At 46.3% G+C, this 57,806-nt stretch overlaps 2 protein-coding genes across 3 annotated transcripts in view; both read left to right on the forward strand.

The window, feature by feature from the left end:
• The first annotated feature begins 12,354 nt into the window (after positions 1-12,354).
• Positions 12,355-41,742, forward strand: Leo1 (LEO1 homolog, Paf1/RNA polymerase II complex component). 2 transcript variants are annotated; one of them, XM_052714543.1, is made up of 12 exons: positions 12,355-12,759; positions 16,586-17,365; positions 20,214-20,318; positions 21,975-22,069; positions 22,911-23,056; positions 24,417-24,501; positions 28,095-28,189; positions 28,604-28,738; positions 29,623-29,758; positions 31,010-31,196; positions 33,538-33,635; positions 41,508-41,576. In XM_052714543.1, exons 1-12 carry the CDS (start codon positions 12,702-12,704, stop codon positions 41,574-41,576), a joined length of 1,989 nt encoding a protein of 662 aa, XP_052570503.1. In that variant the 5' UTR covers positions 12,355-12,701. The 2 variants fall into 2 exon arrangements, with proteins under 2 accessions (XP_052570503.1, XP_052570493.1); XM_052714533.1 differs by having other exon boundaries at positions 12,364-12,759; positions 41,504-41,742.
• A 2,428-nt stretch (positions 41,743-44,170) lies between these two features.
• The window catches only part of LOC128105235 (RNA polymerase-associated protein LEO1-like), a 16,270-nt gene continuing 2,634 nt past the window's right edge, over positions 44,171-57,806 (forward strand). Inside the window, exons 1-7 of the mRNA XM_052730214.1 lie at positions 44,171-46,649; positions 47,263-47,408; positions 48,524-48,608; positions 51,219-51,313; positions 52,678-52,812; positions 54,986-55,127; positions 56,479-56,662. Coding sequence (XP_052586174.1) covers positions 46,560-46,649; positions 47,263-47,408; positions 48,524-48,608; positions 51,219-51,313; positions 52,678-52,812; positions 54,986-55,127; positions 56,479-56,662 — 877 coding nt within the window. The 5' untranslated portion in view covers positions 44,171-46,559. The remainder of the gene's footprint in view (positions 46,650-47,262; positions 47,409-48,523; positions 48,609-51,218; positions 51,314-52,677; positions 52,813-54,985; positions 55,128-56,478; positions 56,663-57,806) is intronic.

Below are 57,806 nucleotides of genomic sequence, written 5' to 3' on the forward strand. Positions count from 1 at the left end.
CACTCGGAGGGCACTGCATCCCCACAGCCTCCCATCTCTCGTCCAGCCATCAACTCGCTCTCTTGTACAAGTCTTTCTAATGCGTGGATGAACATCGGCAAAGTGTTTCCCTGAGCACGTGAGCTGCCCGGGCAAACCAAGCAAACCTAAGAAGGGCTGTGGGAACTCAGATCCACAACGTGTGTGTGAAGCCACCCCGAGATGGCTTGACAAGTGGGGGCAGTCTTAGGGGACCATCCCCTCAATCTGTGGGTTCTGCCTCTTCTAGGTAGAAACTGTCAGAGGTGAACTGTAGGAGTCCCGGTCTGTGTCCACCGAGGAAGCTGGGGTCAGAAGTGTTGAGTGTGTCACTGGGTCAGGACACAGCTTTTTCTCCTATGTCTTTTACTGTCCCCCTGCCCCTCCAGTGTGACTTTCCTCCTCACCTGCACTGCAGGTGCCATGGACCTTGCTCAGCCCGTGCCCTGAGTCTCCACAGGCAGCTTGACCAATGCACCCTGCAGGCTTCCTCTCTCCTTTCCCTGCCCTTTGTCCCATGTTTACCTTCCTTGGTTTCCAAAGTCTGATGCTAGGCTGCCTCTCTAAAGGGACTCCATTCTCCCTTGTCCCAGAATACTTTACTGGTGTCCCTTCCTTGTGGGGATGCCCTCTCCTTCCCAGTAAAGCCACCCTCTGCGCAGAATCCGTCTTGTCCCTCTTGACTTTAACCTCCTTTTCCAGACCACTCTCCCACCCAACCTCTAGACCACTATGGCCCTAAAACCTCCACCTTGCTCGGCTCCTGCCTCAGTTTGTTTTCTATTGCTATAACAAAAGAACCGAGGTTGGGTAATTTAAAGAAACAAGATATTTAATTAACTCACCATTCTGGCGACTGATACGCTTAGATCAGATGGCTTCTGGCAAGGAACTCCTCGGCTACATCACACCATGCCAGATGGCATCATGGCAGGAGTACAACACAGAGAGAAGCCAGGCAGCAGAGAGGCCTTTTTATAACAGCAGTGAATCCTCTTGAAAACAAACTCCCCAACTCCTTCCAAGGGCAACACCTCTGATGATTTAACAAGTGCCCTGAACTCCAGCTCTTAAAGGTCCTACACCTCCCAACACCACTCCACTGAGGACCAAGCTTCCACCCAATGAAGACACACCCAAACCTCAGCAGCCCTGCACATGGCCTGATTTATGTAGGAAAGGGAGGGAGGGGCAGAGAGGACAGTAAAAGAAGTGACACACCATTAGTCACTGTTAAAGTTTTATTTTATTTTATTTTATTTTATTTTATTTTTGGCGGGGAAGACAAAGTCTCAGTAGTGCAGGCTGGCCTCCAACTTGCTACATACCTGAGGGTGGCACTGAACTTCTAATCTTGTCTCTACCTCTTGAGTGCTGGCATCGCAAGTGTGCGCCATGCCTGGCTTGTGCAGTGTTGAGGTTGAACCCAGGATCTCCTGCGTACCAGGCAAGCCCTCGACAGCTGAGCCGCCGCCCCATTCCTCAGGTTCACTTGCACTAAACATCATCCTGAGATTCAGCTCCATTTTTTTTTAACTATATCTACTCATTATCACATCTGTTAAATTTATATTTGCCTGGGGAGCCAAAGCTGCCTGCCCAACTCATTCTTTTAGTTTTTGTGTTTGTTCATTTCAGACAGGGCCTTGCTATGTAGCCCAGGTTAGCCTCCAACTCTTGGTGTGCTTCCTGCCTCAGTTTCCCAAGTGCTGCAATTACAATCACAGGCCACCATATCACTTCCACCTACTCTTTATGATGTCACAAACTCTTGTAGTAGAACCTCCATGGCTCACGCAGGGCAATAGATAACAGCTGGCCCCCAAAGCCCCCCTCACCATTTCTGTCAGCAGATGTGCCGGGATAACAGACGGGGGCGGGGGGGGGGGGGGGGCGAGGGGGGGGACGGGGGACGTTCCTGTTCTGGGTCCTACTAGAATGTTTGCTAATCTTTCTAGATTATATGTGTGTGTGTGTGTGTGTGTGTGTGTGTGTGTGTGTGCAAATGTGCCCGTGTGTGTGTCTCTGTTGGCCATGGGTCTATGTTTCTAGACTGGGTATTTCCCTCTATTGGTTTCCATCTCTTTTCCCCACTTTTCTTTTTCTTCTTCTTCTTTTTTTGACAGGTTCTCTCACTGAACCTGAAGCTTGCTCTTTTGACTAGGCTGGCCAGGGAGCCCCCAGGATTCACTGTCACTCGGCACCATTTCTGGGGTTACAGATGTGCACCACCACACCATGTGTGGCTTTTCATGTCAGTGCTGGGAGCCAAACGGAGGTCCCTACACTTGCACAGCAGACACTTTACCTACTGAACCACCTCCCTGGAACCTCTGCCTCTACACTTCTTTCTTAGTGTTTAGAATTCCATTTACTTGGGCGGGCGTGTGTGTCTCTACCATGGCATAGGTGTGGAGATCAGAGGACAACGTTCAGGAGCTAGTTTTCTCCTTTCACCATACAGGTCTGGAGATCAGATTCAGTCAGGCTTGGCGGCAAGTTCATTTATCTTCTGAGCCATCTCTGCCCATAAATCTATGCTAGATTTTTTTCCTATGGGCAGATATTTCCAATGTCCTGACGCTATACAGGCCGAGATCACTTTTCCTCATGTATACCCCAAGCTGTCTGTGCCTTATTCATGCAGATTCTCCTCTCAGGCCTGTCTTCCCATTGCATCGCCAAAGACAACAGCCCTGGCATCCTTAAAGGCATCCCACATGCTGTCCACAGCCTTGCCAGTTTTCCAACTCTGGACCCTGGTAGAAATTTAGGTATCTGTGACATATGTCCTTTTCTGTTTTATAGTCTAAGAAATAGTAAGCTCCTTCCTAGAGACAGGTACTATGTCTTTCTCATGGCTTTACTCCCCGGAGACCTTGTACATAGCAGAGATTAGACATATTTGTTACACTGAAAATTCAAACAAGTTTATATATTTATTTCTCTGAGACAGGGTCTCACTTCAGGCTGTCCTGAAACTCTGTAGATCAGGCTGGCCTCAAACTGACAGAGATCTGTTTACCTCTACCTCCTTAGTGCTGGGCTTAAAGGTATGTGCCACCATACTGGCACTTTTATTTTTTTTAATGTAGCTAGCATAAGACCTCAATTTTCTACCTTAGGGAAGATAAGACACTTTACTCATCTAAAAGGCAAGAAAGCTAAAATGTTTGCCTTTCTCTCCCAGGATGCAATGTGCTGTGTTAGTTCAGAGGTAAAACCTACCCACACTGCAAATTCAGACTTGCCCATGTAAGTCCAAATTTTTATCTTCCCCAAATGACATTCCATTTTAGCTTTTAAAGCTATGAAATATTGACATATTTTCATTTCCCACAGAATATATTATTCGTTACTTTCCTGTTGCATAAAATCCTATTTTCATCTGCAGAGACATGGCCCCAATTCCTCACTCCTGGTAGGGATTACATAACGACAGCAGGAGAGCAGTCTGCTGCTTTGTGCTGGTCTTAGCCTGGAATCTCATAATCTGTTTCAAAGCAGGGCATTATGGAAAATCTGGCTGGGCTGCTCTGGCAGACATTTTCTCCATTTAACTATTTAGAGCAAGAAGAATCATTTGGTTGTTGTCTTTTACCCAGCACTGTCTTCTAATGCACCAGACCCTCCTTGTCACTCTAGGGATGACAGGACACTATGGATCTGCAGAGTGGGACTTTACCAAGTTCAGTTTGGAGCATGTCACTTCTCTCTATGCCATCTGCCACTGATCTTGCTGTGTTTAGCAGCTGAAAATATAGAGTTCTGGTATTTTCCTCATGCCCAGTCATACTGCTCTGAACGTCTGTTTGTCCCTACTGACCTAATCACCAAGTTAGTAGAGTCGGTTATTTTAGGAATTTTAGTCTTTACATAGAAGAGAAAGAAGGGCTGGAGTACAAGCCAAGGCGTTTTTACAACAGAGCACGGCTTCCTGCCAAGTTCCTACATCCTTATCCTCATGATCTGTGAATGTGACCCACATGGTGAGAAACAGCACTGCGTGGATGGTTAAGTCAAGTTTGGAGGTGGCCACAGACACAAGAGCCTATCCCCGTAGAGGACAGAGGCAAAGGGAGATGTCACACACTAAGGGAGAAAGGCAGGGGGACCACAGGTGGAGAGATTCTACCCATGGGGCCAGGAGCCAGGGAGTGCTGACTGCTATCAGGAGCCCACCAGGACAAGAAACTGCTTCTCCTGAGCCCTGCTGAAGCTGTTTTCCACCAGTGAGACTGAGTTTCCAGCCTCCACGCCGCGAGTGGTTACACTCTGCTGTATTCGGCCACCAAACTGTGGTCAGCCACAAGCAAATAAAACAGTAGCCTGTCCCTGAAATGTTTCTATCTTTGCTGCTGCTTTCCTTTCTTGAGCCTGTGTATTTTTAAAATCCAATTTTATCCTTCATAACATGTTTTCTCTAAGAAAATAACTTTCCACGTTCTTTTCAACTCCCTTAGATGTTGGATTTCAAACTAATTTAACAATCATCCATTGTGGCCCTGGAGTGTTAGGCACTATGGGGACACAGAGCAAAAGCCGACAGCCTGTCCTTAAGTATAACTATCAAACAGTGTTAATAATGCTCATAGCCAGTGCATGATAAAACACAAAGAGAAGAGCCCACGGCAGGCGGGCTAGAGTGATCAAGGACGGGAGATCTGTGGGGGGGCCTGGGGTGAGGGGTGGACTTGAAGGAACAAGCAGACCTTGCTGGGAGACAGTGGGACAAAGATGACCTCAGAATTCCCCTTCCAGTCTTTCCTGAACTCACTTCCCGTTTTCATTTCCTTCTGCATTGTACAAGTGACCTAGATAGATGCTTTCTCTCCTTCTGTGTCCCGGGCTACCCAGTGACGCGAGGGCCTCACGTATACTAGGGACATTCCCATCACTGAGTACACCGCCAGCTTCTTTTACTCTGAGGCACAGACTGGCCTGAAGCTAGGGATTCTCCTGCCCTCACCTCCTGGGAGGCTGGTGTGACAGGTGTGTACCACAGAACACCACAGGACTTCTCTTAAAACATTTCAGAAACAAAATTGCACCACAAGATGCCTCTGTAATGTCATATACCCAGAGAAAAGCTTTTCTAAGAATCCAAAGTATCTTCCTCAGGCTCTTCCCCTGCACACACAATGGTATGTTCAGATAATTGTTACAGGAATGACAAGCTGCACATGTTCTTTTCCTACCTGCTGTGAACAGAGAAGAACAGGGCACTTTAAGATAATTCATCTTTGGCCACACACACACACACACACAGATTTCCCTAATCTCATTCTGATCACATGCTTTAGAAAAATCACACTTTTCTAACCACATAATGGACTGTGCCAAGGGAAGAAGAGAACAGGGGGTGGGGTGGAGGAGCGAGGGGAAGGGAGAGTGAGAAGGTTTTTGTTTTTGTTTTTTACAATAATCTGAATAAACAGAATGGGGGAGGGTGTGGAAAGAGGGCTCAGCAGTTAAGAGCACTTACTACTCTTGCAGAAGACCTGATTTCAGTTCCTAGAACCCACACCAGGCAACTTGCAACCCCTTCTAACTCTGGCTCCATGGGATGGGACGCCCTCTTCTGGATTCTGTGGGCACTGAACTCTCACATGCATACTCTCATGCACATACACATATACATAACTGAAAATAAAATTAATTAATTAAAAGTTAGAATCAGGGTCTGAGGGCATAGCTCAGTTATCAATTGACATGTATGGCCCCGGGTTCAATTCCCAGCATGGCAAAAATTAATGAAAAGCACCATGTGGTGGCTCACATCTGTTACCCCAGCACTCAGGCTGAGGTAGGAGAATCTACACAAGTTCAAGGCCAGCCTGACCTATAGAGTGATTCCCTGTGTAAAGAAAAACAAAAGTAAAATCCATCAAGTACAAATCAGTACAAATCAGAGTAGGGTACAGAAGTGCTGCTGGAGTCAGGATAGGAAAGAGCTTTCCCTGCTACTCAAGATCTTGGGCCATGTCGATAGAAGCGAATTCCCCTTTGCAACCTCTGAGAGGCAGAACAATGCAAATGATGTGTAGAAGACAGTGAAAATGAAAGCAAAATCCCAGACCACTCAGAATCCTTGTCATTCGCAATCACCACACATACATTTGGCTTGTTTCCTTTCAGACATTTTCCTGTGTAAATGTGTGTACACGCATATACTTCACAAAATGAAGTTATGAGGGCTGGCTCAGCTGGTAATGCACTTGATGCCAAGCCTAATGAATGACCTAAGTTGCTCTCTGGAACGTACGTGGTAGAAAATGGCTCCTGAAAGTTGTCCTCTCATCTCCACGTGTACTGTGACACATGTGCATGCACAATTCACAAAAAATTAATAAAATGTAGTAAATTTAAAAATATAAAAATTAGAATAGTACAAGGCGTTTTTGTGGCTCCTCTCATCTCCACGTGTACTGTGACACATGTGCATGCACAATTCACAAAAAATTAATAAAATGTAGTAAATTTAAAAATATAAAAATTAGAATAGTACAAGGCGTTTTTGTGGCATATAATGAATGTGATGGGTGTGTGTGGTATGGGGTATGTGTATGTACAGTGTGCATATGTACTGTTTGTGGTGTGTGTATGTATGGTGTATGTGTTTGTGGTACTGGGGACTAAACCCAGACCCTCAGACATACTAGTTACCACTGAGCTACAAAGTAAACCTACTTAAACTACATTATAACTTACTTGAACAATGTCCATGGTTTGTTTGTTTGTTTCAATTTCTTATTATAGGAAAGTTTCTGTGAACATTTTATCCACTTATTTGCATATCTGTCAATTTTTTTTCTCAAAATTAATTTCTAGGGGCTGGTCTCCTTAGGTGCTGCAGGAATGTGGTATATGTACATACATGTAAGTAAAAAACTTGTACAATAAAAATAAATTTTAAAAAATTTACTTGCTTCTGTCTAGAAAATTTTTTTTTCTTTTTTCTTTTCTTTCTTTTTTTTTTTTTTTTTTTTTGAGACAGGGTTTCTCTGTCTAACTACCCTGGCTGTCCTGGAACTCACTTTGTAGACCAGACTGGCCTCTAACTAACTCACAGAGATTAAAGGTCTGCACCACCACCTCCCAGTGAAAAATAACTTCTAATAACATAGTTAGACAAAAGATTTATAGTGCTGGTGGGATCATCTGTATGCTGTTTTTCTTCGATTAGTTTTTCTTGCTATTTTAAGCCCAAGATTATAATCTATTCCTATGTTCTAATTTTGCTTCCATGTTAAGTAGTAATGGGTATATGCAGTTATAGCTCATTTGGTATGGCACCTTCCTTGGCACGAGGCCCTGGTTTGATCATCTATACTCACACAAGGCAGCAGCAACACAAACACATATGTTCCCACATTTGAAAGCCAAATCTACCGGAACACCAGTATGAATCATAATCAACCTAAAATGTCACACCCATTAAAGGTAAGGGGACTATCCCCAACTGTCATTTCCTGATGAGTAAGGAAATAAATTACAGTAAAGGGAAGAAAACCTTCAGTGGACTCTTTAGGGGAAATTTCCCATTTTATGGTGCCCCCCAAAAAAAGCATTTTTCTAAAAATGTAGCCGTTGTTATTTTAAACTGAATCAACAGCCAGGTGTAGTGGTCCATGTCTGTAATCCTTGAGGCTGGAAGATCATAAGTTCAAAGCTAGTTTGGGATACAATGCATTTCAGGTCAGCTAGGGCTATATAATAAGAGGTTATTTTAAAACGAAACAAACAAAAACCACTGAAAAACCAAAACTATCATTTTGCCAGGCACAGAGAGAGCTTCACTGCTCTCCTATGTATTGAGAGGCAAAGGCAAGATGATCACTTGAGCCAAGGAGTTCAGGGCCTGCCTGGGAGACAGAAAGATGTATGTGATGTATGTGTGTGGTATGTGGTGTGTGTACAGTGTGCGTATGTATTGTTTGTGGTGTGTGTGTGTGTGTGTGTGTGTGTGTGTGTGTGTGTGTGTATGTGTGTGTATGGTGTATGTGTTTGTGGTCTCATCTTTAACATCGGAGTGTCTAGCTGAAATTGTATTTCTGTAGTATTTGTTAGTCTAACAAATATTGTTTTTAACATGGCTACATTTTATTTTAGAGGTTACAAAGGGACTCTTCACCTTTTCCCACAGACTCACATAAACATCTAGCTTAAGAAAGACTGGCTAAGGGCGGGGGTGGGGCTGCTCTTCCCTACCTGAGTTTTCAGGTGACAGATCTCTTCAGCATACCATCACCATCTTGTGGCCTCCTGCCACATTACTGTTAAGATCTCAAAGCTTGTGAAATTGAGGCCTAAGGCCAGTCTCCTCCTAGTGACTCCCCTGTGAGAGAGAATTATACAGCGCCAGCCAGCCAGCCAGCCAGGCACACCAGTTCCCACCCTCTGCTGAGATGGCATCTCTGTGTTTACTCAGGATTCTAAAATACTCAGTTCAATAAGTAAACAAACCAGACAGACTTAATCCGGGCAGTGTTACTATAAGAAGAACGGTTCAGCTTTGGTTTTGAGCTAAGTCTATTTTATTTATTTTATTCTTTTTTTCGAGACAGGGTTTCTCTGTGTAGCCCTAGGAGTCCCGGAACCTGCTGTTGGCCAGGCTGGCCCTTGAACTCAAGGATCCACCTACTTCATCTCCTGAGTGCTAGGATTAAAGGCATAGACCTCCAAGCCCAGTTAGCTAAATCTATTTTAGTACTTTCTTTTCATTTTATTTTTCATAAACTGGACGGACTGGTGCAGACGTGCACACTCCTAGCACTTGGGAAGAAATAATAGAAGGATCAGAAGTTCAAGGGCTTCCTCAAAAAATACAGTTAGTTTAAAACCTGCTTGGAGCTAGGCTGTGGTGATGCATGCCTTTAATTCCAACACTCAGGAGGCAGAGGCAGAGGCAGGTGGATCTCTGAGTTCAAGGACAGCCTGGTCTACAGAGTGAGTTCCAGGATAGCCAAGGCGGCTACACAGAGAAGCCTTGTCTCGAAAAAAACCCCAAACCCAATACCCCCCCCCCCAAAAAAAAAAGGCCTGCTTGGACTACATGAGACTGCCTTTAAAAAAAAAACAACAAAAAACCTATGCCCATACATTGCAGGGGAGTGGAGTTCCCCGAGTTCTCTGTTTCAGAAGTTGGAGAGTTTCCTCCTCCATGGTTTTATTAGGCTTTTGTAAGATGTTCTTTCATCTCCTTATTCCTCTGTCTCTACTGTCCTCGGGTCTCTCCTTCCGGGTACTCGGTGCCCGTTCTCGTGGTATCCTGACTGCTGTCACTCTCCTCCTAGCAGGCCCCGCCCCCTCTGCCGGCTCCTTCCCTCTTCATCTCCTCCCCTTGCTAGTGCAGCAGCTGACCTCATCCTGCCTGCTGGCGAGGTCCTTCCAGGACACAGCTCCCTGGTAACCCTCAACCGGCAGGAAGTAACTAAATCCAGCCTTCTCCCGAGCGAGCGCCGCTGCGTTGAAGGGGAAAGATCCCAACAAACCAAAGGGCTACCTTTATTTCTCTACGAAATGCTTTCTGATTTAATAACCCTCTCCTGTTTGCTGTGGCCTGTTTGCTTTTTTTGCTTTTCTCCACATAAATACACATTTTCATAGGGAGTGTACCCAAACGTTTTCAACATTCATCTTTCCTTGCCCAAACTCTCATTTGCATAGGGAACTTACCAGGGCTTTGAAGTTGACAATCAGATCTCCTGAAAATCCAGTTGATACATGGCAATTAGAAGACATGGAGGTTCAGGATAAAATATTTGTCATTATTTTGGGAAGTGTTGTCTATTTCTAGATACCCAGAAAACTCTTCCCTATAGAAATCAGCATCCCATCCAAATCGATTTTATAGTGCCAAGTATGTATATACACAGAAAGGGGGGGGGGGGAAGAGAGTGTGACTCTCAGTTTATACTATTCTATGCATTTTCCACTGTGATTATAAAAACAACCATCAGAATCCTCCATGCCCAATGTCCTACTTTACTTTCTATGGCTGTGATAAAACACTGCCCAAAAGCAATCTGGGGAAGAAAGAGTTTATTTCACCTTACAGTTTACATCCCATCATGAAGGGGAATCAGAGCAGGAACTCAAGGCAGGGACCAAAGCAGAACCACAGAGAAATGCTGCTCCCTGGCTTGCTCAGCTTGATTTCTTATAGGAACCCACCTGCCCAGAGGTGGCACTGCCCAGAGTGCACAGGGGACACACCACTCATTGATCAAAAAAAAAAAAAAAAATGCTCCACAGACGTGCCCACAGGCCAATCTCATGGGCGTATATTCTCACTCGAGATTCCCTCTTTCCAGATGACTGTAGCTTATGTCAAGTTGACAAAAGAAAACCCTAACCAGCATGCCAAATTAGTAGGAAAAACATAACACAGTCTGTCCTACTAGATAAAAATGTCCTTGCTTATTTTAATATATTTCCATGGTAGAAAAATCTACAAATCAGAACAAAGTAAAATCTTTGCACCCAGAGCTAATTAAGCACCACGGGCATTTACTGTCTTTTTAGCATATCTAAATTTGACTTTAATTTTAGAGGACACTTTATACAAAACCCAGAGGGTATAAAAGGGCAATAATAAAGCAGGAGAGAGGGCTCAGCAGTTATGAGCATGTACTATACATGAGGATATGTATGGGTTGGTTCCTAGCATCCATATTAAGCAGCTCGCAATTGCCTGTAACTCCAGATCCAGGGTATCTGATGCCCTCTACTGGCTCCTGCTGGTACCTGCACGTATGTGGTGCATGTGGAGACAAGCAGGCACACACACAGGAACACATAAAAATAATAGCCGGGCGGTGGTGGCGCACGCCTTTAATCCCAGCACTCGGGAGGCAGAGCCAGGCGGATATCTGTGAGTTCAAGGCCAGCCTGGACTACCAAGTGAGTTCCAGGAAAGGCGCAAAGCTACACAGAGAAACCCTGTCTCGAAAAACCAAAAAAAAAAAAAAAAAAAAAAAAAAAAAAAAAAAAATGAATCTCTTAAAAAGAGATAATGAAGGATGGCATCTCCCCCTCAATATCCTCCTGTCCTCAGGGTCCTCTCTTAGGAAGCGGCCACTGTTTCCAGCTTCTACAGACGGAGTCTTCTGGAGACAGATGGTCAGTTTCATGCTACATACAAAGGTTTTTTTTTGTCGTTGTTGTTATTTTGAGACAGAGTTTCTCCATGTGGCCCTGGTGGTCCAGGAACTCTCTATTTTAGACCAGGCTGACCTTGAACTCACAGAGATCCATCTGCCTCTGCCTCCTGAGTGCTGGGATCAAAGGCCTGTCATTGTGTTTGGCTCACAGAGTTTTAACGGTAGTTTGATATGCATGCTATTCAAACTTTTCTTTCTTTCTTTCTTTTTTTTTTTTTTTGTTTTTTGAGACAGGGTTTCTCTGTGTAGCTTTGCGCCTTTTCCTGGATCTCGCTCTGTAGACCAGGCTGGCCTCGAACTCACAAAGATTCACCTGCCTCTGCCTCCCGAGTGCTGGGATTAAAGGCGTGCACCACCACCGCCCGGCCAAACTTTTCTTTCTTAACCATGTATCTTAGACATATTCCTTTTCAATTTTTAATTTTTGTTTTGTTTTTCGAGGCAGTCTGTATAGCCCTTGCTGTCCTGAAACTCACTCCATAGCCAGGCTGGCCTTTAACTCAGAGATCTGCCTGCCTCTGCCTCCCAAGTGCTTGGATTAAAGGCATGCACCACCACTGCCTGGCTTTGTATCTTAATTTTTTTAAAAAAGATTTATTTATTATGTATACAGTGTTCTGTCTGCACGTATCCCTGCAGGCCAGAAGAGGGCGCCAGATGTCATTACAGATGGTTGTGAGCCACCATGTGGTTGCTGGGAATTGAACTCAGGACCTCTGGAAGAACAGCCAGTGCCCTTAACCACAGAGCCATCTCTCCAGCCCTGTATCTTAATTTTAAAGACAGGATCTTTTTATTGAACATGGAGCTTGTGTTTCCCGTGCTGGGCTTACAGTTGGCAGAGCCGTACCTGGGTTTAAGTACGTGCTGAGGTTTCTGAACCCAGATCTTTAGGCTTGCAGGGCAAGTCATTTACCGCCAAGCTACTTCTCCAGCTTTCTCAGTTTTATTTTATTTTATATTTTAAAGAGGTGGGGGTCCTGAAGGATCCCACGCTGCTCTTGAATCTGCTATACAGCTGAGGATGAATTTAGGTTTCTGATTCGGCCTCTGGAGTGCTAGATTACAGGCGTACCCCACCACGTCTGGCTAGAGTTCTCAATGACTTTTTTTTTTTTTGCGTCAGGGTCTCCCAACGTAGCCCAGGCTGGCTAGAACTCGCTCTGTTGACCAAGCCGGCCTGGTACTCACAGACATCACCTCCACGTCTGCCTACCCAGTGCAGGGATTAAAAGCGTCAGGTTTCCATGAAGTTGAGGCCCGCGGCAGCTGACAGGGAGGGCCTAAGCGAGTCTGCCAAGCTCTGCAAGGCCGGCGGGCAGCCCAGCCGGCGGGCAGCCCAGCGGGCGGGCGAGCTTCCACACCCCGGTGGGCGGAGACGGCCGAGCGCACGCGGAAACTAGGTCACAGAAGCCAAGCAGGCCTTTGTGCGGGTCTTTACGACACTGTCGTGTTCGGTCGGCTCCGGCCGTAAAGGAGGCGCGAGTCGTCCAAGCCAAGGCCGCGGACCGAGTTGCCATGGCGGACATGGAAGATCTCTTCGGAAGCGAAGCCGAGAGCGAGGCGGAGCGCAAAGGTGCGGCGGGCTGGCGGGCGGGAGGGCTCCGCGGATGGGCGCCCGGGGTGCCGAGTTGCTTTCCGGCTGGAGGCGCGCCGCCCGGCACCGTGGCGCTCCCACGCTGTTGCCCAGCGCCCCCTGCATGTCCGATGGTGCCAGCCTCTCCCTGGAGACGGGCGCGGAGTCTGCGCCTCGAGGGTCAGGGGCCAGCCTGGGCTCGTCGGGGGGAGCAGTCCGAGGACGTGTGGTCTGCGCCCCGCTGTGCACACCGAATGAGGGGTGGCAGTGGAGACCTGTTCCATGGTCATCGGGCCTGATCACGCCCTCCTGGGTGAATCAGTGAGACGGTGGGGGACTGTAGATGCTCAGGAAGGGTCTGGGAAGGATCAGGGTGGGAAGGTATAGAAGGACTACGCACTGGAGGTGAGTGCCCTTGGGGAGCCCGTTCAGAAGACCACTTTCCCTGTCGGTGATGTAAGAATGGGGGAGCTTGTGGGGTGTTTGGAGAGAAGTGACAGAAGATTTGGTGATGAGTTATATGGTGCATGGAGGTGTTTCTAACACAGGTCTCTGAATGTTTGAGATATGAATGGAAGTAACTGGGAACGAGGAAAGATCCAAGACCAACTTCAGGATTTTTGCAGCCCTCCAGGCCCAAATTAGCCTGTATAAATGTCTCCCCCCCCCCCCCACGCCCTCCGATTTTCACCAACTCCAGTTTATATTACTGTAGTGAAGGGAGCAGTGGGTAAAGCATTTCATTCATTCAATAAACAACGATCCCTATAATTTTCTAGCTACCTTGCTAGGTGTTGGGGACATAATCATGAGAAGACAGGTTCCCGTCTCCCTAGCTTAGTGCTTTTTTTTTTTTTTTTTTTTTTTTTTTTTTGGTTTTTCGAGACAGGGTTTCTCTGTGTAGCTTTGCGCCTTTCCTGGATCTCACTCTGTAGACCAGGTTGGCCTTGAACTCACAAAGATTCACCTGGCTCTGCCTCCCGAGTGCTGGGATTAAAGGCATGCGCCACCACCGCCCGGCTTGCTTAGTGCTTTTTGTTGCACAGTTGAAGTGAAGCATGGATAGTGAGGTGTACCCTGTAGTGCTTTCCTATAGCAACACAGGGTATAGGGAAGTGTGTAGAGATGATTGCAATTCTAAGCTTTTGCTCTATCTTTTCTTCCCTTTTAAAACTTCTTTTAAGGTCATTACAGTTTTCTTCCATTTTATCATTAAGTTAGTGGACACTCTTAAGATTTCCTTCCGGGTCTGGTGTGCTGTCCTTGATAATGGCTCTTGGTCGAGGTTGGAATGGATGTGATAGGATGATACTTGGTAGGCCTCCCTGCTTGTCTGCCTTTGCCTCCTCCTCTTCCCTTCCTTCTTTTCCTCTTTCTTCACAGGCTCTGCTGTGTATGTTGCCTTTGTTGGCTTTATATTCCTGATTCTTTGTTGGCTTTATATTCCTGATTCTCCTGTCTCAGGAGTTACATATATGTACCTCCACTCCTAGCAAGTAGTTATTTCATATTTTTCATTTCTAATGTAAGTTGATCTTGTGTCTTGTTGATATCTTGCAGCTAATATATTAGCTGTAATAGTTTTTGTGGCTTTTTTAGGTTTTTCTACGTATGAAACCATGCCATCTTGATTAGAGAGAGTTATGCTGTTTCTTTCTCTTACCTATGTATTTTACTTACTCTGGCTAGCACTTTCTTTATAATATTGTTTTTTGGTTTGTTTGTTTGTTTTTATTTTTCGAGGCAGGGTTTCTCTGTGCAGCTTTGCACCTTTCCTGCAACTCACTTGGTAGCCCAGGCTGGCCGAACTCACAGAGATCCGCCTGCCTCTGCCTCCCGAGTGCTGGGATTAAAGGCGTGTGCCACCACCGCCCAGCTTTCTTTATAATATTGAATGGGAATTGCAAAAGTAGATATTGTTCTTGACCTTAGAGGGAATGTATGTAGGTTTCCAGCATTATTTATGGTTTACAATTGTTTCTGTGAGGTCAATAATGACATCCCCACTTCCATTCCTGACTTTAGTAATTTGAGTCTTATATTTTTTTCCTTGGACAATCTGCCCAAAGGTTTAATTTTGTTAATGTTTTTAAAGAATGAAATTTTAGCCAGGCATGATGGTGCATCTTGTAATCTTAACACTCAAAAGACAAGAGGCAGGAATACTGGCACAAGTTTAAGGTCAGCCTGGTCCACATCCCAGTTGCAGACCAAGACTACAAGAGCCTATATGATGGGAAAAACAAACAAACAAACAAACCCACAAACTTCTGGTTTTATTGATTCTCCACTGTCTTTCAATTTTATTTTCTTTGTTATTCCCTTGCTGCTGCTATTTTGGGCTTCCTTTTCTTATTTTGGTTTTTTGAGACAGTGTTTCTCTGCATAGCCCTGATTGTCCCAGAACTCACCCTGTAGGCCAGGCTGGTCTCAAACTCAGAGATCTGTCTGCCTCTGCCTCCCAAATGCTGGGATTAAAGATGCGTGCCACCACTGTCCTGGTGTAATGTTTTCATTTTCATTCATCCTAAAATAATTTCTAGTTTTTCTGTGATCATTAAACCCTTTAAATTATTAAATTTTTTTTTGAAGCGTAGTTGCAAGGTATAACATTCTAGGTCAGGCTGAATCATGGGTTAGGGGTCATGTTCTTTTTCTTTTTTTGTTTTTCTGAGACAGAGTTTCTCTGTGTAGCCTTGACTGTCCTGGAACTCACTCTGTAGCCCAGGCTGGCCTTGAACTGAGAGATCCGCCTGCCTCTGCCTCTTGAGTACTGGGATTAAAGGCGTGTGCCACCACCACTGCCAGGCGGGCGTCATGTTCTTGACCAGCACATTTGACAGTCTTTCAGCATTTGAATGCCTGTTTTTGCTTCTGTAGTTTCTGATGAGAATCAGCTGTCATCCTTATAAAGCATCCCTTGTATGACACAATCTTGTTCTTTCCACAATTCTTTGATAACTTGATGAAATGTTTAGGTGTGGATCCCTTTAAGTTTTTCCAGTGTGGCATTCACTGGACTTCTTGGGTGTGTGGATTCATCAAATTTGGGTCATTAATTCTTTAGCTATTGTTTTCTTCTAGGACTCCATCCTGCATATGTTTTGTATTTCATGGTACCTGGTACATTTTTTTTTTCCTATACTTATGCTCTGTTCATTTTTCTTCTCTTCTCTTCCTGCTGCATTTCTGGTACAGGTTCCAAATGTAGGACTATTTACTTACTTGTCTGGGTGAACCAGGCAGTGGAGGGTGGGGCTGGGTGAGGTAGGACAGGAAGAGTTCCACTTTATTTATGTATCCATTTATCTCAGCTTTTTCAAACAGTCTCGTGCTGTAGCCTAGGATGTCCTGGAACTTACTGTTGTCCAGGCTGGCCTCAGATTTGAGTTGATCCTTTTGCCTCAGCCTTCTGAGTTGCTTCAATTATAGGTGTGTGTGGGCTACTGTGCTTGATGAGTGCGAGTCTGCTGATTTTTCTTTTTGTTTTGTTTTTTGTTTTTTTTTTTTGAGACAGGGTTTCTCTGTGTAGTTTTGGTGCCTGTCCTGGAACTCGCTCTGTAGACCAGGCTGGCCTCGAACTCACAGAGATCCTCCTGGCTCTGCCTCTTAAGTGCTGGGATTAAAGGCGTTCGCCAGTGCCTGGCTGCTGATTTTTCTTAACTGAAAATTCTCCTGGTTCTTGAAACTTCTTTGCCTCTGGAACACAGAAAGTTGGCTCCAACAGTTTTGCCAGTTCGTGTTTGCCTTTTATCAAGTTGAGGTGGACTTTTAGAGTTCCGTACTTTGCTGATGGTACCTTGTGTTTGTTTGCATGATCCCACAGATTCTGATTCTGGGTCTGATTCCGACTCCGATCAGGAGAATGGTGTTTCTGGCAGTAACGCCTCTGGCAGCGAAAGTGACCAAGATGAAAGAGGGGATTCTGGACAGCCCAGCAACAAGGAACTGTTTGGAGATGACAGCGAGGAGGAGGGAGCCTCCCATCACAGTGGCAGTGACAATCACTCGGAACGGTCAGATAACAGGTCAGAGGCTTCTGAGCGATCTGACCATGAGGATAATGAGCCCTCTGATGTAGACCAGCACAGTGGATCTGAAGCCCACAACGATGAGGATGATGAGGGTCACAGATCAGATGAGGGGAGCCATCGTTCAGAAGCAGAAGGTTCTGAAAAAGCACAGTCAGATGATGAAAAGTGGGACAGAGACGATAAGAGCGACCCGTCAGACGATGAAAAGATGCAGAACTCTGAGGACGATGAGGAGGAGCGGGAGCAAGGGTCCGATGAAGACAAGCTACAGAACTCCGACGACGACGATGACGACGACGAGGAGGAGAAGATGCAGAACTCAGAGGATGAGGACCGGGCCCAGCTTTCAGATGATGACAGACAACAGCTGTCTGAGGAGGAAAAGGGGAATTCTGATGACGAGCATCCTGCAGCTTCTGATAATGACGATGAGAAGCAGAATTCAGACGATGAGGACCGGCCACAGGTGTCCGATGAGGAGAAAATGCAGAACTCTGATGACGAAAGGCCACAAGTCTCAGATGAAGATCGAAGGCATTCCGATGATGAGGAGGAGCAGGACCAGAAGTCAGGTAAAGATTTCATGGGAACCGGTGTGGCTCAGTAGAAACACCTACTCTGTTCTTGTTTCTTTCTAAAGATTTTTTTTTTAAATCTTATTTTATGCGAATGAGTGTGTTCCCTGAAATGCATATTTGTGCATCATGTGCATGCAGTGCCCATGGAGGCCAGAAGTGGGTGTCCAAGTCCCCGGAAATGGGAGTAAACAGCAGGTTGTACGCCACCACATTGTTACTGGAAATCACTGGGTCCTCTGGAAGAGCAGCCCATGCTTTTATCCACTGAGCCATCTCTCCATTCCCTTTATTCCCATCTTTATTATCCTGGTTTTCATTTTTGTTTTCTCCTCTTCTATCCTTTCATTTTCACTTTTTAAACTCTTACACACACACACACACACACACAAACACACTCACACATTCTTTCTGCATTCTTCTACATTTCCGTTTGTTTTTTACCGTCTTCCCCTTTCATTTATTTATTTATTTATTTATTTTTGGTTTTTTGAGACAGGGTTTCTCTATGTAGCTTTGTGCCTTTCCTGGAACTCGCTCTGTAGACCAGGCTGGCCTCGAACTCACAAAGATCCGCCTGCCTCTGCCTCCCGAGTGCTGGGATTAAAGGCGTGAGCCACCACTGCCCGGCTCATTTATAAACTTACTAGATCAGAGAAAAATACTAAAGAGCACAGCCTTAGAGATGTATGGTGCTAGAGAAGCTAAATGAACTGAGTTGGTTCTACTTCCCAGGGTAACTGACAAGCATGTGTGACAGATTTGCCTGCAGTAATGATGGCATCATTGAACCGTCCCTTATAGTAGTACTGAGATATGGGTACCATGTTCCACCCTAGAATTTGTGTGTATGTGTGTGTTTAATAACGGTATGTGTGTGCATTCATGTGCCATAGCAAGTGGTTGGAGGTCAAAGGCCAGCAGAGCACAGCAACTGTACAGCCTGCTTTTTGTCTCTGGGTCCCCCCTTTATAATTGTCAGATTGCTCAGCTCAATCAACACATTCTGTATACACCTTGATTTTTGTCTCTGGGTCCCCCCTTTATAATTGTCAGATTGCTCAGCTCAAATCAACACATTCTTCATATTAGAACATGAAAATATTTTAGAGATTGAATTCTGTGTATTATATAAGTCACTCCACTTAGGTTAAGTCTTTCAGAAGTAGTATATGGATTACTTCATTTCTGTAGGTGATTGGTCATGTTAAACTACAGTTTGGTTCTATCTTGGGAAGCTTAAGTACAAAGGGAGATTTGCTCCTGTAACATCTCACGAGGAGCATTCAGAACCACATTTTGACCTTTTTTAGTAAAGGACAGGGTATTTTCCAATATGGATATAAATCATAGACCATGCATAGGGCTCCGTAAGTATTTAGTAACTAGTTCAGAATAGGATTCTTTATGAGGTTGTCGGAATATTTAAGGCCCATACAACACCGGCAAATTAATTTAAGAACGGGTCAGAGAGAATCTGCTTTTTTGTTTTGTTTTGTTTGAGACAGGAGCTCACATAGCCCAGACTGCCTCCAGCTCCCAATCCAGCTGGGATTACTGGCATGTACTACCATATCCGGCTCTTCATGAAGTTTTTAAGGGAAATAACTATCTAGAAAATAGTTGTAGATTTGTCTCTTCCTCACAATTGTTCCTTTCTTCTTCTATAATGTGTCTGTATAATTTATCATAAGCTTCAATACTGACTTTCTCATCTCTATCAAAAGTTTCTGCTTTTAGAAATCTAGGTTCTTTGAAAAAATAATTTATTGGAGACAAGATCTTATAGTTTAGCATAGGCTAGCCATGAACTCATAATCCTCTGGTCATGATTCAGCTATTATTTTTAAATTAATACATGGCCCAGCATGTGGGAGGCAGAGGCAAGTAGATCTCTGTGAGTTCAAGGCCAGCCTGGTCTACATAACAAGTTCCAGCCAGGGTACAAAATGTTTACCTAACCTGTCTTAAAAAGAAAAAAAAAAAAGTAGCCGGGCGGTGGTGGTGCACACCTTTAATCCCAGCACTCGGGAGGCAAAGGCAGGCAGATCACTGAGTTTGAGGCCAGCCTGGGCCACAGAGTGAGTTCCAGGAAAGGCGCTAAAGCTACACAGAGAAACCCTGTCTCAAAAAACAAAACAAAACAAAAAAAAGAGAGAACGTATCTTGTGTGTTTGTGTGTGTGTGGCAAGGTTGACTTTGTATTGTTGGTTCTGGAGACAGGGTCTCTCTGTACATTCCTGGTCAGCCTGGAATTTATTGCACAGCCCCGGCTAACCTTGAGTCTCTGCCCTCCTCCTCCCTCTGCTTCTGAACAGGTAGCATTACAGGTATGCACCACCACACCTGGCTTCCACCCCCATTGTAATTTTTTTCTATGATGAGATGAACCCAGGGCCTTGGCCATGCTAGACACACACACTACGACTGAGCTACATCTCCACCCTTTTGTTTGTGTGCAGTTTAATTAGTGTTGACGTGTTTTTAGATTATGCCATCATAATACAGGACATATGGAATACCATCATGATACAGGACAGCATGTTATGAGACACATTTTATAGCCACATCCCTTGCCTGCCCCTCATCACCTACTGATCTGCTCTGTCACTATGCTTTTGTCTCCTTGTGCCTCGGTCTCATTAGTTCTAGGATTCTGGGCACTGTGTCTGCCAGGCTAAGTTTTCTTCTTTGACTTAACATAATGTGTTTTCTATCGATACAAATTGTTACATATATCATCATCCTGTTGTATTTACTGCGGAACTGGATTGCATTGCACGAATGTTGCAATTTCTCTGTACAGCTCGGATGTGACTGTGCACACCTGATTCTGCTCTTTCAGAGTCGGCGAGGGGCAGTGACAGCGAAGATGAGGTTTTACGAATGAAGCGCAAGAACGCCATTCCGTCCGACTCCGAAGCCGACAGTGACACTGAGGTGCCCAAAGGTAGCCCTTGAGTCTCCACCCTTTTGTACCCATGTCTAGTTCCTGACTCCGTCCTTTGAACTGGAGTGCACTCCCAAACCTTGAGACTGCATGACTCACAGAGCACTGTGTGGATGTGGTCAGTGAACTCTGCAGCTCACATGGAGACCCTGCTTCTTTGTGTATAGTCTGAGTGAATTTATCAAGGGCCAGGAGGCTGAGCTCACACTGAGAGCCTGCTTCTTTGTTTATAGTTGGAGTGAGTTTATCAGGGGGTGGGGCTGAGCTCACACTGAGAGCCTGCTTCTTTGTTTATAGTTGGAGTGAGTTTATCGGGGGGTGGGGCTGAGCCTCTGGTCTGTTTGGAAGTGACACTGTTCTTCAGTCTAAACAAGGGTAGTCCTGGACTGACTTCCCTTATTGTTCTCAGACTTTAACAGTTTAACATTAGACGAAGGCGTGGTCTTTGACTGGGTTACAAATGAGTTCATTCATATAAATGCAGGTAAAGGTTGTTGTAAAGGTGAGGATGTACGTGTTCATCTCTGTAACCTGTTTGCAAATGGCAGATGGCCGTACAGTGAAGACATTAGTATGAAAGTTCCAGCAGGTACTGTTGTGACAGACACTTGGGTCTGTGCAGCTCTTACTATGCTGCATGGTAAGTAGACAGTACTCCAAAGCTTCGAGAAGTGCTCCTAAGGAACACGGTAACTAAGGCAGACGTTTAGCGGGTCAACCACAGAGAAAAGGAAAGCTAGACAGAATAGCAGACTCTAGGTTTAGTCAGTGTCTGCTTAGTAGTTCCATGAGTGCGCCTTGGACTCAGATGACCTGCTGTGTTTGGTTGGTCAGATTTCTCACTAGTTTTCTAAGATATAAAGTGGGGTGATGCAGACCCTCTTACAGAGTTGTGAGAATTAGGTAGGCTGTGTCCATGGTTTCATTTTGGTCACCGATGTTTTTGGAGGCTCTGCTGTATACTGTGGCTGTTGTAGGCACTGGGAGTATAGCCATGATCGAAGCATTGTCTCCTCTGTAGAACTTGCCACCCCGGTGCCTAGGTGTGCAGATTGAAGAGACAGGTAACCTCGCATGTACAGTAGGGGGTGGTGATAGGAGCTAAGAAAGGAATACTGAGGGACGGGGAGGCATGGTCGTGTTCCTGTTTGTCGTAGAATGAACTTCCAGTACTCCGGCCACCTTTGCCTTGCTGTCCAGGGATTTTGTCCTTTGCCGCATCTCTGTAAGTCAGTGTCATCGTTTTCTCCTAGACCATGTCTTCACCAGGAATTCTGACTTCTGTAATCGCAGACAGCGCTCTGACCACTCTTCTGTCTTTCTGTTCACTTGCTGTTTTGATGAGTGCCTCAGTGATGTTCTGCCTGTGAGATGGGGCCTGGCTCGACACAGATGTGTAACCCTGACATAGAATGTGTTAGCCCAAATTGAGGATCTAGCCTGGGAGAAAAAACTGGCTCCTGGACAGTAAGGGAAAAGAGAAGGATACAGAGATGGATGGAGGAAGAGGAGCTTCCTGTGCATGTGCCTGTCTCTCTGCACACACTTGACAATGCTCTTCTCTCCACACATTTCCTGGAGCTGATCCAGAACTCTTGGGGATGGTCAAGTGAAGAGCGGGTGTTAACACTCTGCATTTTTCCTTCTGCACTGAAGATAATAATGGAACCATGGACCTGTTCGGCGGTGCAGATGACATATCTTCAGGGAGTGATGGGGAAGATAAGCCCCCTACTCCAGGACAGCCTGTGGTAAGTCCGAGTACCAGTGTGAGCCAGCCCATATTCCAGTGAGACAGTCTCAGAGATGAAGGGTCTCTCCTTCTCCGAGAAGAGGAAGTCGCTAACTAAATTGTCGTATGGAAATACAGTGAGGAGATGACTTTGTGTAGATGTCGTGACCGTGGCTGACGTGAGGTGGTGCTGTGCCTCATAGGCTGAGATCACGACTTGGCATTGGAAAACCTTTTACTTCATTGTTTTTCTCATTCATGCAGATAAATGTGTGCTGTCTTAGTAATTTTTCCTTCATTCTTTCCCTTTCTGTTTTTTAAAGTTTAGTTTTGGAAACAGGGCCTTGCTATGTGGCCCAGGCTGGCCTTGGACTCACCATGTGGTACTAATCTTCTCTAATGCCCTTAGATTGACTGCGTAAGTGCTGACCGAGTGAACGTTTCTGTCAGCGAAGGTTTGGAAGATACTAGATCCCGGATGCTCTGTCGTGACGCAGCCAGCCTTGCCTTGCTTTTCAAACTAAGATGTTTTGCAGATAGATGAATAGTGCTGAGGACTGAGGGTGCATCAGCCCTCAGATAATATCTAAGTATGGTTCTTGCTGGGCATGGCGGCTCATACTTATAAGCCCAGTAGTTGGAAGGCTGAGGCAGGAGGATTTCTGTGAGTTGAGGCCAGCATGGGCTATGCAGTGAGTTGTAGGCCAGCCTGGATGATAGAGTGAGATCTTGTCTCAAACAAAACGAAGAACAAAATAAAAACCAAGAGTGTTTCTTGCTCCCCTGAGTAATAAAATGTGGAGCTCAACTGGTCTGACACCCAGTCCCCACAGCTCTAACCTTCTGCCTTCTTGTACCAGGATGAAAACGGCCTGCCTCAGGATCAGCAGGAGGAGGAGCCAATACCTGAGACCAGAATAGAAGTAGAAATCCCCAAAGTAAACACTGACTTAGGAAATGACTTATATTTTGTTAAACTGCCCAATTTCCTCAGTGTAGAGCCCAGGTAAGGAAATTAAGATGTCTTCTGAGTGTTGGCTAGAAATATGTGGGTATTGGCCGGATGGTGGTGGTGCACACCTTTGATCCCGGCACTCAGGAGGCAGAGGCAGTAGGATCTCTGAATTAGAGGCCAGCCTAGTCTACAAAGTTCCAGGACAACCAGGGCTATTACACAGAGAAACCCTGTTTCCAAAAAACAAAAAAGAAAGAAAGAAAGAAACATGGGTATATGTGAATGTGTTTTGCTTACTTTCATTGAGTTGATTAACATAGAAATGGAAGCTTCATTTATGTATCTGAAAAGGTAAGTCAGGCATCCTGCTACGAAAAGCATGGCCTAGTGTTGGGGAGATGCTCTGATTGTGGCTATTGATACTTCCTTATGAATGAGGGGACACTCAGTAACTACGGCAGCCAGCAACACTACAGTGAGAAGCAGTGAGACCTGCTGGCCACCGAAGCAGCTGTTGTCACACCAGAAAGCTAATGGTGAACAGTGCTGATGGGATCCCTGAGTTCACACTCACACCAGAAAGCTAATGGTGAACAGTGCTGATGGGATCCCTAAGTTCACACTCACACTAGAAAGCTAATGGTGAACAGTGCTGATGGGATCCCTGAGTTCACACTCACACTAGAAAGCTAATGGTGAACAGTGCTGATGGGATCCCTAAGTTCACACTCAAAGTCCTGGGTGATTTTCATGCTTCCCCCTCAAAGAAAATGATGCAGTCAACTATAGTGTATGTTGTCTTTTCTCTGGAAGGCTTCTGTAATTGAGAAAACCTTTTTCTTTTAGACATTGTCTCACTTTGTGGCCCTGGCTGGACTGGAACTCACTATGTAGACCAGACTAACCTGGAACTCACAGATCTACCTGCCTCTGCCTCCCAAATACTAGCAGTAAAAGTATGTGCCACCACACCCGCTGTTTGGAATGTTTGGCCTTGTTTATAATTTATTTCAAGTAAATATATAACAGCATTAAAATTTTTGGATTATAGCATATTTTGAATACTTTGAAGTTGAGCTTCAAACTATTTGAGCATTGTAGTCTTTAAAGTTAGGATTTCTGGGGCTGGAGAGATGGCTCAGAGGTTAAGAGCACTGACTGCTCTTCCAGAGGTCCTGAGTTCAATTCCCAGTAACCACATGGTGGCTCACAACCACTTGTAATGAGATCTGGTGCCCTCTTCTGGCCTACAGGGATACATGCAGGCAGAATACTGTATACATAATAAATAAATCTTTAAAAAAAAAAAAGTTAGGATTTCTGATATAATGGGTTGTGATAACTGTAACTACATCATGGCAGTGCTCTTTATGAAATAGAATTAACAGCTTATTTAAAAAACTCCTTGTAGGCCTTTTGATCCTCAGTATTATGAAGATGAATTTGAAGATGAAGAGATGCTGGATGAAGAAGGGAGAACCAGGTTGAAACTGAAGGTACCATGCCGTCTGCTTCCCTTCTGTAGAGTGAATCCGGGACACAGACCTCAGCCTTGAGCTCTGATGATGGTTTTGTGTCCCTTGTTGTATCAGCCAGATGAGCCATCTGTCTTCTCAGAATCCTTGTGGGCTGGGGATTGAACCCTGGGCCTCTGCATACTCTTCCTGGAGCTGCATCTTTGGTCCCTGACATGCTGCCCGGGGACTAAACCTAGGCCCTTGCAGTTTAGGCTTTTTTAAAATAAGGCACAGTCTTACTATATATCCCAAGTTGGCCTTAGACACATGCTCTTCCCACCTCCACCTCCTGGACGCTGGGATTACAGGCATCAGCCACATGCCTGACTAGGGGCTGAGCTTCTGCATTCCAGTGGAACTATCTCTACCACATTCAAGAGCGTCCTGGTGTCTAAGTGACATTGGTGGAGATGGTCCCTGACTAAGGGTACAGTGTCTAGAGCTGCTGTGACCACTGGGGACATGCAGAGCAAGTAAGAAAGGGGTGAAAATGCCAATAATTTGCTCAAGATCGTACAGTTGGTAGGTTTGGACTAATTGATGGTTTGGACTTTTGATTTGCTCTGCCCTCCACTGTCTTTATATTGCTGGCTCATCTATCAGTGTTATCTGCTTGGAACATGTGTGTATTGATTTAGAGTTAGCAATATTAATTTCTCATGGTCGTTTTAATGCCTCTGACTTCTTTCTGCTACTTTTCATTATTTTTATCATTTATATAAATTAATGTGGTAGTTCTTTTCTCCTTTAAACACTTTGGCATTTTCCCATTTTGTGCTATGGTACAGCAATGAGTATCATTATACCCACTATACATTCCAGTGTGGATATCATAGTTTAGACATCAGTATTTTGCTCTAAAATCTCAAGTGCTTCAAAGTACAAAATGTCAGTGTTTGATATAGGTAACTGTCCTTCACTCTTGGGATGTGATTGAAAGTGACCCTAAATTTGTTTCTGGAGTGATGGTTGAGACAGGTTGAACAGTCTTAGAGTTAATTGGTGGTACAATTAGTTCTTTAATGAATCAGGAACCAGCTGTGTGTCTCTGTGTTTTTAGAAGTACTACCATGTGCTTCATTTCCTGTAGAATGAGACCTCATAGTGAGTCCTCAAAGACGTCTTTCAAAATGTCTTCTCAGTTGACAATACCTGTGCTGGTTTGAATGACAATGGGCCCCCATAGGCAATACAGTTAACTAGTTGGTCCTCAGTTGGTGGAACTGTTTGGGAAGAATTAGGAGGTGTGGTCTTGTTGGAGGAGGTGTGTCACTGGGAGTGGGCTTTGAGATTTCAATAGCCCACAGCACTCCCAGTTAGCTCTCTCTGCCTTGTGCTTGTTGATCCCGATGTGAGCTCCCAGCTACTGCTCCAGAGCATTGCTGTCTGCCTGCTGCCATGCTCCCTGCCGTGGTGGGCATGAACTCAACTCTCCGAATCTGTGAGCACAAATTAAATTCTCCCTTTTATAATTTGTCTTGGGCATGGTGTTTTATCACAGCACTATAAAAGTAACTAAGACATTGCCTCTATACATGTTTATATATTTATATGTAGCTAACTGTCTTAGTTAGGGTTTCTGTTGCTCTGATAAAACACAATAACCAAAAGCAAATTTGGGAGGAAAGGGTTTATTTCATTTTACACTTTCATATCATAGTCCATCATTGAAGGAAGTCAGGGCAGGAACCTGGAGGTAGGAACCGAAGCAGAAGCCACCATAGAATGCTGCTTACAGGCTCTCTGCTCATGACTTGTTCAGTGTGCTTTCTTATACAACTCAGGATCACCTGCCCCAGGAATGGTACTGCCCAGGGTGAGCTGGCCTCCCATGTCAATCATTAGTCAAGATAATACCCCACAGACCTTATTACAGTCTGATCTGATGGAGGCATTTTCTCAGTTAATTCCCTCTTCCTGGATTTCTCTGAGTCAGCTGACAAAACCCAGCTAGCACACTAACCTATTGTACAGAAGAGGGAAACAGGAATAGTGATGGGTTGTTTTCATTTTTAAAGACTAAACATATTTATATGGTGTGTGTGTGGGTGTGGTGTGAGCATTCACATGCCACACATGGATTTGGGGTGTTTGCTTTACCTTGTTGCCATCTTCATCTTCATTCCAACCCTGCCTCTTTAGACAAGGCCTTACTTTGTATCCCGGGCTGAATTCAGACCCGCAGTCCTCCCGCAGCCCTCCCGCAGCCCTCCCGCAGTCCTCCTCCCGCAGTCCTCCTCCCGCAGTCCTCCCGCAGTCCTCCTCCCGCAGTCCTCCCGCAGTCCTCCCGCAGCCCTCCCGCAGCCCTCCCGCAGTCCTCCCACAGTCCTCCCTCCCGCAGTCCTCCCTCCCGCAGTCCTCCTCCCGCAGTCCTCCCGCAGCCCTCCCGCAGCCCTCCCGCAGTCCTCCTCCCGCAGTCCTCCTCCCGCAGTCCTCCTCCCGCAGCCCTCCCGCAGTCGTCCTCCCGCAGCCCTCCCGCAGCGCTCCCGCAGTCCTCCTCCCGCAGCCCTCCCGCAGTCCTCCTCCCGCAGTCCTCCTCCCGCAGTCCTCCTCCCGCAGTCCTCCTCCCGCAGTCCTCCCGCAGTCCTCCCGCAGTCCTCCCGCAGTCCTCCTCCCGCAGTCCTCCCGCAGTCCTCCCGCAGTCCTCCCGCAGCCCTCCCGCAGCCCTCCCGCAGTCCTCCCACAGTCCTCCCTCCCGCAGTCCTCCCTCCCGCAGTCCTCCTCCCGCAGTCCTCCCGCAGTCCTCCCGCAGTCCTCCTCCCGCAGCCCTCCCGCAGCCCTCCCGCAGTCCTCCCGCAGTCCTCCCGCAGCCCTCCCGCAGTCCTCCCGCAGTCCTCCCGCAGTCCTCCCGCAGTCCTCCTCCCGCAGCCCTCCCGCAGCCCTCCCGCAGCCCTCCCGCAGCCCTCCCGCAGCCCTCCCTCCCGCAGTCCTCCCTCCCGCAGTCCTCCTTCCGCCGTATCCCCTGTGCTGAGAGCACAGACACGCAGCATAGCACCTGGGTCTTTCTCTTTCTTTTAGTCCTTGTGAATGAGTTTACTTCCCCCGTTTGCTGTCTTTCCAGGATGCAGCTTGATAAACGCATGCATTTAATGTGCTGTGTTCTCCTGGAAGGCCCATCAAGTTTTTAATTTCCATAGCAGTGGCTCATTTTCTAAATCTCTCTGGTATTTTTCCATCCTGCAGGTGATAAGTCCTCCTACGTGTGTGGGGAGGGGGCTTCCCTGGCTCAGCAGACCAGTAGGCAGAGTATCTCGGTCTTACTTTTAGTAGTTTTGAGGTCTGTGAGATAACTTCCTCTCGTGTATGAGCTCCAAAGTCCTCTTCAGGGGTTCAGGCTTTGTCTCCTGTCCCTCAGAGCTTTTCTCAGAGCCCTGGCTGTAAACAGCCATCATCATACTAGCAGCTCAGAAATTTACTTAAACACTTATTTTCCTTCTTGCTCTTAATATCCTAAGAGATTTCACTGGTGTCTGTCTTTCTGTCACGTACCTGCATGTGCTTATTCTGTGACTGTATGTCTCTGGAGCGGCTACCACAAGCACAGTTGGCTAAGGTTCTGTGTTTTACAACAGGTAGAAAACACAATAAGATGGAGGGTGCGCCGAGATGAGGAGGGAAATGAAGTTAAAGAGAGCAACGCTCGGATAGTCAAGTGGTCTGATGGAAGGTGAGTGCCCCGACCCGACTCAGGGGCCAGCTCTTGTTAGAGCCTCTGCATTAGTTACTGCTTGTGATTGCCTAGAAAACCCGGGAGAATGACAGCTGGAGGCTGTCCAGGCTGGTGGGAGACAGTAAACTAGCGTAAGTGTGGAATCTTAAGCCCTCCCTTCAGCCTATTGCATACTAGTCACAGTGTGAGGAAAAGTGTCCTTCACTGGGACTCAGGTAGAGGCGGGCCTGAATCCCAGCAGGTGTGACTTCAGGGAAGTCATGTTTTTCATCACGGTGTCTTTCCTCCTGTGTTTTGTATAAAGAGGGAAACAGTAGTTGGATCACATTTTCAGGAAAGTAAAGCTGTAGAGTGAAAGCCTTTAGATGTTAACTGGTTTGGTTTTTTTTTGGTTTGTTTTTTTCTCTTCAGCATGTCCCTGCATTTAGGGAATGAAGTGTTCGATGTATACAAAGCCCCACTGCAGGGTGACCACAACCATCTTTTTATAAGACAAGGGACTGGGCTGCAGGGACAGGCTGTCTTTAAAACGAAGCTCACCTTCAGGTAAGTGCTCCTAGGAAAGTCGTTTGGTTTTTGATGCCTGCTCCCTGTGATGGATGCCACAGCACAGGTCAGGAGCCAGTTCTTGGTTCTGGAAGCACAGCAGGGCTGCTTTTTCGGGAGCCAGGTCCTTCCAACCAGACGTACAGAGGCTGTGATGTAAGACAGAATGTTGTGTATTAGTTCTAGTGACCACGGTCCCTCCAGGAGAGTGGAAGTGCTTGTGTCTATGCTGGTCAAATGTAAAACTGACCCAGAGACAACTGGTAATTAGAGCCTGTGTATGCTACTGTTGGGAAAGGGAAAGCACTGAGCTGGGGGGTGTGAATACTGGGGCCGTCCACTGCCTAGTGCTGCTGTGTCCAGACCTTTGTGGGAATGTGTCCCCTGACAAACCGGAGCACCCTGGGCACTGTGAGGGCACTGTGCTTCTCCCTTTCCTGGGTGACATGTAATCTGTAGGGGGCACCAACTTTCGGAATTGTAGTGTTTAAACTAGGCTTGGGATCTGGCCTGCATCCATGGCTACTTGTGTGACCTTGGACAGCTTTCATTCTGTGGGATTACCTCATGTGGTAGCTGTGACAAGTCAGATGCAGGGTGACATGCCAAAAACAGTGTCCAAAACACTGCTTGAGCCTGGCTGTTTCCTGCCTCTGGTGGTCGTGCTGTTCCAGCTGCCTTCACCTCAGCTTTCTCTTTTTCACTTTTCCTGTCTCACTGAGCTAGAGAAAGGAAAGTCCACAGCCCTCTAAGTAGACTACTTGATTCAGTGGTCTGGCCTACTTCTTTGACTAGAAAGTGGCCGCAGTCTTTGTGGTTTTCTTATGAGGGTATGACTGGCTCAGACAGATGTTCATAAGCGGAATTGTGTTCATTTCCCACAGGCCTCACTCCACAGACAGTGCCACACACAGGAAGATGACCCTGTCACTTGCAGATAGGTGTTCAAAGACACAGAAGATCAGAATCTTACCAATGGCTGGTCGTGACCCTGAGTGCCAGCGCACAGAGATGATTAAGGTATGTTGGTTAAACTTCATCCAGGAATAGTTTTGTGTATTAAGAACAAACTATAGGGGCTGGAGAGATGGCTCAGAGGTTAAGAGCACGGACTGCTCTTCTAGAGGACCTGGGTTCAATTCCCAGCACCCACATGGCAGCTCACAGCTGTCTGTAACTCTAGTTCCAGAAGACCTGACATCCTCACCCAGACATACATGCAGGCACATAAAATTAAAAAAAAAAAAAAAAAAAAAATTTAAAGAAAGAAAAGAAGAATAGATTGTAGCCAGGTGGTGGTGCATGCCTTTAATCCCAGCACTTGGGAGGCAGGGGCAGGTGGATCTCTGTGAGTTTCAGGCCAGCCTGGTCTACAGAGTGAGTTCCAGGACAGCCAGGGCTACACAGAGAAAACCTATCTTGAAAAACAAATAAACAAAAAGAACAGATTGCCCAAACTGTGTTCATTATCTCTTGTTGGACATCCCTCCTTCTTCCAATGACATGGGCTAGGTTAATTTCATAAGCATTCATCAAGTGTAGTTACGTGGGGATCGTGATAAAATAGATGCAGGCTCTTGGGTTCTCCTCCAACAGGCTTGCGAGTTCCACAAAAACTGGTCACTGAAATGCCTGAGTTTTCACAAGTCAAGTCCCACTAATCACTACACTAGTCTGGCCTGTCAGAACTCGGTGGGCAGGCTCAGGAGGAGGCACAGCAGTCCAGTGAAGACGACCTAAAGCGGAGTCTGGCAGAGTTGCGTGAGTCTTGTTTGTGGTGCTGAGAATTAAACCTAGAGCCTCAGGCATTCTTGGATTGTGAGTTCTGGGCCAGCCTGGTGTATGCTAAGATCCTGTCAGAAAAGCAAGGCAAGAAATGTGCTCCACTTAAGCCTAACAACCCAAGTTTACCCCAGCACCCACATGGTGGGAGGATAAAACCAGCTCCCATAGCTGGCCTCCGACCTACCCCCCACCACCACCACACAAACAAAATAAACAAAATGAATTTTGAAAAAAGGTTTTGAGGCTAGAAAGTCCAGAACAAGGGAAGAGCAGCTGATGAGGGACTTCCTGCTGCATTCCAGCATGTTGGAAATCATGGTGATAGAGAGAGCAAGCTCGCTTCTGTAACGGCCAATCCCGTGACAACCCATCAGTCCGTTAACTTATCAGTTACGAATTAACTAACTAGCTAGGGATACAGTTTCCAACACATGAAATTGGGGTCACTCTCAAGCCACAGCAGCTGGTTGATTTGCTTTCTTCCAGAAAGAAGAGGAGCGCCTGAGGGCCTCCATCAGGAGGGAGTCCCAGCAGCGCCGGATGAGAGAGAAGCAGCACCAGCGGGGGCTGAGCGCCAGCTACCTCGAGCCTGACCGATACGATGAGGAGGAGGAAGGCGAGGAGTCCATCAGCCTGGCAGCCATTAAAAACCGATACAAAGGGGGCATTCGGGGTGAGTGGTGTAGACCCTCGTCCTGTGTGTCACCTTGCACAGGGGCTTACTGCCAGCCGTTGGACACTGAAAGAGTCAGTGTTACCGAGTGTCCCCTGCCAAGTCTCCGTGACGACGTTATTGTACACTGTTTGAGGCTGTCCTGGGAGGGTAGGACCTTCGTGACTCCCTTCCAGGTGGTTTGTGTTTGGAGGCTTTCGCGGACGGGTCCCTTGCCTGGCTGCTGGGCATTGGGGTTACAGGCAGGTGTACCTTGCAGATTTACCCCTTGACCTTCTGTTTCCAGTTTGAAAGGTTGATGGATTTTGCTTTTGTTTTGAGAAAGGGTCTCATTCTAGTTGAGGTTGTCCTCAAACTTTCAGCAATCCTCCTGCCTCAGCTTCTCTTGTGCTGATGTTCCAGGCATAAACCACCTTACTGAGCTGAGTTGCCAGGGATCAAGAGAGGCAGCGATTGGGAGCCCGTGGCGCCTTCTTTTGCCTCCCCGCCCGCTTTCTCTAAGCTGCGCTCTGCGGACCCCTCTGCTCGGTGTTCATTCGTGGTGCTCTCACTTACTCAGCACTCTGTTGGAATCCTACAGTGTTCAGACGAGACTGATGGCGCAGAGCGGTCTGCAACTCTAGTCCCAGGAAATCCAGTGCCCGCTTTTGGCCTCTGCACGCACTAGGCACACACATGGCACACAGACATACATGTAGATAAAACACCTACACATTAAATAAAATCAATAACATGTAGACAAAACACCCACACAGTAAATAAAATCAGTAATGTACTAAAAAAAGAAAAGCAGACTCAGAAGCATCCTGGATTACTGGAATCCTCCTGCCTCAGCTTCCCGAATGTGAGATTACAGGCATGTATCACCATGCCCAGCTAGTTGTGCCACTTTTTAACAGTGACGTTTGAAAGGCTCCATAACCTCTTAGAACTTGTCGTGTGTCATCTGGAATAAAACACCCTGCTGATGGTCGGTCCCTAGAACACCAGCTAAGGACTGAACCAGGAGTGCATTTGCTGCTGATTCCGGTGCATAGGAAATGAATGTTCCAAAAGCCACTTTGCAAACCTCATCAGCTCTGAGCAAGGAACTTCTCATTTCTGCAAGAAGAGAAAGGAGCTCTGCTGATGCTTTGGGTTGTGTGTGGCACCGGGTATAAAACTCAGGGCTTAGTGCATGTTAGGGACTGCTGTACCACTGGGCTTCATCCCAGCTCTTCCCTGGTTCACTCTGACAGCTTTGTTTTTCGGGTTTTTTTTTTTTTTTTTGTTTTTCGGAGCTGAGGACCAAACCCAGGACCTTGTGCTTGCTAGGCAAGCGCTCTACCGCTGAGCTAAATCCCCAACCCCACTCTGACAGCTTTGAAGACCACATATAAACCATATATACCATAGTATAAGGATGTGGACGAGCATGCATCCTGGCTTTGTCTGGGCTGAGTGATAGGTCTTATAAACACCTAAATTCCCCTTTATCTGACTTTTCTTGCAGGGCTTCATTTGGTCAGCTGACCTGTTATATCTTACCCATTTTTGAGAACTCAGTACAGCAGCCTTCTTCATTTTGCCAATGCTAATTCATTACAAAAATCTTAATTGTAACATTTTTAGTACAAAATATTAGAGATGCATTCAAGGATTATAGTATATAACATTCAGTTCACTGGAGAGTAAAACCAGGTAGATGCGTTCAGTGGTTCCCAGCATAGTACAGTACTCACCTAGCAAGGATGTAGGAAGCTGGGAGGCATTATATTTGGAAAGAATGGGTCTGGTTCATTTTAACATCTTTAAAACTGTTAGAAAAGTTAAACTGGGACTGAGGAGGCTCATTGCTAAAGCACTTGCCACACAAGCATGAGGACTGGAGCTCAGGTCCCCAGAACCTGTATGATCTGAGGACCTGTAATTCGGCTTTGGGAGGTAGAGGCAGGAAACCCCAGAGCAAGCTGGCTAGTGAGACTGGCCATATTGGTGAGCTCTAGGTTTGCTAGGTGAGACTGGCCATATTGGTGAGCTCTAGGTTTGATAGGTGAGACTGGCCATATCGGTGAGCTCTAGGTTTGATAGGAAGAGTCTGTCTTACTGAATGAGATGGAAGGACTGAGGATGATTCCTGACATCAACCTCAGGCCTCCACATGCATGTACACACATGTGCACCCTTGTGTACACACATGCATCACACACACTCAAGAAAATGGAACAAATAAAACTTATTTTGTTCCTCAGTGGAAAATGTACAGAGAGAAGAGAACTGGAGGTATTTATTGGAAGGGAAATTCAGGAATGAATAGGTAACTGTCTATGAAAATGATTCGGTCTAATTCCTTCGCTTTCAGAGGAACGGGCTAGAATCTACTCCTCAGACAGCGATGAGGGCTCGGAAGAGGACAAGGCGCAAAGATTACTCAAAGCAAAGAAACTCAACAGTGATGAGGTGAGCCGTGTGTACTGAATTCTAGGGTTATCTTGTGTTTAGGCCTTGGTTACTGGGATGACAAGGAGCTCTGAGACACATACAAAGGACTTCTCCACAAGGTCCTCGTCCACAAGCTGCACGGGGTGAGGCCCACATTTGTGTATATACTCACTCCATTCATGAGGCTCTGCCTTCGTCCTGTTTACTGTTGTGTGACAAAAACTTACCCTCAGGAGACACACAAGTCTACTCACTTCAGATAGGGAACCCATGACAGACCAAAGTACGGATCCCACCGAAGTCTAGTTTGGTGAACCAGTAAGTTCTTTGGGGATTACCTACAGGAATATGGGTGAGTGGTCACTTACAGGAGCAGAAATGACTCACAGACAGCTGCATCACCAAGGCCCACCCCAGCTAGGAACTAGGAGCACATTGCTCAGCCTGCAGGCAGCTCAACAGTTTGGAGAGTGTCCTTTCCAGGTGCCTCAGTTGGTCTAAAAGTCTTCTAGTAGCTCAGCTGGTTTCTACTTCTTCTGGCAACTGGTCTGGTCCCAGGGTCTCCTCACTTGTCCAGATCTTGGAGGTCTGTTCATCTCAGAGTCTTCTTTGTCCCTCAGTTTCAGGTTGTCTTGAGTGGAACTCTCAGCTTTTATTGTTTGCTCTGGCAGGGATGGGTGTAGTGAGTCTGGTCAGTTTTAGGTACTTCCTCAAGCTATTTTGAGTTGTTTACTTTCGTGGTGTAGGAACTTTCTGCAGACAGACTGTTTCAATCCTAGGAGGAGACTGTTAAACAAGCCAACCTTCCAAAAGCCCTTCTAACCTTGGGGGTTAGCATTTCAGCCTTTGAGGCAGACTTTAGCATCTCCTACTGTTTCTGCTGGCTGTATCTTATGGTGCCATATTTTTGTACGTTCTATGATGGAATGATTCTGATTGATTTACTGAGCTGAAAGCCATGCTGTTTTTTTCTTTAAGATTTATTTTTGTTTGTATGTGTGCACATGTATGTGGGTGCCCACAGGGGCCAGAAGAGGGCATCCAATCCCCTGGAGCTGGAGTTACAGGTTTGTAAGCCACCTGACATGGGTGTTGGGAACTGAAATTGGGTCCTTTGCTAGAGCAGCATGTGCTCTTACCCACTGTGCCTTCTCTCCAGTCCCTCCACAGGAATTTTTGATGCCTAGATTGATTAAGTTCTCCAAAGATGATTTTTGAGTTTGGGTTTGGGTTTGATTTTTGGAGTCTTCATGTAGTTCAGGCAGGCCTTGAACTCACTGTGTAGGGTGATCAACTTGAACTCCTGATCGTCCAACTAGGTCTGGCTGATTTGTACGTGTCTCTGCAAGGTGCCCTGGGCATCAGCCGCCTCGGACCCCCTGAAACTATAGTCTCAGATTGAGATCTTGCTGATTTGGCTGTGAAGCCTGACAACCAGGTTTGATCTGTGAAACTCACATAGTGGAAGGAGAGGGCTGGCCACCAGATTGCCCTCTGACCTCTGCACACATGTTGGAGTACATATGTACCCGTCACACACACATTCAACACAAATAAATACTTGGATTTTTCAGACTCCTGACTCAGAGAAACAGTGCCAGGCTTACATCCTGGTCCACTTTTACACTAAAGGCTTTGGCCCTCGTCTCCTGTTCTGCCCACCATGCAAGGCATAAAAGGCGGGGCTCATGATCGTAGGTCAGTGGTCTGAGGAGCAGCCTGCTTCAGTGCCCCACTGCTCTCGGCCTTCTTGCTTTCGCTTAGTTTTGGCCTCTGGTGATGCTTTTGTTTTAGTTTACCCATCATTATTTGCTGTTTTCAGTGAGAGGACTCTTCTAAGTACTGGTCTGCCATATTGCAGGAAATAGATATTTTCCTGTTTTTGCTTTTGAGCTATTTTAATTAGTTTGGGCTTTTATGAACTCTTTTCTCATGTGAAGCAAAATTATGTTCTCAGGTTAATGTTGATTACCACATTTAATATTTCGTGATGTTCTTGAGAGTAGCTTGTTATAGACAGAATTTGTTAATATTATTCTGCAACATATTTGTTGTGGATTAAATGAAATAACATCTTAATAGTGCGTTTACAGTGTGATGAACAGTTGGCAAATGGGGGCTGTCATCCAAGCAGATGCTTAATCCTTGGCAAGCAGAACCGTGAAAATTGAGAGGTGCCAAGGAACTATTTATTCCTAGTAAAAGATATGCCTGTCAGATCCTCGTGCTGCTGGCTGGGCTGGGAAAGTGCAAACTCTCCAGCTCTCTCTTACCGAAGCTCCTCTTTCCCATTGGTTCCCTGCAGCACTCTCTGGGTCGCTTTGTACCCTCCCTGCCTTCCCGGACAGCGAGTGTTTTCCCTCGGCCTCCAAGCCTTTGCTGCTGCCTCTTGTGGTGCCCGTGGGTGACAGTGACGAATTGAGAGGATCCCCCTGCTCTGTTTTGTACAACACCACCCCATCCCCAGGTTCTAGGAACCTGGCTATGCTTCTAAGATGTGGGGGAGCTTTTGGGTGTCAGGATACCCACATCAGGAGCCACTGCTATGCCAGAGTCAGCTTTGAGGGTGAGGGACAGGCTAGATTACCCAGGCATGGTGGATCATACCCATAGCCCCAGGTTTGGGAGGCTGAAGCAGGTGGCTACATAGTGAGTTCCTGGCCAGCTGTGCTGCCGAGTGAGACCCTGTCTCAGAACACAAAGGTGAAAAGAGAAGATTCTCATCAGCTGGATTGTTGAGTTTGGATACTGCCCATACCTGCCAGTTCCCATTTGCATGTCTTGGGGCAGGTCAGCTCACTTCCCCGAGTTGGTTCTTCTGGTGCATGGCATGCTCCTGCCTGGGAAAGTTACTGTACTATTGAAAACACAGATAGGAGTGTGGGAACAAAGTGACATCTAGCTTGACAGGAAATGCTGCCCTGCCTTCCCCAGCCTCACTGGAGAGCATGTCAAGGAGAGTGCTTTATCTAGCCCTTTCATTTCTACAAGTAAAACCTGCAGAAAGCTTCATTTCCTCCCTTAAAGACAGTGAAGCAGTGGGGACTGTCTGTGGCTCTGTTCCCCAGGGGGCTAGAAAGGGAAACACCACATTGAAAGGTTGAGATGGAGCTGGAAAGAAAGGCGTGGGAGGTCAAAGCTCTTTCTTATAGCAGGCTGCTTGCTGAGAAGTTAGAGGTCTGGTCCTCTCTCTCCCTTCTTCTGCCTCTCCTTTCTGGAACCCGCTAGCAGCCCTGCCTATGGCCCAGCCTATGAGCTGCCTGTGTCTGTAGGAACCTGTGCTATGACTACATTATTGAGCGTTAGTTCAGTCTTAATCTTTGGTTGTTTCACGCATGTATGGCGCAGGGATGTATTTCAGCTTTGTTCAGTAAGGCAGCATTCTGCATGCCTAGTTTCATGAGATAAGGTCGCCCTGAAGGCTCCCTTGTGGATCTGGGGGGTCTTGTGCTGTGCTTGCTTGCAGCTCCTGGGGAATCAGTGTTGTCAGGCGAACCACAGCTGTTTAGCCCTGGACTGGACCTGGCGCTGTTTGGGGGAGCCCTGACCTCAGGCTGTCACTGGACCCCTTCTTGGAGCTTTTAGAAAAATGTTATATATGTTTAGAAGTACCACGGCAGTTCTTTCAGCTACTCAAATCTAACCTCTAACATTAAAGAATTTTAGAGCTAGACACTGAACACTGTTTATGTGCAGTCATGTAATGTGTTTGCAAGATTCTTCGGTGGGAAGCAAAGTCAGTGTGGCCTTTGCTGACTGGGCTGGAGAGGATTTCGGTTTGCTCTAGGCTGCGGAGTGGGGAAGGAGAGGACTTGTCACACATCCTGTGGGTAGGAGCCTTCCAGTGGTATCGATGGGGTCCCTTCACTACCACCAGCTGGGATGTACATAGAAGAGCATTTAATGTCCTTGTATGGGTTCATAACTTGGAGCGAGCTCTCCTGTGGCTCTCCTAGTCTGTAGGAAAACATTGGGATAAAAAGGCAAGAAACAAGTGCTGACTGTCATCTTGTTCTCAGAGGGCCAGGCAAGGAGATCAGGAAAAACGTGGGCGTGCCAGGTTGCATTTTGCATCTCGAAACATTTTGTGGCCTTCCCTGACTAACTTTCAAGCCGTGTGTCTGTCCACTGAAGTTGTTTTTGTGGTGCTAGTGACCTGGTCCAGGGTCTCATCCTAAGCATGCAGCCTGCCTCTGGGCTGTGTAATCCAGCTTCATCATTTATGTGAAGGGTTGGTTTGTGATTCTGAAGTGTCAGCCAATGTCAGACTTTATTGAAGGGATGTTGACTTAAATGTGAAGCTGAATTCTGCCTGACAAGGTTGTTTCTTAGAAAACCTCCCGAGTTTTGTTACTATTAGAGGGTTGTACAGGATGAATTTCAGTTGTTTTAAAAGATTCTCTCTGCTTGTGTTTAGGCCTTTGATGTCTTTTAATATTTTCTCAAAAACCTTTATGATGTGAGTTTTGTTTTGTTTTGTTTAGTTTTTCGAGACAGGGTTTCTCTGTGTAGCTTTGGTGCCTGTCCTGGATCTCACTCTGTACACCAGGCTGGCCTCAAACTCACAGATCCGCCTGCCTCTGCCTCCCAAGTGCTGAGATTAAAGGAGTGTGCCACCATCGCCCGGCATGATGTGTATTTTTAATATGTTCAAACAAAAATTATTTAAATATTTTCTCAAAATTCTTTATGGTGTGGGTTTTAATTTAACCAAACAAAAATTATTTAAAAAATACTGAATTCTAGATAGGGAAAGGAAGTGGGACGATGAGAAAGGAGAGATCCTGTTGATATTGACTGGAGAAAATGTTCCAACGGGACAAGTGACTTCATTTTTAGATTAAGAAACCGTGTGCCTGTGAACGAAAGAGAAGAGAGGATAGAGTGTGTGTTTGGATGTATGTGTGCCATACCTGCCGAGCCATCTTGCTGGCCCAGGTGAAACTTCTTTGAGTCTTAACCTTTTCAAGGGCAGACCCCATTGCCCATATCCTTGTGGCTGTCTGTGCCTACAGTGACCCCACTGCCCATATCCTTGTGGCTCTCTGTCTGTGCCTACAGTGACCCCATTGCCCATATCCTTGTGGCTCTCTGTCTGTGCCTACAGTGACCCCACTGCCCATATCCTTGTGGCTCTCTGTCTGTGCCTACAGTGACCCCACTGCCCATATCCTTGTGGCTGTCTGTGCCTACAGTGACCCCATTGCCCATACCCTTGTGGCTCTCTGTCTGTGCCTACAGTGACCCCACTGCCCATATCCTTGTGGCTGTCTGTTGCTAGAGTTTTCCTGCCTGGCCCACAGTCAGGACAAATCTCTCTCACCCGCCAGTCCCAAGTCGCTCAAACCCGATCAAGTAAACACAGAGACTTATATTGGTTACAAACTGTATGGCCGTGGCAGGCTTCTTGCTAACTGTTCTTACAGCTTAAATTAATCCATCTCCATTAATCTATACCTTGCCACATGGCTCGTGACTTACCGGCATCTTCCCAGGCGGCTTGTCATCATGGCGGCTCACAGTGTGTCTCCCCCTCAGCCTTCTACTTCCCTTCTCTATTCTCCTCCTTGTCCCGCCTATACTTCCTGCCTGGCCACGGGCCAATCAGTGATTTATTCATTGACCAATCAGCAACACATTTGACATACAGACCATCCCACAGCACCTCCCCTTTTCTTTTCTTAAAAAGGAAGGTTTTAACCTTTACACATCTCCAAAGTCAGCTTGGTATATTTGGGAATTTGGGCGTAGCTTCTCTTACTACTTCCTGCTGGAGAGGGGCGCTGTATCTTCTGGGGAAACAAAGAAAATTTTAGGATCATGGAGTAGTCCGTGAGGCTGTATCATCTGAGCCAGTTGCCTTGAAACGGTTCTGGATGTTGGATCATCTGGGCCATGGTGTCATCGGAGACCTTTCAGGGGGTCTTGGCTGGTCAAACCTGATGTATCTTACTCTGGAACAAATCCATAGTCTCTTGCTTTCTGTGGAAACAAAAGAGACTCTTTTCCAAAGCAACATATCCTTACATCCAAATTTTGAAGTCAAAGTATCTTTAAAATATACATACTGGTTTAACTCAGCTTCCTTTACAATCAAATATCTCTCTGTAGTTAAGAATCCCAAAGACAACACAATCCAGACTCTCTGTGTAATAGTCATCTCTACGTGGCTATTTTTTATATTAATTTTACTGTCTCTTTAAAGACTTTATTTTTTAAAACTATGTATTTGTTTTTATACTGTATATATCACCTTTTTTTTTTAAGCCTACGTATATTTTACACACATTGTAAACTATTACATCTGAATCTGTCTTATTGTGAATCTATTGCTTTAAGCTGCAGCAGCTATGGCTGCTGGCTCCGCCCACCGCAGCTTCCCAACATGGCGTGGTACTTTACCACCAGCTCTGGGAGCTATCGTGGGTCTATGCTTTTATCCAAGCAGCGTGTAGCCCAGAAACCTCTTTTTTTTTGTTTTGTACTAGCAAAGGCTAAATCCACAATGTAGCTTAATGTGCCACTTGCAGAGGCCTCATTCCCGCCATACTGCAGGTCGAGCGCGCACGCCAGCAAGGGTGCCAGTAGCTCAAACCGGACACCAGCAACCCGCCAGTAGCTCAAACCGGCAGCTGCCGCTCATTTGAGAGAGACAATTAGGAACTGTTTTTCGCTCCGTTTTAGAATCTTTTTTCTCAGGTTTTAGGTGGAAACTCTTGCCACCACGTTGGACGCCATTTGTTGCTAGAGTTTTCCTGCCTGGCCCACAGTCAGGACAAATCTCTCTCACCCGCCAGTCCCAAGTCGCTCAAACCCGATCAAGTAAACACAGAGACTTATATTGGTTACAAACTGTATGGCCGTGGCAGGCTTCTTGCTAACTGTTCTTACAGCTTAAATTAATCCATCTCCATTAATCTATACCTTGCCACATGGCTCGTGACTTACCGGCATCTTCCCAGGCGGCTTGTCATCATGGCGGCTCACAGTGTGTCTCCCCCTCAGCCTTCTACTTCCCTTCTCTATTCTCCTCCTTGTCCCGCCTATACTTCCTGCCTGGCCACGGGCCAATCAGTGATTTATTTATTGACCAATCAGCAACACATTTGACATACAGACCATCCCACAGCAGCTGTCTGTGCCTACAGTGACCCCACTGCCCATATCCTTGTGGCTGTCTGTCTGTGCCTACAGTGACCCCATTGCCCATATCCTTGTGGCTGGCTGTCTGTGCCTACAGTGACCCCATTGCCCATATCCTTGTGGCTGGCTGGCTGTGCCTACAGTGACCCCACTGCCCATATCCTTGTGGCTGGCTGTCTGTGCCTACAGTGACCCCATTGCCCATATCCTTGTGGCTGGCTGTGTGTGCCTACAGTGACCCCATTGCCCATATCCTTGTGGCTGGCTGTCTGTGCCTACAGTGACCCCATTGCCCATACCCTTGTGGCTGTCTGTGCCCACAGTGGTTTCCCTGTACAAGACAATCTGCTGGACTGGAACTCTGCAAAGTTGTCTTATTTTTTTTTTTTACTATTTATTTGTTTGTTTGAGACAGAATCCTACTTATAGACTTAGCTGGGCTGGAACTCACTCTGTAGACCAGGCTTGTCTGTACCTCACAGAGATCTGCCTGCCTCTGCCTCCTGAGTGCTGGAATCAAGCGTGTACCACCATGCCCTGCATTTTTTTTTTCAGTAAAAATCTGGACAGGCCCACGCTGAGCTCCCTGTATCATTCCACTTTTTAGTGTATGTGCTGCCGAAACGAGCCCTTGCAAGATCTTCTTTTAAGTTACTTTAGTAGAGAATCATTCAACTCGGATAAACTTCCATAGAAATGTTCTCTTTGGACTTTGAGACTGTAAAATATTTTTATTTGTTTAGGAAGGTGAATCTTCTGGAAAGAGGAAAGCCGAAGATGATGATAAAGCCAATAAAAAGCACAAGAAGTATGTGATCAGTGACGAAGAGGAGGAGGATGACTGAAGTACAAACTGTGACTGCATTTTATATATTTATTGTACAGCTTGTCTATAAATATGATGTAAACATGAGTTATTTTCATTGAGATTAATTGATTTGTGTTTGTGAAAATTTAATTGTAATAAAACATTTTAAAGCAAGTTCCTATGCTTAAGAAATCTGCTTTTCCAAGGGGCGGGGGAGCAAGCTGATTTCACAAGCATTTTACAGAGTCCAGGTTTGGGGATTTCTGCTGCTTTTTGTCACCCCATCCTCTCTTCCCACACAAAGTTGCCTCCTGGTATGGCTAGGGCAAGACAGAGCAAGGCGCTCTCCTCCACACAGAGTTCATAGAGGACAAGAAAATCCCCCAGTAATTAGTTTCCTTGGTCTGCCCTAACAGAGGATCACCAAGTTGGTTGGCTTAAAACAGTAAAACCTGGGCTGGAGAGATGGCTCAGTGGTTCGATTTTCAGCACCCACATGGTGGCTCACAACCATCTGTGACCTTTGTCCCAGGGAATCCTGTGCCTTCTTCTGGTCTCCTTGGACACCAGACATGAACGTAATGCACAGACATACATGCTGGCAAAACACCCAAATTCATAAAATTAAAAACAGTGGAAATGTACGCTCAGACTTTTGGAGAATCTGGAGGTCTGAAATCAAGGTGAGTGCAGAGCCGCACTCCCTCCCAAGGCAAGGATCCTGCCTTTCCTTCAATTCTTTGGCTTGTGGTGGTGTGACACCTGCCTGTTGTCAACATGGCTGCTTTCTTGTGCACCTGTTCCGGGTCTTTATACTGCACTCTGTTGGCAAGAACCAGAAACCATGGGACCAATTTAAATCCAGCACATCCTCATTTTAACTGATTATATCTGCAGAAACCTATCCCAAGCAAAGTCATATTTTCAGGTTCTGTGTAGACATGAATTTGTGTATAGGATTACAATTCAACCTTCTTAATTACAGTAAATCATATATTTTCTAAAAATTAATGTAAAATGAGTGATTTTTATTCTGTTTTGTTTTTGAGGTAGGATTTCTCTGTGTAACAGCTCTGGCTGTTCTGGAACTTGCTTTGTAGACCAGGCTGGCCTCGAACTCACAGAGATCCGCCTGCCTCTGCATCCTGAGAATTAAAGGCATGCACTACAACTGCCCGGCTAAAATGAATGAAATGTAAAAAAATTGTTTTGAGATTTTTACTTATGTGTATGTGTGTGGGGGTGTGTGGGGAGGAGGCTATCTGAGGAGGCCAAAAGAGGGCATCAGGTCCCCTGGAACAGGAATTACAGGTAGTTGTGAGATGCCTGATGTGAGTGTTGGGAACTGAATTTGGTTCTCTGCAGGAGCAGCATTCTCCAGCCCCTAATTTTGATCTTTAGCTCCATGATTAGAGTGCATGGTTATCGTTTTTTGTTCTTTAGAGAAAAATCCTGAATCACCATCACACCCCTTTCCTAACTTAAATTTTAAGTTCTTGTGTGTTTTGTGGCTTACATAGTTAAAACTCAGGTACTTGGCTTAAGAGCCCTTATTTGGGGCTTGAGAGCCCTTATTTGGGGCTTGAGAGATGGCTCAGAGGTTAAGAACACTGGCTGTTCTTGCAGAGGCTGGCGTTCAATTCCCAGCACCCACAGGGTGGTTCACAACCATCCATTATGAGATCTGGTACCCTCTTCTGGCCTGCAGGTATCCATGCAGGCAGAACACTGTATACATAATAAATAAGGCTTTTTTTTTTTTTTTTTTGGTTTTTCAAGACAGGGTTTCTCTGTGTAGCTTTGCGCCTTTCCTGGGACTCACTTGGTAGTCCAGGCCGGCCTCGAACTCACAGAGATCCGCCTGGCTCTGCCTCCCGAGTGCTGGGATTAAAGGCGTGCGCCACCACCGCCCGGCTTATAAGGCTTTTTTTTAATGACTTTTAAAACAAGATTTATTTGCCTCCATCCTTCCCAAAGCAGTGTATGCCTGTGTGTGTCCCTTCCTAGGCTGGCAGTTACCAACCTCCTCTAACTCCAAGCCCTGATGCTGCCTTCAGCTTTATCAGCCACCCTGTTGGGGGCGCTATAGGGAGATGAAGGTTCACCAGCCACCCTGTTGGGGGCGCTATAGGGAGATGAAGGTTCACCAGCCACCCTGTTGGGGGCGCTATAGGGAGATGAAGGTTCACCAGCCACCCTGTTGGGGGCGCTATAGGGAGATGAAGGTTCACCAGCCACCCTGTTGGGGGCGCTATAGGGAGACCGGAAGGCTGGATAGCAGAGGAGAGACTTGCTCCTTCCTGTTTGCTCCTGGGCCCTTCAGGGGGCTTCCTGTTGGCTTGGCGTTTCTGTGAGGGGTCCACCAGCCCTTCTCCTCCTCAGCAGAGGCAGTTCCTTTCCACAGCAGCTGAGTCTGGTGGGGAGTGTGACCAGGAGAACCAACCTCAGTGTACCCGAGAGTCACCAGGCCAGTGGACAGCTGCTCTCCTCGGGTAGGAGGGATCTTTTAAAACGTCTGTTCTTACACTCGGGGCCCCTGCCCTGAGGTGTTTTAAGTTGTTTTGTTTGTTTCGCGGGGAGGGTTTTTTTTTTTTTTTTTGGTTTTTCGAGACAGGGTTTCTCTGTGTAGCTTTGCGCCTTTCCTGGAACTCACTTGGTAGCCCAGGCTGGCCTCGAACTCACAGAGATCCGCCTGGCTCTGCCTCCCGAGTGCTGGGATTAAAGGCGTGCGCCACCACCGCCCGGCTTGATACAAAGTCTTATTCTGTAGCCCAGGATGGTTTCTAACTCAGAGTAATCCTGCTGTCTCTGTCTCCTAAATGCTGGGATTACAGGTGTGAGCCACCATACCTGGCTAAATATTTAAAATCTAATAATTCTGCCTCTTCCCTGTGTTTTCTCAGGTCTGGAGTTGAGAGTTGTTCTCTGTATTATTTATTTATTTATTTTAAGTTTCTCCAGACAGGGTTTCTCTGTGTAACCACTGTGGCTGGCTGTTCTGGAACTCACTTTCTAGACCAGGCTGGCCTCAAACTCACAGAAATCCACCTGTCTCTGCCTCCTGAGACCTGGGATTAAAGGCATGCACCACCACTATCCGGCTTTAGTTATCTAATTATATATATAATTATATACAATATATTATAAGATATATATAATTTAACATATATACAATATATATATTTTAATAACCTAGCAAAAAAACTTTAAGCCTAACTTTTTCTTTTTCCTCTGAGACAGGGCTTCTCTGGGTAGCCTCAGCTGTCCTGGAATTCACTCTGTAGATCAGGTGGGCCTCAAATATAGAGATCCACCTGCCTCTGCCTCCAGAGTTCAGGAGTGCTAGGATTAAAGGTGTGCGCCACCGCTGCCTGGCTGCCTAATTGTAACTAGCTGCATTTTGTGGTGTAGTCTTCTTTTACTCAAGGTATTTGTTGTTTGGGTCTTCTCGGTCTTTTAGTAGGGCCACGGAGATGACTCTGGATAAGGATGCTTGCTGCCACACCTGATAACCTGTGAGAACTGACTCCTTCACGTTATCCGCTGACCGCCACACATGTACCCAAATAGATAAATGTGCTAAAAACTTGGTGGTGTATTTAAAATCCAGGCTATGTTTCAGGGCTAGGATCTGGTCTTACTTTATTGGCAAGCTGTCCTGTTAGACTGTTTACTGTTTCAGGATGCTGGTCTTCCTGTGCACAGGTAAGTAGTCAGTGTGAAACAGCTTCTGTCAGTCACGGGCGATAGCACTGCTTTCCAGGGTGGATGAAGGCATGCAGAGGGCCCGCTGGAAAGGCTGCGACTTTGAAAGCATCGTTAGCTGGACAGAGTTTGAAGTCAGGCAGCCTGTTGGCCCCTGCATCTCCGTTATGTCTTCACTGGACAAGTTGATAACCCCTTTAAAGCTGGCCACTGTGGTGCATCCTGTGAGTGTGGAGGACCCAAGCTTCCACTTTCAGTAGCCTGAGACTGTAGGAGGCCCTCTAGGATCCTGGAGAGTAAAGAGAATGGGAAAAAAATACAGGCGAGGGGAGAAAGTGCTGCTTGGGTGACTGTTGAGTATCTTGGCTGTGTGATAAATTTTCCCAGCGCACAATAGCTTAGAACAGCATAGCAGCTTCTCACTCAGATTCTGGGGTTACGGGGGGAGGAACCTCGAGAGGGCTTAGCTCCAAGGTTCTGGTTCAGGTACTCTCACAGGACTGCACTCTCTGATGGCCCGTCTGCAGCTGAAGGATCAGTTTCGGAGCTAGCTCATGCATCTCCTGTTTTTCACCATGGGTAGGCGTCCCCCCTAGGCAGTGGGTATCTTCACATTAAAGTAGCTGCTTCCCTCACAGTGAGTGACACAGCACGGCAGAAAAAAACATGGCATTATCCACAGTCCAACTTCGGAAGTGAGGCAGCAGCTCATTGACCCCACAGCGCAGCTGTGACATGATGGAGAGGCCACACGCAAACCTCATAATCAGTGAAATTACTGGAACCATCTTTTTTGTTTTTGAGACAGGGTCTCATGTAGTCCAGGCTAGCCCTAAATGCTGGGATTACAGGTGAACACCACCATGCCCAGCTCTCTGGGAACTGTCCTCAAAGTGGTTCCCCTGGTGACTTCCCCGCCTTCCTTCTCTGAAGACATTCTAGTGATGCTGCTGAAGGCCAGACTTGGAGAGGCAGCTGGAGATTCGGTTTGTGAATACTGGAAATGTGTTGAGGAACTACCTAGAGGACTTTAGTGAGGGGGCTGCGGGGAGCACTGCTCTGGCAGAGGACTCAGGTTCAGTTCCCAGCACCCATGTTGGGCAGCTCACAACCTTCTGTAACTCTAGCTCCAGGGGCTCTGACTCTCGGCCTCCATGGGCACCTGCACTCATACATATATCCACTCCCCCACACACACCTAATTAAAAACAAACATTTTAAAAATAATTTGAGTTAGACCCAATAATAATGTCTATTCCCTCAACACTGAAGAGTATAGTGGGAACATGGATCTGTTTGGAGATATAAATGACATTTCTTCGGAGAGTGACGTGGACCAGCGAACACCTGTCCCAAGACGGCCTGATGTGAGTACAGTCACCAGACACCACTGATGAGGGGGTTGAAAGCTGAGAGGAAAAGTTCAGAAGAGGTTCATTCGAGCTTTGTCTCTCATGTGGAGGAGGGTGTTCACAGAGGACTAACCATGTGGTGACATTCTTAGCTGAACTGGGCATCTGGGGAAATAATTAGAAGGCACAGGAGGAACCATTAGAATGAGGTCCATGCCAATAGGCACAGGACTGAGAGATGAGAACCTTTGGTTTAAAAGGTCTTTCTTATCCACACCTGTGCTGTGCTGTATGGGCAATGTTGATCATCTTTTCTGATTTTAGTAGTTCCTTAGCAGTGAAGGGTTGAATTCCTTATACCCCTTGAATGCCATGCAAAACAGAAAAATAGCTATGCCAACGAAATTCATCTTTCTAGTAATGCAGGATAATGTCTCTATTCCCCATGGCATTTTTTTTCTTTGTGGGTGTGGTTGGGGTAAGGTTTGGGGGACAGACTTGGATGAAGGAATGGCTGACTACCCCTGAAGTAGTGTCTGACGTAACTTCCTTTCAAACCTGTGTCTGCCAAATGCAGAGCACAGCCAGAACGTTTCTCCTGTCTCTTCACGTTCTCCCATTCTGATCCCTCCCTTAGGGCGGCCGCAGAGTGCCTCAGAACCAGCACGTGGAACGGTGTATTTCTGAAACCAGAATAAAAATAGAAATTCCCAGCATCAACTCTGACTTAGGGAATGAATTGTATTTTGTTAAACTACCTAGATTCCTCAGAATAGAACCCAAGTAAGAGAACTGAATAAAATGTTCAAGGAATTGAAAAAAAAAAACTATAAAATGTTAATTAACTGTTAGGAGTCGGCCAATCATAAGATGAAAGGTTTCTTTTTTTTTTCTTTTTTCTTTTTTTTTGGTTTTTCGAGACAGGGTTTCTCTGTGTAGCTTTGAGCCTTTCCTGGAACTCACTTGGTAGCCCAGGCTGGCCTGGAACTCAGAGATCCGCCTGCCTCTGCCTCCCGAGTGCTGGGATTAAAGGTATGCGCCACCACCGCCCGAAAGGTTTCTTCTCGTGTGACTGAAAACAAGAGAAGGCTAAGTTACTGTAGAGAATTAGGATGCTGGCCGTCTTCCTAGCCATTGATACTCCGCTGCAAATGAACAGATGGCATGTGACGTGTCACTCACGTAAAGCTGAAAATATGGAATGAGAGAGAGATGCCAGAGAAATCATGGGTGGTCAGGGTAAACGACACTGAATCTGGACCAGACAGCGACTTTGCCAACAAAATAGTGTTGGCTGTTCTTAGCTAAAGTACACAGGTGCAAACTCCATGGGGGAAAATTTAGTCCCTAAGCTAAACAGAGGTCTCAGGTTTCAATTTGTTGTTAATCTTTATTTATATATTCTTTAAAAAATATAAAAATGCCATGCCAAGATATTGGCTAATTAAGCTAAGGGACTTTTTTTCCTGGCTGTCCTGGAACTCCATACACAGACCAAGCTGGCCTTGAGATCTGCCTGCCTCTGCTTCCCGAGTGCTGGGATTAAAGGAGTGGACCACAATGCCTGGCTCAAGGGACACTTTTGAAGACGTTCATTGGGTTTCCAGCCCTTCAAACAGCACTGAGGTCTTGGTTTTTTTGAATATGGATGGGCCAGGTATTATTATCTGTGCTTTCTAAGATGTGTTTCCTCAAAGAGGGTTTTAAATTTTGAGCCCTGTTTGTGGATTTTATTTCAGGAAGTTTGTTTTAAAAAGAAGTTTCAAGAAAGTAGCCGTTGGCATACTTGCTGAAGGTTCTCATGAAGTTACTTGTTGGCTGTGATGCATGTGGTAGAGACGGTTGGTTTATAGTGTCAATCAGTTACTAATTATGACTAATATGGCATCAATTTTTAGACCTTTCGATCCTCAGCTGTATGAAGATGAACTTGAAGGTGAGAAAGTGCTTTATGAGGAAGACAAAACTAGCTTGAAATTAAAGGTATTATCCCGTTTCCTGTTCCTTTTTTCTTCTAGTGCCCCCTCACCTCAGCCTTCTGAGTAGCTGTGGCCACAGGTTAAGTTCTTCCTTACATTTTTTTTTTTCTTTTAGATTTACTTAATTCATGTGTGTGAGTGTTTTGGCTGCATGTATGTGTAGGTACACCATGTTTGTGCCTGGTACCTGCAGAGGTTGGAAGAGGGCACCAAATCCTCTGGAACTGGAATGTATGGATGGTTGTGAGCCACTCTGTGAATGCTGGGAACCTGGATCTCCTGAAAGAGGAACAGGTGTTCTTAACCACGAGTCATCTCTCCAGCCCCTGGAGTTTTTTCCTTAGATAGTAAACACAGGGATGATAACACCAGACCCAAGCTTGAGAATGTTCTTAACGTTTCCTGCTTACTCAACAAATAACTCTAGAACATGGAAGTAAATGGCCTTTCCGGATATTTAGGGGAGTAAGCACATACCTTTTCTCTCTCCTCTAGAATTGACACTTTTCGAATGTTTTCAGTTTTTATTTTTCGTTTCTTTGAGACAGGGTCTCTTGTGCAGCCCTGGTTGTCCTGGAACTCACTCTGTGTAGACCAGGCTGGCCTCAAACTCAGAGATCTGCCTGTCTCTGCCTCCAGAGTGCTGGGATTAAAGGCGTGTGCCACTAGCCCAGTCTCAATTTCAAGTTCTAACTGAACTAAAGGGAGAAACTTTGGAAAATCACTAGCTTTCCTCAGATCAACAATGCTGTAAGGTGTACGGGCCTGTCTCCACACTCCTCCCAGCAGCCTCCCACCACAGAAGTGTCTGGTCATGGAGACTTACTTTGTGCATAGAAGCAGACCTTGCCATCAGGGGATTTCTCGAGAATACCTGGCATGACAAGTACTACCATTGTTCATGTAGGGATATTGCCTTTCCAAATGGTGGGATGGTCCATTTTTAGTAGTCTTTTGTGACTTGGAGTTTTCTATTTCATGAATTAATTTGGACCCAAACAGAACTAAGTATAGGTCTCAAATTTTAATTTGTTGCTAATTGTTTTTTCTTTTCTTTTTTCTTTCTTTCTTTTTTTTTTGTGTGTGTGTCTGTGTGTATCTGTGTAGGTACACCATGTGTGTGTGTATACCTTCAGAAGAGGGTGTCATTTTCCCTAGAGCTGGAGTTATAGGTGGTTGTGAGCTGCCCAGCATGGTGCTGGGAACTGAACATGGGTCCTCTGAAAAAACAGCAAATACTCTTAACTGCTAAGCCATGTCTCTAGCTCCTAGTTATTTAGTATTTAAAACAACTTAAAATGTCATGTCTAGATCTTATCTCATTAGACACCTCTTTTTTTTTGGGGGGGGGGGTTTGGTTTTTTGAAACAGAGTTTCTCCGTGTAGTTTTGGTGCCTGTCCTGGATCTTGCTCTGTAGACGAGGCTGGCCTTGAACTCACAGAGATCCGCCTGGCTCTGCCTCCCAAGTGCTGGCATTAAAGGCGTGCGCCACCACCGCCTGGCTCATTAGACACTTGTTCTTTAAGAAATTTATATTTATTTGTGTGTGCAAGAGCATGCACATGCATGTGCACATGGGTCAAAAAACAATGTGCAGAAATCTTCTCCTCACACTATGTGGGTCCTGGGGATTCAACTCAGGCAGTCAGTCGTGGTAGCAAGCCTTTACCCAGTGAGCCATGTCGCTGGCCCTAAGAGACACTTGTTTTTTTGGAAAAGGAGGGTTTTCTCTTATTTTACCCTCCCTTCAATCCTCTCAGGCCCCTTCCCCTTTCCCCCAGGTCCATTCCTCCTCCATTTTCCTTCCAAAAAAAGAGAGCAGGCCTCCAGGGACATCAACCAAACATGGCATAACAGGTTACCATAAGACCAGGCACAAACCCTCATATCCAGGCTGGACGAGGCAACCCAGGAGGAGGGAAAGGGTCCCAAGAGCAGGCCGAAGAGTCAGAGACACCAACTCCCACTGTTGGGATCCCACAGGAACACACAGCTACAGAACCATAACATATATACAGAAGACCTATCTCAGACCCGTATAGGGACTGTGACTGTCACTTCAGTCTGAGTCCCTGGGAAGCCTGCGTAGTTGATTCTGTGGACCATATTCCCTAAGAAATTTAAAAGGTTTTGTTTTGTTTTGTTTTTTTCATTGCACCCATAGTCCTTCAAGAAACTCTGTGTGTGTGTGTGTGTGTGTGTGTGTGTGTGTGTGTGTGTGTGTGTGTACACAACAGTGCTGGGAATAGAACTGGGGGACCTCATATGTGCCAGGCAAGTGCTCTACCACTATGTTACACCCTCAGCTGAGGTGTCAATTTCAGCCACTTACCTTGTATGGACTAACCTACCTCTTCTTTCCTGAGGAGCTAGGTTTTAGCTGTGGCTACAGGCTGCATCCTGTTTAACCTCTCTTCCCACTGCTCTGACCTGGGCCTCCTTAGCCTAACCAACAAGCCCAGACCCCTGTTGCAAATCGGTGGCCGTGCTGCTGAGTCAGCCATTTTCTTACCACCCATCAATTCTTGGCATACGGTTATGAGTCATTTGAGGAACAAAAAAAAACAAATGGCTAGTTAAATTGGTTGTCTGATACCTTTTCTTTCGAACCAGGTGGAAAATACTATCCGCTGGAGGGTAGGCCGGGATGAAGAAGGATGTAGAGTTAAAGAGAGCAACGCTCGGATAGTCAAGTGGTCTGATGGAAGGTGAGTGTTGGAACGCCTGAGGAGGGGCCTGGATCAGTCGGAATTTCCTGTGGAGGACTTTACTGAGAAAACCTGGGCTGTTGGCATTACCCCCGGAAACCCGAGAGAGCTAAGCAGAGTTAAGGCCTTCCAGCCGGGCCAGTGGGAGAGCTTGGATCTGGCTCGATGCGATCAGATCCCTTTTATCTGTCTTGTTGGCTGAAAGCCTACCCTTTGAAACATCAGGGTAATTGGAAGTAACCTTCTTTGGCAGTGCTGGGGATCAAACCCAGGGCTTCATGGGTACATGCCAGTGGTCTACCAGCTGAGCTATAGAGCCTAAGTTGAAACTATTTGAGAACTCAATTCAGTTTGCTAATTAAAAGATACAGATTGAGAGATACTGTAAGACAATTCTATTTCAAGCTGAAAAGTCTGTTCTACCACTTTTTTGCTCTGAAGTGCATATTAGTTACTTTTCTATTGTTCTGATAAAACACCATGACCAAGGCAACTTACAGGAGGAGGAGTTCATTTGGACTTACAGTTCCAAAGGCATAAGAGTCCATCATGGGAACCGGCAACAGGAAGCAGGCATGGTCGTACGAACAGCTGAGAGCTGACATCTCTCAGGCCAGGCAGGAAGCAGACAGCGGGCTAACTGGGTCTGGGGCTTTGAAACCCCAGAACCCACAGCCAGTGACATACTTCCTCTAGCAAGGCCACACCTACCCACGCAGCCACAACAGGGGACCAAGTATTCAAACGTCAGAACATTGAGGGAGGGAGGCATGCTTATTCAAACCACCACAAAGAGACCTGATTTCAGTTTTGTTTTAAGACAGGATCTCAGCTGGGTGGTGGTGGCGCATGCCTTTAATTCCAGCACTTGGGAGGCAGAGGCAGGTGGATCTCTGTGAGTTAGAGGCCAGCCTGGTCTATAAAGTGAATTCCAAGACAGCCAGGGCTGCACAGTGAAACCCTGAAAAACTAAACAAATAACAACAAAAAGACAGGGTCTCACCTGGTGTGATAGAGCACACCTTTGATCCAGCACTGGGGAGGCAGAGGCAGGCTGATCTCTGTAAATTTATAGCCAGCCTGACTTACATAGCCAGTTCCAGGCCAGCCAAGGCTACACAGTGAGACCTTGCCTCAAACAAACAAACTAAAGCCAGGGTTTCACAGCCCATCCTGGCCCAGATCCTCATGCTCCACCTCCCCTGCAGGGTTACAGGCAGACACTTCCACACCCAGCTTGGAAGGAGGCTATTGAGAGCATCTTTTTTTTTTTTTTTTTCTTTTTTCCTATGAATTCTATATGAGGTCAGGATCCTGTGCTAGTCACTAAGCATCCTAATACCGCAATTATCTCCCCTCTCCAGCATGTCCCTGCATTTAGGCAGTGAAGTGTTTGATATCTACAAAGCCCCACTGCAAGACAACCACAACCAACTGTTTATACGGGAAGACACTGGTCTCCGCGGACAAGCCATCTTTAAGTCCAGACTTACCTTTAGGTAACTTTCTCTGTACGTGCCTTGCTACTTGCCATTGAAGAGCAAAGCTGAGCTGTGATGCAGAAAGCCTGACCCTTCTGACTGACGTCATTCCAGAGTGCAGCTCGCCGGCCACCGTGCCTGCTTCCAAGATGAGTTTCTAAAGTTAACTATAAGTTTCTCAGGGAACCAGCTCATGCTATGAAAACTCACAAGGGACTGGTCCATGGCTGCTCAGTGGCCAGGGCACTTACAAAAGACTCGCCATTGTAGCTTGCGGCTTGATCTGTCCTTAACCAGCTAGTGAAACTAACCCAAGACAGCTAAACTGTCACCAGAATGTGGTGCTGGTGTGTGCTCACGGCAGGTGTGACCAAAGCAGTTGTAGCCTGTGCCTGCTCAAGACACGGGGCCAGCTTTGGTGCTATGGCCCATCCTCTTAAGGACATACCTGTGACTAGGATCCAGCTTTCCTTGAGAGGTACAGCATTTACCATGGCAATGAACATGGTTCCTTTGAAGATGCTGAAGTATTTTAAAATCAGATTGTGGTCATTGTAGATGTAGATAAACAGTCTTATTAAATAAGAAACACAGAGCCAAATACAGGGGTGAAAGCCGTAGAGGTTGGAGAAATAGGAGTAGCCACCAGCTAACCTTAGCTCACCACACCGCTGTAGCTTCCCAAGAGAACATCTTCCGTCTAACCTGCGCGTTTATTGCCTTGCTGTTCTGCCTTCTCATTGGCTCTTAGCCCAGCTACCTCACTTCCTCGTCACTGCCTGTCTGTACAGACCTCCAGGTCTCTATGGTTGGTACTGGGATTAAAGGCATGTGTCACTACGCTTGGCTCTGTCCTTGAGCACAGAGACTCTGCCTGCCATGTGATCGGATTAAGGGCATGTGCTAATCACCGCCTAACTTTTGTTTATGGCTGGCTATCTATGTCCTCTGATCTCCAGGCAAACTTCATTTATTTATTTATTTATTTTGGTTTTTCAAGACAGGGTTTCTCTGTGTAGCTTTGGAGCCTGTCCTGGAACTCACTCTGTAGCCCAGGCTGGCCTCAAACTCACTGAGATCCGCCTGGCTCTGCCTCCCGAGTGCTGGGATTAAAGGCGTGCGCCACCACCGTCCGGCTCAGGCAAACTTTATTTATTAACATACAAATAAAATATCACCACATTTCAGCACAAATAAAATATCACCACAGGTCATGGTTGCCCAACTTTGTAAATTAAAACAATTATAAACTGAAAATAAGGGACCATGGGGTGTATATTATCGGTAAACGTGTTGTTTTTTTTTTTTTTTTAAATGACTGTAACAACTGCAAGGGTATATAGTCTTGAGGGTCTCACCAATTTGCAGTTCCCTTGGCTATAAGATGTATGTCACAGGGGTGTTGTGTCAGATAGCACACAAACCTTGCACAGTTAGTGCTCAGCCTTCCCGCTGACGAATGTCTCTAGAAGTATCCTGAAACGTGTGCAGTTCTTAGTTTTTGCTTCCTAACCTTGCTCTGAGCACTGCACTGGGTAGCATTTGACTGCTTGGCACAGTTTTCTTCCTTAGGTCCTTTCTTCCGTCTTTGGGACCCAGTTACAAGCTGTCTTGCTATACTCAGGAAGGCACTTACCGTTTGGGACAGTACAGCTGTGTAACCCAGGCTGGCTTTGAACTCACTCACTATCCATCTTCACCTCAGGCTTGCAGTCCTCCTGGCCTTTGCCTGAGTGATGTGATTACAGGTTGCTTCCATGCTGAGACTCTTGTCTCGTCCTGAGCTTTTGAGGCCCCTCATGCCATTGTGGCTCACTTCCTTTTTGAGACAGGATCGCACACGTGGCCACCTACTTTTGAAAACCATCCTCCTACTTTTATTGGGTGGCAGGAACATCTTTTAGTTCTCAGAATGTTCCTGCTAGTGCATGCTCCACCCTCCTGAATCTGAGATTTCATGACCCTTGTCTGTGATTGTAGCTGGGCGTATTCTTTGTAAAAAGCACTTGATCTGGCCACCTGCCTCTCCCCTTGCACTCTGGGTCAGTCCACTTCCCTTTCCCTGAGTGGTGAACACAGGGAACTGTGGGCCTGCCTCCTCACTCTGCCCAAGTGTGAGGTCATTACCCATGGGCGGTTTGGGTGTTCTCGATCAAAGTGAGACAGACATTTCCTGTTCGTTTCCTGGCAGACCTCACTGTACAGACAGTGCTACATATAAAAAGATGACCCTGTCATCTGGGAGCAGAAGTTCAAAGACACAGATTAGAATCTTACCGATGGCTGGTCGTGACCCTGAGTGGCCACGCACAGATTTGATTCAGGTATGTCTGGTAAGTTTTATGTTGGGACCTTTTGTACATGAAGAGCTGTTTTTTTCTGAAGTTAAAAAAAAATCAAAAAGTTCTTTGGGTACAGCTGAGAAGCAGAATGCTTTGCCTTGCATGTGCAAACGCCTTGGGTTTGATTCCTGGGTAACACAGGGAGAAAAAAGAAAATAGGAGAGCCTTAAGAGCCTTTTCAACTTGACACTGGCTCAGCTCTTCCCATTCCAAAGTGTGGCATGCTGGGTGGGCAGTTCTAAGAAATTGGCAGTTTCCTCAGCCTGTTGGCAGAAGCTGGGTTAATAGGATTTGCATTGTGAGTTCGAGGCCAGCCTGGTCTACAGAGCGAGATCCAGGACAGGCACCAAAACTACACAGAGAAACCCTGTCTCAGCGCCTCCCCCAATATATATATATATATATAATATATATATATAATATATATATAATATATATATAATATATATATATAATATATATATATAATATATGTGTGTGTGTGTGTGTGTGTGTATAAAATATTTATATTATTTGCATTGAAGGCTGCAGTAGGAATGTCCGGGAAGCTTAGAAGCTTGGTGGAGCCTCAGCAGGTCAGGATCTGCAGCTCAGGGATGAGCACAGCTAGCTTTGACGGCTGCAGAGGGTCATTTCAGAGGGGGTTTCTCAGGCTGGCCACTTCTGAGCTGTCAGTGGCATCAGCAGAGGATGCACACAGCTCCCAGGGGTGTGCCTGTGCTAGCTTTGATCAGGACGGTCCTGGGGCCTCTCCTGCACTCTCAAGTGTGGCCTTTACCCCACCAGACCATCTGCGGTGTGGGCTTCCAGCAATGCAGGGCAGAAGGCTGTGCACTGGAGACACAGGGCATCAAACCGCTTTAAAAACGGGTTTAAACAGGCACAAAGGAGCTCCATTTTCCCTCTCCCTCCTCCCCTTTTCTGATGGAGAAACTTTCACCATATTGCAAAGGTGTGGCGGACCAGCCGCCACTTTAGTGACCCAGGGTACTCTTGAGTAGGGAGAAGTGAGAAATATTAGATAGAGAGAGACCTAGACGACGAGAGGAAAGATAGGAAACACAGGATAGCCTCGGGAGGGCCTGGGTCCAAACCCACCAGCCTTGAATGTTATTCCAAAGGGCTTTTTATGACAATGCTCAGGGGAGGAGCAAAGACCTCCCCCTTGGGAGATACAGTCAAGTGTAGACCCTAACAAACACCTGCACTCAGGCCCGTGGTCCAATCATTCTCTTTATGCTGGGCAAAGCGACCAGGAAACCCAGATGGGCTCCAACACATAGGCTTGTCTTGGACTCCAGGTTTAAGATGTCTTCCTGCTTCCCCCCCCCCCCCCCCCCAGAAAAAAGAACGCTTGAGGGTGTCTACTCAACGGAACTTCCGCTCGAAGAGGAAGAACCAGCCAGCTCCAAGTTCCACCATCCAGCAGCCTGACGGTGATGACGAGGAAGAGAAGGAAGAGGAAGAGGAAGACAAGGCCTCCCGACTAGTTACCATTAAAAACCATTACCGAGGAGCAGTCCACGGTAAGTCAGTGTTGGTATCATATCTCATTTTAGTAGGCAGGGCCTAGTTTTGCTCTGGTGGGATCTTCATCTTGCTCATGTTATTTACATAAGATTGTAGAACACCCCCCCCCCCCCCCTTCCGTTTTGCTTTGGTTAGGGCTACTCACCCACAGAAAAGGTTAATTGAAAACAAGACATCTCCAGAAACCACAACATCTGTTTTACACATGGTATGTACCTGTGGAGGGAAATGTATATATTAGCACAATTAAGAACTCAGTATTTGGGGGCTGGAGAGGTGGCTTAGCAGTTAAGAGCACTGACTGCTTTTCCAGGGAACCTGGGTTCAAATCCCACCACTCACCTAGCAGCTCACAACTGTCTGTAACTCCAAGATCTGATGCCCTCACACAGATATAAAGATATTATGAACAACTGGACAAGGTGGCAGAAGCTTGAATTAGTACTATGGAGGCTGAGGCAGGAGAGTTTGAGTTGGAGGCCAGCTTGGGCTGCTACTTGACAAGTTCCAGGCCAGCAACAGAGACTCTTTCTCAAAAACAAAACAAAAACAAACAAAAGAAAACCCCACAACAATGTGTCTATAAGGCTTTGGGGTACCAAATAGTGCTCAACCTGAGAATATCTCAAGCTGTCATTCAGCTCATGTGAAAGGTATATTTATTGAAACTTTAAAAAAAAAGCCAATATCTTATTTATTTCTCAAAAAGTATAGTATGAGTGACAGTAGTCAGCAAAAGTAAAACTCAGGAGCAAGTCTTCTTTGAAGGCTGTTCTGGGAAAATCCAGCTTGAGGAGCCTAGCAGAACATGCTGAGAGCAATGAGGCTGGCCGGCCAATGAGGCAGTTTATTGGGGACACTGTTAGGTTTCTGCCGCCACCCCCAGCTGCATGATGGCGCACAGTCAGCGCATGCGTGGCGTAGCTCCCTAAGCCTACCTGCACATGTGCACGGGAATCCTTAAAGAGCCGGATATAGACGACTCCTCTCTCTTCTCTGTTCTCTCCTCCCCCCACTCCCTTTCCTCTCCTCTCCTCCCCTCCCCCACTCCCTTTCCTCTCCTCTCCTCTCCTCCCCCTCCCCTCCCTCCCTCCCCTCCCCTCCCCTCCGCATGAGCTTCTTCCCCAGGCCTGGTTCTTT

Source organism: Peromyscus californicus, unplaced genomic scaffold, assembly GCF_007827085.1.
Source record: "Peromyscus californicus insignis strain IS unplaced genomic scaffold, ASM782708v3 Scaffold_11__1_contigs__length_118956290, whole genome shotgun sequence".
Lineage (NCBI taxonomy): Eukaryota > Metazoa > Chordata > Mammalia > Rodentia > Cricetidae > Peromyscus > Peromyscus californicus.

Bases quoted from the DNA above. Each gene is read 5' to 3' on its own strand.
- Leo1 (XM_052714533.1), top strand. From the start codon at position 12,702: ATGGCGGACATGGAAGATCTCTTCGGAAGCGAAGCCGAGAGCGAGGCG. The intron at 28,739-29,622 runs GTAAGTGCTCCT...CATTTCCCACAG, and splicing joins AAAACGAAGCTCACCTTCAG to GCCTCACTCCACAGACAGTG. The intron at 31,197-33,537 runs GTGAGTGGTGTA...CTTCGCTTTCAG, and splicing joins ATACAAAGGGGGCATTCGGG to AGGAACGGGCTAGAATCTAC.